Source organism: Lepisma saccharinum, chromosome 1 (genome assembly GCF_977018435.1).
Source record: "Lepisma saccharinum chromosome 1, izLepSacc3.1, whole genome shotgun sequence".
Classification (NCBI taxonomy): Eukaryota; Metazoa; Arthropoda; class Insecta; order Zygentoma; family Lepismatidae; genus Lepisma; species Lepisma saccharinum.
In genome coordinates, this window is record NC_139229.1 from 193,969,354 (window position 1) to 194,041,442 (window position 72,089).

The following is a 72,089-nucleotide window of genomic DNA, read 5'->3' on the forward strand; positions in this document are numbered from 1 at the left end:
AGTTGGTGTTTTAAGTCCACTTTATGCACAGTAAGGCTAATCGGGATTAGACCTAGAGTTTGAAGTGGGATCCGAACCACTATGTGCCTCCACCAGGTGTCGAACCCGGGACACCTTGATTGCAAGGCGAAGACGCTACCACGATGATAACAAAGTTGAGTCGTGAGGTGAAGTTGACCCACGAGGATCAAGGAATTTGATGCCAAACGACCAAGTCATGAATCGTTCTTCTCGCGAAGAATCCTTTCTAATCCTTTCTCTTCTGCCAAGCACCGCAACCACCCACCGTCATCAGGATTTCTGCCCGCGGAATCAATGAATATATACAGCAGAGCATATCGTAAGCAGAAGACACGGAAGCACTCCTGGCAATATCTCCGGAGCCGGAAAACGTTGAATATCAATGCGACCTCCGTTTCCCGAAATACCGTTGATTCTCCGGCCTATCGTGACCTATTAATATTCTCCTCACTTCCAAATTGGATCCGGTTCCCACCTTCGCGATTTTCGTACAGATGTGTTAGGTCACGTTCCGTTGAACCTCAGATCGAAAATTCCGTTCGACTTTCGCCCAAGGATCTCCGGTTTCATGTGTCCCGCGGAGTAGCAGAAGGGTGATAATTCCATGCATTGTTATCTCGTAAAAGACTATATTTCTGGCAGGTCGCCCCGGGATATTTCTGCCATTATATACCTTAAACCGTTGACCTCTTGCGTCACTTCATTGTTCGATTTAAAATAATAAAAACTTCCTTCACGATTGTGTAACTGCAGCTCGTTTTGCATTTTCAGTTTCAATTGAAGGCAGTTTCTCACATTTTAATAACTGTATTGGGATGCATTAACATAAAAATATATAATTATATTGAATAACCAAAGTCGAAATTTAATTTTTGTAACAATTCAATATTGAACTTAGGCTATAGCTAAATCGTTGGCGTTCTTACCTTATGTAAGAGGAGCAAGAACTATAATTTTTGTGATGACGCAGCATCGTGAGGACAACTGGGAAGCAATTTGAAGATATAGCGGAATCTGATCTGAAAAACCAGTAATGGGATTCGATGCGTTAACTATACAGGGTGTTTCCGGGCTGATGATACAAACTTTCCGGGATGATGGAGAGGGGCACATGTATCAATTTGAGATATGGAACCCTGGTCCGGAAACGACTTAGTCGAAAGTTATAAGCGATAATCGGTGTATGAAGATGTAATACTTTTATTACCTGCACAAGTTTCACAAGCTGTTCCGTGGCCAGCTCGGTCACCTGATCTTCCCCGCTTGGTTTCTTCTTGTGGGATCATGTGAAAAGTCTTGTGTGCAAGACACCTGTAGTACACTGAAGAGGATCTCCTGGCAAGAATTCTCGCTGCCTGTGACATTGTTCGAACGAACCCGGAGTTGTTCCAACGGGTACGTTAGAACTTTGTGCGACGATGTCATGCCTGCATCGAAACAAGGGGACGCCACTTTGAACAACTGTTGTGAATGTAGCAGCTTGTGAAACTTGTGCAGGTAATAAAAGTATTACATCTTCATAAGCCGATTTTTGGTTATAACTTTCGACTAAGTCGTTTCCGGACCAGGGTTCCATATCTCAAATTGATTCATGTCCCCCTCTCCATCATCCCTGAAAGTTTGTATCATCAGCCCGGAAACACCCTGTAGATACAACCCGACTCAAGAAAGGGCCATTTTTAAGCCTTGCCCATCAATGGGCTGCTTAGCCACAGGGTCTGTTTTAGTTTTAGTTTGTTTTTAGCTGTTACCATATCCTGTTCTGAGCAAGTAATATCCCTTGTGTGAATTATCTTGAGCCCATTTTAATATTATCATTACACTTCTAGATTTAAGGTCCCCTTAGGGAGATTTCATACGGAAGCGACAAGTGTCGCTTGAGGATTTCACGAACCGAACGCGAACCTGTCATGCCGTTACGATGTGAAACGATGCTCTTGATTGATTCATTCCCAAGCAACTTGTGTCGCGTGTAACGTGAATCTGAAATCTCCATTACAGTCCAATTTACCCATACCATTCTTCAAAGCTTTCATTAACATAATCCGCTCATGTTGAATCGACAAAAACTAAACAGCCAATTGCCATACCCAACTGTCCTGATGGTCTAATAATCACCGCCTCCTCTTCGTTTACCTACAGCTGGAATATTATTGAGGCCAATATGCTCGTTATTTTTCGCAGTTAGTGGTTTTGTAGATTTGAACAAATATTTTTTATAACCTTTATTTCCCAAACAAGTCTATGAACAAGTGCTATGCAGCATCTTAAAATTCTGTGCATATTTCTTATGGAAATATCATTATTCGTCCTCATCTTGAATATGCAACTTTCACAACATAAAATATCTTTGATTTCGCTGATTCTGATCACATGTGTTTGTGTACACAAGAAGTGGCATGTACTGTAGTAGCAATATTAGATAACAGCCATTAAAATCGGATAATCACTCTATATTACGATTACAATCACACTCGACAATTTTACTTCATAAAATTTGCGAAAACTCCAACACAACATATCTTGTAAGATCAGATATGTATTGCCATGTAGTTTGAGTTAAGTGCTTGTTGTCTAAGGATACGGGTTTAAACTGTATATCCAGTTCCGAAAAGTACATAGAGGGATACCTAAAACACACTTTGAGAAACTTTCCGTCTCAAAACTTATTGCTTGGTCTCTTTGGCGAAGTGGGAATTGTGAAGCGCTATGAAACCAGAGGTCCTAGGTTCGAATCCTGTGTAAGACATGAGTGTATGTTGATCTCATTATTAATCCTCATCGTCACGACTAACACAATATGTAGAAAACAACGTGAAACAATAAAAATAGAACGTTAACGATGCGTGTTTGCTACGGTGTTACCTTTGCGTGAAAGTCAGTAAAATCAGTATTTTTAGCCATAACTAAAATCCTAGGTTTCGTCTACTCGACGTACTCCAACTGAAATCTGCACACTCGTTCCCGTCATGACACACATCATGATTCTTGGTCTTGGTGTTACTGGACAAAACATTGCCAACATTTACTTTTACTTTTTTTCACTCAAGAGAGACTTATAGTTTGTTCGTTTGAGTTTGTTTTAAAATTCACTTGATGCACAGAAAAGCTAAGACGGACTGGACCTACAGTTTAAAGTTGGCTCCGAGCTACTATACCCTGTCCAGGCTATCTCTGGAGCAAGCGAACAAATACAAGTCTGCGCAAGTAGTGACGCGAGACGGCTCCACCAATGAACACGTGAAAGGGAATGGGATTGCGTAGAGGGGAGAAAGCGACTGCTGTTACAAGTCTTCGAGCAGCGTGTACTGCTTCGCTCTGCCCACCCTGCCACCCTTTCTCTGCCGCTATGCGCAGCCTTGCTCCGGAGATACATACACCTTAGCCGGGTTTCGAACCAGAACCCGTTAATTAGAAAGCAACGACGAGAGGCGAATCGTGACAGGAGCTACAGTTTCAAATGGGATTCGAGGTAAAGTGCAACGAACCTCCAATGAGAAACGATCCTGGATCTACTTGGTTACAGGGCGACAGCTTTAAAACCACCAGGGTCTCATTTACTAAGCTAGTCTCAGATTTCGCCAACAGTGTCTTCCCTTTAAGCTTTATGAAGTAAATATTTCCAACCAACCATACGCAGAGACAGGGTTCACGAGTACCACCATACACCAGCTCGGAGGACCCTACGCTTGGGGGAATAAGAATTGAGCAAAGCAGTGCTTCAACCGGAGCACAGGTTGTGTCAGTTGACATGAAGCCGGCAATGATTAACACAGTGCGAATGCTCTTCAGGGGGAAGTGGGCAGCCCTCGTCCCTCGCACAAGGGCCGTGGAGAGTTCTTGGCTCCGGTTGCCTCCCTCTCCCGACAGCTGTTGTGGAAGCTCTGAGTGATGGAGAGTCGCGGCCAGGCCAGTTATATTTCGTCATCCTGATGGGAGACATGACAAGTTTCGATGCCACTGGTAGTCCTCGTGGATTGAAGCCAGACACGCATCCGTAAATACAAAATCTTTAGCGTCGTTGCTTGCAAACCTACATTTCAATCAGCATACACTATACAGAGTATACTTCTGAAATAAGAGTTTAGAAGCAAACTGTAGAATGAAAAAAAAAGATTTAGCAAATTAAAGTGTCTACTTATCTACTGTCTAAAAAACGATTTAAGCAATTGAAATTTATTTTCCTTTTAAAATCTATACTGTGTCCCAATAATCTCTGGAGCAAAACCGCGCTTAGCGCCAGAAAAGGGGAGGGGGTAATCGAGTGCGCACAGCGAAGCAGTACACGCTGCTGAGAAGGGTGATAATTGTAGTCGCTTTCCCCCTCCACGCAATCCCGTTCCTCTCACGTGTTCGTGCCGTCTCGCGTCACTACTTGCGCGGATACTTATTTTCGTTCGCCTTCTACAGAGATAATTGGAACAAGAGTGTACAACTTATATAACGTGTAGTAGTCATTATAATTATGTGTATTCAATTGTTGGTGCCCTACGTCGCCCCTGCCTTGTAATCTAGGGGAACCCGGGTTCGATACACAGTGGAGGCACATAGTTGTTCGGATCCCACTTTAAACTGTATGTCCAGTTCCGATTTGCCTTACTATACATAAAGTGGACTTAAAACACTAACTCAATCAATCAATCAATCCTATGTCACCCGTAGATCACATGGTATATTGGTATAATTTCGTTACTGTATTGTCAGTTCTAGTTCTCCTTGAGAGGAGACCCCTCTCCCTCCGCGCAGTTCCGTTATCACTAAGACCATGGACATATGCAGTATTTTTCAATGAAAGGAAACCAAGGTACTTTTACATTTAAAATAGTTATCTTTCTGGGAACAAAACCCTGCTTCAATTTGACATTGTAAATCATCTTACGATTATCGATCGCTTTCTGATGAAGATTTGAGGGAAGGGGGCTCTTGCCCTCAAGTACCTTCTTTCCGCCAATTGCTTACATAAGCATCATTGACTAATCAATGGTACAAATCAAGTATCAATAAAAAGAAACGGTCATTCTTCAACCGGTATTCTAACCAAATGCTTGCGTTTTATCAAGACTAGAATAATAATAATAACAAGTTTGGATATCAGAAATTTCGTTTAACAATAAAGTGTACATATCATTTAAGTTTCAAGTTACGTTTCAGTAAAGCAGTAGCTCTCTTCATTATCTTGCCTTATTGGTTGACTTTCAAGATAAACTGTTAAGCAATGAGCGACAGAAATATTGTGTTGTTTAAGATGGATAACACAATTTTGTAATGAATGTTATTTAGAGATGGTTAAATCCGGATCCCAATTAATAATGGACCTGGGTAAACGACTTTCAGATCAGGAACCTGGTACCCTAATGTCGGTTAAGGATTCTAGGACTCGGTTTTTATCAATCCCTAAATTCTAATATGATTGATATCTATTTTAGGTACAGTCAACGGCAAAGATAATGGTAGGCAAATTGTCCAGCCGCTATTTTCATTACTTCTATATTCTACATCCTGTGTTGTTTTAAGGAATGAAACTATGTTGGTTCGAAGCAGGCATTGTTCTCTGCTTATTGAACTCATTATTTCAATTCATTCTCATCACAATGTGTAATACAGACCGAATGAAAATGGTGGTGGACAATTCGCCTAGTGTTTCTTTCGCCGTTGGGTGTACATTTGAACAAGAAATAACATTATCTAAATATATTCTAAAACTACATTTCACTATTGATTGATTCAGTTGGTGCTATAAGTCCACTTTATGCACAGTAAGGCTAATCGGGATTGGGCCTACAGTTTAAAGTGGGATCCTAACCAATATGTGTCTCCACCAGGAATCAAACCATGGAACCCTTGGCATCCCGAATGGCGCAGTGGTAGCGTCCTCGCCTTGTAATCAAGGGTTCGATCCCCGGTGGAGGCACATAATGGTTCTGATCTAACTTTAAACTGTAGGTTCAGTCCCTATTAGCCTAAATGCAAAAAGTGCACTTAAAACAACAATTCAACAACAACCCTAGACCCCTTGATTACAAGGCGACTACGCTACCACTGGGCCATCGGGGGGGGGGGGGGCTACATTTCACAATATGCAATCTACTATGGATACATATGCTTGAAATCTTTTAGAAATACCTTCCGGATAATCTCTATTTATTTCAGACAACAATCACGTTCCTTTCGGTTTATTTTATAAAACTATCAGCTTTTTAAAAAAGAGAAACAAACATTAATTTATACAGCGTTGAATATTTACATACTAAATGGTGTTCAGTATGAAATTTTCAAAGTTCATATAAGTTTTAATGGAATTCACATGGCCTAGGAGACTGGTTTTCCTCTCTTTTTGTATATGCCTCTATGGCCTAATTTAATAATGCCTGTTTCTATTTTCCGCGTATGCACCGATATTTTGCACGTCGATTGTTTAGTTAATGAGGTCATCTATTAAATGAAAATAGCCTCTATGCTATTACTTCATCTCTTTTATTGTAGCGGACAGATATATCCAGCAGTTGCAAGAAACACTATATTAGTTGTATTTTAGTTAGTTTAGTTAATTTGTCGAACAAATTAGGTAATCATGATATTAATGATGGACATGGGTGGTAGCAGAAAATTTTCTACGTGGAGAAGTTGCTACCTTAAGTGATGGTATATTTGCCTGACATCATAAGACTTTTAAGATCACGAAAAAGGAGAGATGAAAGATTGGTTAGTTGGTTGGTTGATTTGGTGTTTTAAGTCCACTTTGTGCACAGTAAGGCTAATCGGGACTGGATCTATAGTTAAAAGTGGGATCCGAACCACTATGTGCCTCCACCGGGTATCGAACCCGAGACCCCTTGAAGAGAGATGAAAGAAGCCAGACACATAGAACGAGAGCCGACCTCCATGGCAGTGTGGTTAGCAAAGCAATCAGTGGCGGCGATTAGGGGGGGAGGAGGGCAATTGCCCCCAACGTTTTGCTACTTTTGCCCCCTCAGTATGCTACGAGGGAAAAGTAAACTGTCTTTTCCCCCCTCCAGTTTTGGCACTTTGCCCCCCTAGTTTTGGAATCCACTGCGTCAGCGAGCTACGACTCTAATCGTCCTGGGTTCGAATCCCGGTCTGGACTTGGAACATTTTGTAAGCGTCCCTTCATTAATACCATCACTCATCCTCATCGTCGCGATTAGCCAAAATTAAAAGAAAAGCGACGTCAAATTGCTAATTCAATCAACAGAGAAAGAGAGAAAAGGGAATGGAAATCAACAAGACAGAAAAGGAGCACAATAAAAAGAAGTTAAAAACCTAGAGGGTGAAAAAAGTGATGGACAATGCGAGAGAAAAGAAATAGATACGTAAGAAAGACGGAGAGCAAGAAAGATTAAAAAAATAAAGAAGTAAAAAATGCCAAAATATCTTGTGTGTCCATGCATGCTTAATTACATAGTCTAATCCAGTGAGTGCGATTAATATAAGCGGTATTCAGAATAATTGAACCCATACTTCCGGGACATCGAGTTCCCTGTCGAGCTTCACGAAATTGCAAAATTCGAGAAGCTCGACAGGGAACTCGATGTCCCAGAAGTATGGGTTCAATTCTTCTGAATACCGCTTATAGCTCGACACACTGCACGGGTTTCTTTTCGCTGGATGCAAATGGGCAAGGATGCACCATTTGAAACTTTGTGTATCGTTGTTCTTGATGTTCAAAACTGCTTTTTTGTTTTCAATCACTTCTGGGAGCTTCTCGTACTTTGAGCCGGAAAATGGTGTATATTTGCTTACGAAAATATCTAGCGTGTCCGTTGTGTTGCAGACACTCCACCCGGAACCCTTCCCTTGGAAGTCTTCTTGTTTCCGAAGAAGCTCCCCCGTCAACCCATCGTAACGATCGCCAATCACCGGCCTGTCGATTTCCAGTACGTGTTGCTGCTGGGTTCTATGGAAGAACACATGAATGTCCCCCGGTTGTTTGGAAAATTCAGAACCTAATATCAGACTGACTTTAAAAGGACCCCTATCGAGAATTGCGTTGAAAATTTTTATCACTTCCTCCTTCTTATCCTCCAGGAATATACTTGCGCTACAGGGCGAATCCCCGTTGTTCAGGCTGTAGTCGGCCAATCTCTTCCTGAAAGCTGTTCTCTTAGGTAAAATGGGTTCTGTATCCCCGTCATATACAGGCTACGGGAGTTTCATTTTCTTTTGAACAGAGGGTGCTTGGTTAGCATCGTCGTCGGGAAGCTTGTGTTTTTGCATACGACAAAGTTTTTGATGTTTGGCCAAATTTGACGATGCTTATGATTTTTCCACATTTTTCGCAAAGCTTGCTTTCGTTGGGAGTTTTTCTCGGGTTTCGAAGGCGCTGTTAACATCTTGCTTTGTGCCGGTTGAAATTGTATTTGGTTTGGAGAATGCAACAATATGGACATGTGACTCTGGGCTCTTTCGTCTTGGAGACAGAAGATGAAGTGGCTGACTCTTGCAATGGATCCATTTTCTGGAAGACAGAAAGCGGAATTTCAGATATATTTATTTGGGGAGAAAGTCATTGGTAAACAGTACACTATTATATTACTTGGGGGATTGGTAAAAGTGATAGATTACCTAAATAAACAGAGAGGCGCATCGAGATGCCGCACAATATATTTGGACACTCAAGAGGTAGCGGCACGGACGTCGAGCCACCCGACAACACTGAAATTCTGAAACACGACCAGCGAGTGAAGAAACTTCGTAGCAACTTACTGACTCTCCAGTATACTTTTTCCTCGAGTCTACAAGATGAAATCACGAGTCTACAGACAACACTAGTGGATTCTATCCTCAAAATCGAAGCGGAACTCGATTCCCTAGTCACCAAGTATGCCGATTTAGCATCTTTGGAAAGTTTGACGGACATTAAGGAAGCGATAACCAACCTGCGAGACGAACTGTTCAAGCTTTAGAGATAGTTTTGTTTCACTGGAATCATCCGCTGAATTGAAGAAGTCGGTGAAAACCATCAGGGAAAAACTTCAAATCGTCGAAGAGTCAATCAACAACCTTCCGTCGTACGAGGAAATCAAAGTCATAGGGAAGTCAGTGACCAACATAAGCTCCAGCTCGAAACATACGAGGATTTCGGGAAGATCCAAGGCACCGTTTCATACATCGAGGACATTTTGGAAACCATGAAAACCGGCCTGGCGAATATTCAGGAAGCGTTGGAATCGAAATTGCCTGGTATCACCGAAACCCTAAGCATAGTACAGCAGCAGATTGGCAGGCTGGAAAGGCTGAACATCGAAACTGAACTTTCCCACTTCCACCATCTGATCGATGATATACAGAGCAAGTTGGAAATCCTGCAGCAATCCACGCCCACGCAGGATGACATGACGCGACTCCAGGATGCCCTGAGTACCGTGGCCAACGCCACAGAGTTCGAAGCCGTGAAGAATGCCTTGGCCGCACTGCAGGGCACCGTGGCCACTTTACCAACATCGCAGGAATTGAAGGGTGTCAAGCGAACCGTGAACCGAATACTCAAATCCGAGGACATAAAAAACTTCCAAGAGGAAATTGCTGAAATTCGAGGAAACATCGCTGCCCTACCCACCAACCAACACATCGATCAGCTGAATGCTCTGTTTGCTGAAATCAGAAACCAAGTACACGATCTCGCAACGCAAAATTCAAAGTTGAGACTCGTAGAAAGCCTGCAGCAGATTGTTACCAATGTCAAACTTCAAATCGGGAGCGTGGAAGCTAGTCAAGAATCGGCCTTGACGAGTTTCAGTACTCAGCTTCGCGACCTGAACGAGCAGTTCAAGGCGCTTCGTATAGATGTCAAGATCAAACCTTCGTACGACAACATCATCACCTACATCACCGAGCATCTGGAACCCGTGCAGAACAAACTAGACGATGTCCAGGATGAACTTCGAACCAATATCAACACATTGAACACCAACCTCGATAATTTGAAATCGACAACGGTCATCGAGTTGTACAGCATCCCGAATCGAGAGTTTCCTTCCCCTTTCAATCCTCGCAGCAAACTCTACATGCTGAATTTCGTCAAAGCCTACCATCAATTTTACATCAGGGGCAAACTTCAGTTTGTCAAGGTTTCGTACTGGTCGCTACCGCGAGCTCTACACTATCCAACCATGACAGTAACCGACATCGGCGACCAACCGAAAGTCAGAGGTATGGAACTGGTCGATTTTACACATCCTGAAAGCAGGGGGACTGTATTTGGCGAGGATGCAACGCAACCCATAGACATCGAATTCGGCGACAAACTGTACATAGAAAACCCTACATTCTCCCCGGCGCAAAATCCTATCGTCATCGTGTTTCTTTTCCTGCATAATATCCAGTAATGGAAGACAGGCTAATAGGATTTTTTTTATATAAATCATATAATAGTCAAGTTTTTACTGTACTTTGCTATGTAAACAAAGAAGCTGGAAATAAAACTCCCTATGTGCATTGAGGATATTATTTTTATATCTCACCCTTTTCCCACCCTCCTGACTATAGGACTAAAATTGAAAATAATCAGCTTCAAGAGTGTCAATATTCATCTTAGATACCAAAACAACTATGGATTCGACACTAAGAAAGGTCTCGCTGGTGCAATGAGCGTCCGATTCTCGTGCCTGAAGAGCGACGGAACGACTCGCGAACTTAGCTTCTGGATAACGCAGTAAAAGCATTTCCTGCATAGCAAACAACATTAAAATCCTTTACTTCTTTGCATTCAGTTATGGTTTTCTAGGTTGCAAAAAGTGCTCCTGGACCTCGATAGAGGCCAATCTTGAATTTTTATTTTCTCGCGCTTTTTGTGTTGTGGAAAAACATGAAGTTATTCGACCCCTTTAATCTAAAGGGGAAACAACCACGAAGGCAGTAACAGGAAGGTAGTGCCGGGACCGGCAGGGCGTGGAATTCAGAGGCTCATGGCAGGCTTCGAGGCACACGTACACGCATGCGCAAAAAAATAACTGTAAAAATAAAATAAGAGCGTAAAAGTCTTCAGCTCGTACGGATGAGCCAGGGTTCTGCTCGATTAGCGGGGAATTTAAAAAGAAAAGAGTTAGGTTAGTTTAGATCGTAATAGATTGCAAAAATAATAAGAGCGCAAAAGAGAACGACACACCCATTTTGCTCGTCCACTTCCGGTCACCTGGGGCTACGGGGCTCGATTCGAAGGCTTGAAAGCCTCAAAAAAGCAGCTCGTAAAAGGCTACGATTCGCCCGATTTGCTCGTTCACTTCCGGTCCTGAGGCTCGATTGGACGTCTGCCAAGTTGGCAACACTGTTAGTGAGGGTAACATACCCGTAAAGAGCTACGACCTCTTAAAAATATACACCATAGAAGGCTACGACGAGTTGGCAACACTGCTAGTGAGGTTAACATTCACCGTCAAAGGCTACAAAAATATACACCGTAAAAGGCTACGACGAGTTGGCAACACTGCTAGTGAGGTTAACATTCACCGTCAAAGGCTACAAAATTGTACACCGTAAAAACCTACGGCTCGTCCGATTTGCTCGTACGTACACTAACGCGCAAAAATATACACCGTAAAAAGCTACGACTCGTCCGGGCACACGTACACTAACGCGCAAAAATAGCTCGTAAAAGGCCACGACTCGTCCGGGCACACGTACACTAGCGCGCAAAAATAGCTCGTAAAAGGCTACGAACCGCTCTTTGATACCTACTCATACTGTAACAGGAATGCTTCGCTCATCCTCGATGACACGTACGGATTATTGTACTATCTGGGCAGATCACTGACGATTACGGCTACCATGTCGATACATGGCGCTCACAAAACCAGGACTACATTCCCACATCTTCCTTCCGCTAATAAGAACATAGGCAATCTCGTTACTTTTCAATCAGCCCTCGTATTATAGCGAGCTTATGATATGCATAAGGGAAAGTTCCTCGTGCGCTTGTCACCATGCCTTCAGGCATATATATAATGGGTGTGGGGGTAGGGGCCTACACATTCTATCTATCCCCGCCGTGATGGAGGTGATGATCAGCACCACCCTCCGGCCGTCTTTACCCCCCCCACCAGGTGCCCATTTAATTGAGGCTACGTGAACCATGTGGGGGAACAAGGCCGAAAAAATTTAAACTTAGATCATCCACCTCGGGAATCGAACGCGGGTCTCCCACGTGGTAGTCAGACGCTTTTCCAGCTAGATCACCGCGGTTCCATGCTATGAATACGCTGACGTTTTCTCATGGAATATCCATCATCTCTAGCATGTCATTGTAATATGGGGGTTAACATAACGAAACGGAGAACGGTTTTCATGAATCACGCTTTCGAAATCCCTATAATTTTACCTCAGTCTTCCATATCTCAAATACATCCCTGTTGCAAATCCTTGGGGTGGATGGCTCCACGGCTGAACAGACCATCTTCCCTAAGCCAGGCTTTCTCGACTCGCATCACAAGGCAACTTCCACCATTGATCTTGCCACTCTTTTTCCCGCCAAGAATCCTTTGTTTCCCAACTTGAAAGAAGACGGTAGCGCACCTTTGTCAAGATTTGCAGAGTTTACAGGTTATCCGGGTTCCGGAGAAAGCACAACGCCGGAAGCACTGAAACCTACCCCGCCATTCTCGGATTTCAACGCCTCTTTCTCCATCCTCGAAGCATCTTTCGCCTCCGGTGCATCTTATTCACAGCCTCTTCCTCCGAAATCTTATTATCAAAGGGACTTCCGCGGAGACTTATTAAGTATATCGTTGTCCCGTTGAGGAGTGGTGGATTAAAAGGGGGCGGAGCTTCGGAATATTCACGCTTCCGCCGTGAAACAAAGAGGGACTTTCCCTGGCGCCCAAAATTCAAAGGGAAGAAAGTACAACCTTTTGTTCACTCGAAATGCCTTCGGGCCCAGATGGAAGATTGGTGGAATTTCGCTCTCTTTGTGCAAATAATTCCCTCCGGTTAGCATCAATAACTAGCTGTAGTACTGCAAAAAGGCCTGGGCTTACTTCAAAAGCTTTGACTGATGGCAAAGTAAGCGCTCTTCTTAAGTTCTCCTCTTTGGAGGCAAGAATCAATGAAGCCAGGTTCTGATCCTAGCAAGGTATTTTCAATACATATTTGCTGTCAGTGTAGGCGATTAAGGGGGCGTGGAGGACAGTTGTCCCCCACTTTTTGCCCTCACACAATGACCTCTTAATGCTAGGCCTTCTCTTGTAAGAGAAAGTAAACTGTAATGGCCCCTCCTACCAGTTTCGACATCCAATCGCCGCTACTGTTTGCTGTAACAGCCAGCCCATCCTCAGAACAATAACAACAAAATATCCTAATTTGCCCATTCTTCGAGTTTACTAAAAGAAATTAGCTACGGCATTCCATGCATTTCTCATTATCAGGCACGTATCAATAAATATATTTGGGAGAGTCCTAACATGTGTTTCAGAATAATAATGAATTTTGATAGTACGTTAATATAATTTATAGGTCTATTCACAATAATAATATAAATTAATATTGTATGATTATATTACATGAATTTATAAAAAAAAGACTGTAAAAAAATAGAGATAGAAGAGTTTGTAAGCATTAGTGTAGTTAAGATAATCAAAATTTGTATAATTAAAAAGTGCCCTGGAAAGGTGATTAATTTCAAAAAGATAAAGAAAATAATATTATTTCTAAAACAAGATCCAGTTAACGAGAAATAAAGTTTGTGGTTAATATTTTATGCATATTATTACAAATAGCGATGTGGTTCGTCGGCAATAAATAACCTTCGAGAATGCAACAAATGCTAAACAAATATATTTTCATTATTTTAGTAGTTTTAAGTCTTTCGGGGGGTCAAGACCACTCGAACCCCTCCTAAATACGTTTGTTTATTGTTAATCTCCCACGTATCCACCTATGTACCTGCGCTGCGACCAAGGCAACAACTATTCTAGTGTGTACAATGCTTCGGCGCCAAGTAAAGGAGTATCAATACAAGCACCACTCCATACACAATACCTTGCAAATAGGATTACACTAGCAAATAGTCGGGCTGCTATTTGAACTAACACATCGCCATGTATACGTGCGGAGGTGTGCGTGTGTGTAAATAGCTTAGGTGGCGATAGTTTAAACAGTGTCGCGCTATGCTGTCCTTGAATATTAATATAACCCTGTACAGGCACCATAAAACAGCGCGAATAGTTTGTGAGAGTTCAGAAGCCATAGTAACGAATCACAGCACGATATTTTGTATTCTCCAGCAGATTTGGTTTGTAAATTTGGATTGAATCTTAGGGTAAAGGTAGGTGGGGACAGATGGTGCACAATTTCAGTCTTTTTATTTATTTTCAATATACTTTACATTATTTTATAGTTCTTGAGGAACAATAAAAATGTACGATGTCTAAGTTCTGTATCACCATGTAGCGACAATATGTAAATATAGTAGCCTTTAGCCATGCGATCTCAATATATATTAGTTTAGCACCTCACAACTTCTTCTTGGCAGCCCGTGTTCCATTTTTTCATTCTTCCACACGCAGAGCATTTATCAGCATAAAGTGAACAAGTTTCATGGAACCAGTTTGTGCATTTGATGCATTGTATCCAGTCTGCTGTGGACGTTAACTTTTGGTACAGTTGTAGGCACTCATTCATTTCATTATCCGACAAGTGGTGAGAATCACGCTTTAAACTGTACGACTCTAACTAACTCTCTAGCCTTCTTAAACCCGAAGGTTCATGGCTGCAGCAACACAGGCCTTCCATCTGTCCCTATCTTGATCATGATCTATATAATCTTTTCCATCCCTACCGATTTCCTTTAGGTCTATCTCAACGTTGTCCCTTCATTTTCGTCTTGGCCTTCCTACAGGTCTCTTACCATCAGGTTTCCCAACAAGAATCCTGTAAACTCCTCTTTCCTCTCCCATTCGTACCACATGGCCTGGCCACCTAAGTCTTCTTGATTTAATCATTCTAATAATATCTGGATATGAATACAATTATGTAGTTCTAAATAATGTAACCTTCTCCACTCACCTGTCTCCTCATCCCTTTTAGAACCAAAGATTTTCCTAAGTATTTTATTTTCAAATACTCTCAATTTATGTTCCTCTTTCAATGTAAGGGAGGACCAAGTTTCACATCCATATAATACTACAGGCAAAATTACTGTTTTGTATATTTTAACTTTTAGTTTCTTATATATTAAACGAGAAGACAAACGTTTATGAAGAGAGAAGTAACATGCATTTCCTACTTTTTATTTCCTCTTTAATATAATTTTCCCTTGTTAATATTACTCCTAAGTATTTGAATTTGGAAACTGGTTCAAACGAGTTGTTATCAATAATTAGATTTTGATTATTACCTAACACTTGGTTTCGGCCTGTAAGCATATATTTAGTTTTCTCTTTGTTATCTTCCAAACCTATCTCTTTAGCAGTTTTGAAAAATATTTTAGCATTATTTTTTATTGTACTTATATCATCCCCTAATAAGTCTATATCATCTGCATATGCTAACAACTGAGTCACACCGTTTCATTCTAGTCCTTCGTTAGTTTCTTTTACCTTCCTAACAGTATATTCTAAGGCAAAATTAAAGAGCAATGGAGATAATGCACATTAATACGCACACCAATTTTACTTTCTGTTTCACTGGTGTATACTTTTATCATACTAACAAGCTTCTTAGGTATTCCAAACTCGACTAATATATTATATAATTTATCTATTTTGACCGAATCATATGCTATTTTGAAATCAATGAATAGCTGATGGACATTTTGATTATATTCCCACTTTTTTTCAAGTGTCTGTCTAATGTGAAAACTTTGATCTGTAGTTGATCTGTTACGTTTAAATCCACATTGATAATCACCTATAATTTCATTAGCATATGGGGTTAGTCTTGTTAAAAGAATGTTAGATAATATTTTATATGTTCCTGAGAGTAGAGAAATTCCACTGTAATTATTGCAGTTCATTTTATCACCTTTTTAAACACAGGAACAATTATGGATTCTTTCCACTGTTGAGGGATTTCTTCTTTATTCCATATTAAACAAATTAATTTATGAATTTGACATATTAACGAATTTCCACCATATTTAATTAACTCAGCTGGTATTAAATCAATGCCAGGTGCTTTGTTATTCTTTAGCCTTTTAATAGCATATTTAACTTCAGTCAAGTTAGATTCTGGAACTAAAGGTTCTGCTGTGTGGACTTCATTTACTTCTGATTTATCTTCTACATGAACATTTCAGGTCATTAAAGTAGTTCTTCCATCTATTTAGAATATCGTTTGGGTCAGCTAAAAAATCACCGTCTTTATCTTTTATCAAGTTTACTTTAGGTTGCCACCCCTTTCTAAACTCATTTACACCTTTATATAAATCTCTGATATTTTTATTTTTGCTGTTTGTTTCAATTTCGTTAATTTTACTTTTCAAGTAATCTCTTTTTTTACTTCTAAACGTGCGGTCAACTTCTAGCTTTATTCTATTATAATTGTTTAGATTTGTATCATCAGAGTTATTTAACCACCTAAGTCTAGCCTGATTTCTTATTTCTATTAGATTATGACATTTATTATCAAACCATGGCTTACTTTTTCTCGGTTTATGGTATCCTATACTTTCTTTAGCTGCTGATTCTATTGCATTACGTATGTGCTCCCAATTCTTATTTACGTTTGTTTCATTTATATTTTCATCATCATTTAAATCCTGCAAAACATGAAATCTATATGACAGTTTAATTTGGTAATCTTTCTTAATTCTTTCATCAGCAAATTTTCCTGTATTAAAGTTTAGAACTTTTAGATTTTGTTGCTTATGATTTATCACTGAGAGTCTTTATCTTAATTTAGCAATTACTAAATAATGGTCACTGGCGCAGTCAGCACCTCTATGTGTACGAACGTCAATTATACTAGTATGCCTTCTCTTATCAATGAGAATATGATCTATCTGATTATGAGTTTTACCATCTGGAGAAGACCAGGTATATTTATGGATATCTTTATGTTTAAAAGTGGTACTTTTCACAATTAAATTCTTTGAGGTTGCAAAAGTAATCAATCTTATACCATTATCATTACTTAATTCATGAAGACTTTCTTTACCAATCGTGGGTTTAAATGTCTCTTCTTTGCCAATCTGTGCATTACAGTCACCTAACAGAATTTTCATATCATACTGAGAAAATTTATCAAAGACCTGTTCTAACTCTGTATAAAAATCATCTTTAGTATTATCATCTTTATCTTCCGTTGGTGCATGTATGTTTATTAAAATAATTTTACACCACCTACCCTGTAAAACTGCATATGATATCCTATCATTAATAAATTCTACTGTTTTAAGAGCCGAGATAATTCTATTATTTATGAAAAAGCCTGTTCCAAAATTATGATTTTCAGTACCACCATAGAAAAAAGTATAATTTTTAGTTTTACAATTCCCTTCTCCTGGCCACCTAACTTCCTGAACAGCTACTACATCTAATTTACACTTAACTATCTCATTAACTGTACACTGAAAAACCCCAGGCCGGTAAAAGCTCAGAACATTCCAGGTGGCTAATATAATATCCTTATTCCTAATGTAGATCTTATCCTTAGTCCAGGGACCTTCCAAAGTAGTCCCTACCCGGAGATCCGAATGGGAGACTATTTTACTTCCGGAATATTTTACCTTGGGAACATCCATGGTCTCATGTTGCTGTTTCTTGACATGTTTTTTTACAGTGCAGAGTTGTCAGCTCTACGCCTAACCCCCAATATGAATGGAGGACCGCACCTGTCGTTGGTCAGCGGATCCCTCGGATCTAGCCGGGAGGATCACATTGTAGTCAACCAACCAATTAAACTGTACGTCCAGTTGCAATTAGCCTTCCTGTGCACAACGCGAAGGAGAATATGAGACGGTGGTATGAAATCCGGCTATGCCATATGATCTTGGAAATAAGTCGTCTTCGTAGGTAGACACTGGTATGTGGAATTGTCGACTCGGTTTCTGCGCTTTAATCTTCTCGTTAATCACACGCCATTCTGAAGGTCTTCCTCCGTCCAAGAGACTCGATCCGTTGTTCTCTGGCGCGTTCTGGGCATATTTCTGTAATAACTGGAAGGAATGCATTACCAACTACTACAGGTAAAGGCTGAGGTAATGAAACGATAGTATCAGACTCCGTAGCAGATTACTGATCTTTCAAACTTTCTTGTAACTATAAAAAAGCACCGCGACCTGTTCCACTCAACATTGCGCCAACTGACCCCACAACGTCGAGATGAATGTTTTTACAAAACCTCACCAGATGGCAGCACTGACCTGAATATACAAAACAGCTATGAAATTGCAACAGACAAGCTTTCCAAAAATGCATTTGAAAATTTCTTAATTGCATCCTATGTGAGACCTATGATGCTTACAAAATAGTAGTAAAAATTTATTTCTCTTAATAGCTATGTTATGACGACGTAAAAGTATTGTAATATCTCTGATATCAGATTTATCGGAAACACAATCCTTACTCGTTTGTCCTGTTGTCTCTTTCCCAAAACTGTGGAAGAGTGTCGCCAACGGCCTACTCCTTCTCTGCTAGTCACGTGATGCGTCATCTGTCCTCCCCCCCTGCGTCATCTGATCAAAAATTGTGTCCAGGGACGACTCAAGATAGTATTCTCACCAGGAAGAGTTGGATTTTTGACGCCCCACACTTTCCGTCCTGCATATTCACTGTATTAAATAAGAAAATAATAGCCTCATTTTTAAATACTTTAAGTAATACTATTAAAGAAAGAATATGTTTATTATAGGTATGCATTTATTTAATACCTACATAATAATATCGAAATAACACTAATTTCTTAGCTTAAATTACTATATGATTTTGCAATGTATGTATCATGTTATACAGCAGTTAATTCAAAAATTTAGCATTGAATACAAAGGCTGTATTGAGCTGTGTTTCTGGAGTTCCTAAATTTTTAATGCGTACCAGTAAATTGACTGCACGCTTTAACGTATTGAATGATAGAAACCACACCTATTTTCCTTTCCATGTATTATCTATTTCTTAAACATTTTTATGTGCACAACCAGACATCAAGAAACTGCGTCAGGCTATGTAGGTACATCCTTTTCACTAGCAACTCTGAGGATTTGAAGCTACGAATTCTGAAGCAATGAACCCTGCCTGTTCTACACACCTGCAGCAATAATGTTGTCGTGTGGGTATTCTCGATATTTCCCTAACGAGCTGACCGCGTACCCCCTTCAAGTTGTTCATGTACCCCTCGGGGTACGTGTACCACAGTTTGAGAACTACTGCACTAGAATGTATGTGTTCCTGGATCTTTAACAATTCAAAGGTTGTAAAATGTTCAGGAATTGTAAACAAATTCAATTCCCGACCGGGAGAGAAAATCAACAAGTGTAAATGGGTTCTAAACCGTAAAGAACCTTTTTTATGGTTAAAGTATTTCAATTCGGTCCAGGAACTATTATTCCGGTTCAATTTAAATACGGGCCAGGAACCTTTTTTTTCGGCTGAATATAAATACGCTCCAGAAACCTTTTTTCGATGGAGCAATATGTAACTTCGACCGAATTGAAATTGTGTGAGGGAAAAGGTTCCGGACTCATAAGAATGTATGGGTTCGTGGATCATTAACAACTCTGCTTGCCACCGATGTTTCCGATTTCGAATCCCGTACTGCTTATTGTGTCCTTTGTGAGAGTCCATTCATGAATTTCATTTAGTCATAACCCATCCTCATCGTCACGATTAGCCAAATGTGACAGAAAAGCGACGCCAAATAACAAACAAATAGAATAAAATACGGCTGTGTATTGTATTGTACAGCGTGAGCACAAAAGCACTCCCTGGTTTTGAAAGGGTATAACTTTAATACCAAAAGTAGTATTCTACAGAAATGTTCACAGTAGTTGTAAAAACTCATGAAGTTTTCATGGTGTTCATTGGAATTACAAATGCTCAATGTGCGCGCCACCTGTTACGCAGGAAACATCGAGACGATAATCCAGCTCCAACCACACCTTCTCAAGCATATCCGGTGTGATTAAGTTGACAGCTGTACTGATGAGTTCCTGAAGATGATTCAAGGTTGTGGGTAGTGGAGGTACATAGACCTGGTCCTTCACGAACCCCCAAAGGAAAAAGTCAGAAACTGTCATGTCCGGTGATCGTGGGGGCCACTTGCATAGATTTTGATCATTGGGTCCAGCTCGTCCTATCCAACGGTGTGGGAGGTTGTCATTCAGAAAGCTGCGTACAGATTGATGCCAGTGTGGGAGCGCTCCATATTGTTGTAGAATGTAGTCACCTCTCTCTGCAGCAAGTTGAGGAATTAACCAGTCACATTGCATTGTTAAGTAGCTTTCATCTGTGATTGTTGGCCCCTCAAAGAAGAACGGACCGTACACTCGACGCTCTGACACTGCACAAAAAAACATTCACCTTGGGTGAGTCACGTTCCACATCAAGAGTGGCATGCAGATGCTCGCTTCCCCAGATCCTAACATTATGCCTGTTCACTTTTCCACTCAAGTGGAAGGTCGCCTCATCACTAAAAATGATCTTTGTCAGAAAGGTTTCATCGTCCTCCATTAAAGTGTGGATAGTCTCGCAAAACTCACGTCGCTTTACCTTGTCTTGTGGATATAACTTTTGAACCAATTGCAGCCGGTACGGGTGAAAACGCAAACGCTTCCGTAAAATCTTGCTTACGGTAGTTTGTGGCACCTGCAACTGCCTGCTGGCTTGACGTGTTGATTTTCTGGGACTGCGTACAATGGCTTCTCGCTCCACAATTTCCTCAGAGATGGACTGTCGGCCAGAATGTTGTTTTCTTTGATCACAAATTCATCCTCTCTCAACAAATGTTTTATGCAACTGCAGAATGGATTTGTGTGTAGGTATATCAACATTAAACTTCCGTTTAAATGCACGCTGCACTCTCACAACACTGCTTGTTTTGGCAAATTCTAACACGCACCAACTTCTTTGCTGTGGAGTGAACGCCATTTTCGATGTTACTGCCCTCTAGTTACCGAATTCACAACTAGCTATTCTGAAAAGAAAGATATTTAAATATTTTGAGTTAACTGAGCTTTGGATATTAATTTTATCAAAATATTTAAATAACTATTAATTTTATGACATCTTGAAACCAGGGAGTGCTCACGCTGTATTGTATTACTACGGTGAATATTGCTCACGGTGTTTGCGTCGTCGAACAACGCACTCCATTGCAAATACACAGTATTCACAATTGCTCCTTTTTGAATTGACCAATAGACAACGTGAAGCACCTTTGTGGCAACAAATGTATTTGTTCTGTTAGAGCAACAAACGGGGGAAATTAACCGAACGTCCCCGCCACGTATTGCCTCTTGTCACTGATTACGTCCAGTCAATGGCCATCCGTAAGCATCCATGCTCCAAAGTACCAATAACGGCAGAATATGCTACCGCAGGGGTACCAATTTGGGTGTACGAAACCCTCTTGAAACACATTGGGTGGAACAGCCCCAATTAAGGTCCGTGTCATCCTCAGATAATGCTCCGTTTCGCAGCTAGGTGGAGTGCAAATAGGTCGGGTCTCTTCGCCGGTGGGACGCTTACAATGGGGAGGTCACGTGGTTTCGAGACTCTCGATCGCCTACCTGATAATGGGGGTCCATCTGTGATAGGACAGGAATTCGACTCTGCGGTATCGATTCCTCCTCTCGAAGAGGGTGATTTTGTGGAGGGAGAGGAATTAACTGCCTGTTTCGAAGTTCCACTGAGAGTAATGATTCTGTGTTCTGATCGCCGTTCTCATGGTAATAATGTTATATTGCTACGACATCGCGTTATCAACACGGAATTAATGTTCCAGCCTTACAAAGTTATACATTCTGTGGAGGGAGGGCGGACGGAAGTACCCACTATATATATATATATATATATATATATATATATATATATATATATATATATATATATATTACCTTATTTTTGTCCTCTAGTACAAACTTAATTCTGTGTAAAATTTTAACTTGATTGGTGCATAATTGGAAGTTGCCCTATTTTGCGCATTTTTCTTCCCTCTCAGGATATATTCCCAAACTATTGTGGAAAAACTCGAAGTAATGCAAAGCATTTTCCACAGGATATTTTTGTCCTCTAGTGCCGACTTACTTGTGTGTGTGAATTTTTTACTTAATTTATGGAATCTTGGAGCTCGCACTATTTATTATAAACACTTTTATGGAGGGGGTCAATTATATCACCATCTACTGTGAGATCTCCGCCAACTAAATGCATTCGTTGTTCAGAATGTTGAGGGCCTCCCCGATGGCGCAGTGGTAGCGTTGCTGCCTTGTATTCAAGGGGTTCCGGGTTCGATACCCGGTGGAGGCACATGGCACAGTGGTTCGGATCCCACTTTAAACTGTAGGTCCAGTCCCGATTAGTCTTACTGTGCATAAAGTGGACTTAAAACAACAATTCAGAATGTTGAAGCATGTGGTGCTAAATTATTTGCCACATGCTCTTGATGTACAGTAACCAAGGGTTGATTGTAAAGGAACTCTTCTCCTCTATCTTTTGATTCTTGGAAGAGAAAGCGGAAATGAGTCGTTTCGAGCTCCTGGTTCAGCTCACCACGCTCTGTGGATAAGCAGAGGTATCTATGTGTTGAATATATTTCTATTTTGGCATCCATTGCAGTTGGCCCAAGAGAAATCAGGAAAATAACTGACTTAGCTTTGTTTGTGAGTTCGGTCTACATCAGAGAAACGAAGCTCCTCTTGGAATTGGAGCTCCCTTCACTGATATCCCATTTCTGACTTACAGGAATCGGATTGTGGCTACAAAGTCAGTGAAAATTGGGGCGACATCTAAATATTGTTTATTTGAAGAAATATTTGAAGTGGTTTCTTAGTTACATGTCAAGGAATGAAGATATCCTTGTGTAGAATGGAAACTCGTGTATTATCTGTATTTATGGACCACCATTATATATATATACGTGGGCTATCCAGAAAGTAAATAAATAAAACCCAAGTGAAGTTACACATTTTTTATTATATGCATTTGAAAGTCAAACTCTTACACTATTTTTCAACATAGTCTCCGTATAATTTGAGACACTTATCACAACGGTGCATCAGCTTATTAATTCCATGTTTTTGCTACCTGGGACTTCAACCACTCATTCACGCTTGCCTGAAGTTCCGCGTCGTCGTTGAAGCGCTGCGTTGCGAGCCAGGTCCTCATGTGTGAAAATATGTGATAGCTGCTCGGTGCAAGATCCGGACTGTATGGTGGATGATCAAACACCTCCCATCCGAAACCATCTAAGAGCTCTCGAGTGCGATTAGCCGTGTGCGGGCGGGCGTTGTCATAAAAAACAAAACCTTCGAACTCAACTTTCCCCGACGCTTGTTTTGAATCGCTCTTCTTAACGTTTTTTAATGTTTCACAATATCTATCAGAGGTTATTTTTGAACCACGTTCGAGGAAATCCACCAGAATCACACCCTCCCTGTCCCAAACAAAGGTCGTATATATAACTAAAACTAATTCATGCGCCAGCCCCTTTTTCTCAGGAGCCACCATTTTTGTTTTTACAAAAAACAAATGCGGTGTAGGAACGCCATGGATCCAACTAAGATAAAGCTACACATTTTCAAATATGATTTTAAAATATTTAATTTGATAATTAATTCAATATTTTATTTAAAAGTAATTAATTCTTGCGGCAGAGTGGGATTCCTAAGGAAGGCTAAACTGGTAACAGTATGAATAACTATGTAATACATTCAAATGTCCGACTCTGCCATATCGCAGCACATTTTAAAATTCGGATGAATCTCTTACTAATTTGCACATGAACTATCCAATGCTTTTCTCATGATCTTCAATACCATGTGTAAACACAATTCATAGCTCTTGGCCTTCACACTTTCAATTGATCGATTTGGTGTTTTAAGTCCACTTTATGCACAGTAAAGCTAATCGGGACTGGACCTACAGTTTAAAGTGGGTTCCGAACCACTATGTGCCTCCACCGGGAATCGAACCCAGGACCCCTTAATTACAACGCTGCGACGCTACCACTGCGCCATCGGGGAGGCCTTTCACACTTTCAAATCGTGGCACATGCATAGTGTTCATTATATTTAATGGCTTCCCTGAATCGTTGTTACGCGCCTACATAATTTATGAATTCCGTTTTAATATGTTAATTATAAAAGAAATACTTGTGTTATTCTATGACGTCATAATTTATTTGACTCAAATTTGTAGTCTGTTGGAATGGTTATTGACTAACCTTGAGATATTTGAGTGTTGGTTGCTAGGTGATATAATTTATTGATTGTGATGGCTGATGTAAGTCAATTTTAAAATGAATGTTTTAATTATCAAGTCACCGATCGCTTCGGATTAAATTTTCTGCAATAGCGCTAGAGTCGCATGCTAAAACAGAATTGTTGAAAAGTTGGCAGAAACAATGGACAATTACAGGGAAGACTAATGGGAAAAAATATTATTCAATTCAACCACTTATACCTAAAGAACCTTGGTATCAAGATATTAACCTTTCAAGAAACTCTTTAACAAGCCTTCTTAGATGTTGGCTAAATTACACCCTAGCCCCTAAAGACTTGTACACTAGGAAGATTGTGCAATCCCCAATCTGTCAGTGGAAGACCTGATCATATTATATTTGAATGTTGTCTTAATGTAACTACGCGTGGTTATTTCTTAAGAGATCTAAAAGAAGCAGGATATAATGGCGCATACGCCTTGTCAACACTTTTGAGGAACCCAACTAAGAAAATAATATATGTACTTACCAACTATATTGTACTATAAAATTATGAAATTGTAAAATTATGAAATGTAAAGTGGCCGCGGTGGCTCAGTCGGTAACGCGTCTGACTACCATGCTCAAGGTCCCGGGTTCGATCCCCGGCCGGTTCAAATCCGGGAACTTTTCTAACGGTGGAAGCGGCCCCGGCGCCTACCCAGCGTCGAATAGCATGGGTACCTGGGGGAAACCCTGGGGGGTAAAGGCGGTCAGGGGCGTGATGCTGATCACATCACCCCCACTCACGACCGGATCAAGAAAGTGTGGGGCGTTACCCCCACACCCCCTATACGCCTTCATGGCGTGGTGCTATGCACAGGGGAACACTTTACCTTTTTTTTTTTTTTTACCTTTTTTTATGAAATGTAAAACAAATGTAACTGGTACATAGCAGAAAAGCTACAACCAAATATACATTTATATAAAAAAAAGTTTTAATTAGTGTACTTGAGCAATAATTTCAAGATTAATACAGTTTTATTTCTAACAAGAAGTTTTTTCCGAGTGCAAGTGTGTGATACTACTACGTACAAAAAGTACCCGGATTTTTTTAATAAAACATAAAATACCTGGTTAATCATCAACATTTATTTTGTAGCATCAGATGCAACACACATATGTCAACGCTTAACCCAGTTTTCAAAACACTTTTCAAACGCAAAAGACGGTATCGCCCTAAGTTCCTTCTGCGAATTTCCTTTAATGGATTCAATTGATTCAAAACGCTTTTCCCAAAGTGGTAACTTAAGTCGCGGAAAGAGAGAAAAATCACACGGAGCCATATCTGGAGAATTTTGGTCTTGGGCGAGGATATATGTTGAGTTTTTGGCCAAAAACTCGCTAACAAGAGTCGATGTGTGCGACTACGCATTATCGTGGTGGAAAATCCAAGAATTGTTTTCCATAACTCTGGTCTTTTCCGGCGAACATTCTCAAGCAGACGCCTCATAACGGTCACATAAAACTCTTCATTCACAGTTTGTGTCGCTGGAAGGAATTCTGAGTGCATAACACCACAATAATCAAAGAAAACAATGAGCATGACCTTAATTTTTGATCGACTTTCGCGTGCTTTCTTTTGGGTTTTCGTTTATTTTCGAAGCGCCATTCCGAAGATTGTTGACCTGTTTGCATGTCATACTCATACACGCATGTCTCATCACCATTTACGATGCGTTTCATGAAGGTTGAGTCACTAGAGCCTCGCGAAATCATGTCTTCAGCAAAATCCCTGCGATGTGCTTTTTGCAGGAAATTCACCTCCTTCGGAACAAGTCGTGCCACGACGCATTTCATGCCTAACACATCAGCCAAATTGTTGTGAACGAACATGTGTGATATGTCAAGCTCACGAGCCACCTCTCTCACACTCACACACCGGTTTTCAAGCAACATTGTCCTGATTTTTACGACGTTTTTGTCAGTCGTCGACGTAGAAAGGTCGACCAGAACAGGGCAAATCAGCAACAACTTCTCTGCCTTCTTTGAAAGCCTTGTACAGTGTCTCTCAAAAGTTTTAGGACAACGACATTTTAAACTAGGCAACCCAATTTACACAAGGCGTTGGTGGGTTGCGTGTAGAGTTAGGCTCAATTTCAGGGTTGCCACATGCACATTAGATATTTATAAAATACGCGAAAGAAAGAAATCCAAATATTATTGCATAAAACTAGAAAAAAAAATATCAGTATTACATTTTGTTGCAATACTCTCAGAAAGAAAGAACGTCGATATTCTAGAATTTCATTGTTGATGAGTCTACACAAAGGAAAAGAGGAGAGAGGAAACGAAAGGGAACAAAGGAGAGGAGAAAAGCAAAAGGAGAAGAGGAAAGGAAAGAAGGGGAAAATAGAGGACAGAGGAAGTGGATAGGAGAAGTAATGAGGAGAAAGGAAAAAGATGGGAGGAAAGTGAGGAAAATGGAGCAAAGAGGAGAGAAGAGAGGAAGGAAAACGAGGTGATAGAAGAGGAGGAAAGGAGTTTGGAGAGGAGAGGAGGAGACGAGAAGATGGGAGCGGAGAGTAGAGTAAAAGAGAGAAAGAGAGAAGAACGAAAAGAAGAGGATAACAGTGCCGTGGAGTCGGAAATATAAGACAGGAGAGAGATAAGAGGAGTGGAGAAGAGTGGGATGGAGACAAGAGGCGAGAAAAGTAGGAATAGCGGTATGAGATAAAAGTAGAGGAGAAGGAGGGGAGAGAAGAAGGAGAAGTTAAGAACAGAAGGGACTGGAGATGAGAGGAGAGAAGGGGTAGTTGCAGAAAATACGTCTCGGCGTCCAGAACTGATGCATTGATAAAATTATCGACATGAAACATTCAATAACATTTTATAATGTATTGGAGAATGTATTAGATCGGTGCGAAATTCCTTTTGGCCGAGTTCAGAGCAAGATAAAATCTCTCAGATCTTTGATTTTACCTGCGATTATACCACTAAAAACATGAATGTAATTTTCATATTTATAAGAATTATCCAATTCTTCTCGGTTCGTTGAAATGGAGATTTTGTTATTTAACATTTCCCCTCCCCCCATCGTTAATTCCAAACTGAATCATTCCGTTTCACACAGCGTGGACAATGAACGCAATGGGATATATCTAAAACTTACGAAAAGTTTCTGCCACCGGAGGGGTTTGAACTTACGACCATGAGATTGCCAAGCTTAACGGTAACCACTACCCCACAAGCTTTCGCTCCTGAACACAGGTAGGAGGAGCTGACCAATGTGAAATGCAGATCCAACTCTCCTCCTACATGTCATGTGCAAAGAATACTTGTTTGTAACAAAGAAAAGTAAGGTAATACGACTCGGCGAAAGTATTTAATGGAGAATTGCACATGATGGGAACATTTCAGTCGATATTTGTGAAGGCATCTTTGCATTGAACTCGAGTGGAAAAAGGGGTAATATTAGTATGACCTGAATTGCCACAAATATAAATGGTTATTTCATTAATATTTGTCAATGTCTTTGAAGCAGAACACAATTATCGTTAGAGTATCATAATTCAAGATCTGATACGTGAAAATATCCCTTTGATCAGTTCATTTATTTGTTTATTTTTTTTAGTAAATTCCAGTTGCAGGACAATCTAGCCACTATACACTATTATTACAAATAATGTTGCCATGCTCTTGTTTAATAGAAGGAGATTTTTTTAAAACAAAAAGAAAGAACACCTCGTATGGAGGATCGAACCTCGGACCGCTGACAATGCTCTCAAGAACTCTAACCAATACACTACGCCCTTGGTTTCCCTTGGAGCAACAATTTTTAATTATTCTGTCGCCTCAATATTGTAAACGTTATCCTGTAAAAAAAAAGTTCAATACTCTCACATTGCCCTGTACTTCAATAATTACTTTATACACATGCATTTGAAATCTTACTCTGAATTTCTTTCTTCATATTAGTATATCTAAGATTGTGAATATATTTTATTTGTAATTTTATAACGGTTACATGAACATCTACGAAATTGTTCGTTATAATTTGTATCTGTATAGAGATACATTCAAGTTTTCAAATGTTTTTAGACCACTAGATTTTAGCAAGGGATTATGTGTGATCCGTGTCCAGTTATCATTGCATCATTGCTGATACAAACGTTTGAAATCTCTTGTGGAATTTTCATTCTGAGATAAGTTGCCTTACTTGCTACATGTATGCGAACTACACTCTGTCCCACTTATCTCTGGAGCAAGTGAAGAAAACAAGTATCTAAGCAGCAATGAACACATGAGATGAACGGAATTGCGTGGAGGGAGGAGATCCACTTCAGTTACCAGCCTTTCCAGTTGCGTGTACTGCCTCGCTCTGTCCACTCGACCCCCCTTCCCCTCTTTCCCCTTCTCTTCCGCTATGCGCGGCTTTGCTCCAGACATGCTGGGTCAGGGCACAGTTAATTGTTTCCGCAAGAAGTATCCCTGTGTTCCACACATGTAATTCTTACTCGCTTGAAAAAAAAAAATATGTTGTCAATTTGCATTCAGGGGGTAGTTTCACAGTTACAAACTATTTAGGCCTATAGTCGGTTTCACGTTCAGAAAACACAACGGCGCTTATGGAGAAACCGCATAGTGTTGCCAATACAGTGCTAGCTCATGTCGCCGGGAAATGATGACCTTCCTTCACAATGAAGGTGTTACATATTTTGTATATATAATGATAATTATATGTAATTATTAATATTAATATTATACTGTGAACGTTACAGTTACCCTTTTTACTATGAGTGTAATGCGAGTGTAATGCACGAATATGACACTTCAGAAATAACTTAAGAAAGTAAAAATCACTGAGAGCTCGCACAACTGAAAACACTTTTTCGGGAGAGGGAAAAAGTCTAAACAGACCAAAGTAGATCTCTCACTCAAGTAAGGGGAACCTGGCACATGGGTTAAATTCAAGTTGCAACCCAAACAAACAAATGAGTTATGGCCCACGTGAACTCATAAGACGTGAATGACTCAAGCAAGGCATGTCATATTTCTATCTTGAAGCCCCATATTTTGTCACGTGTTGGAAAGCCTTTCAAAGGTTAATATGATGTCTATGAATTTATGTGTACGTTGGAAACTGAAAGGTGATCTTCATTTCAGTATTAATGTCGACAGTAATGTAAACGAAAACAACGTGTATTTGCGACAGCACTAATGTTGCTCACAACAGCAGCATTGGAAATAATTGTCAATTATTACATTTAAGTAATTTCAATTCTATTATAACAAACAGCATGAAGTTCATATTTTTACTGAATGGAAATAAAATAACAACTCGAAAACTTGGTGGTGATAGCCGGAATGCTGCGGTGAGTCGGCTCAAGATGGCCAGACAACGTCTCCTTACTTCGCGCGCGGTTCGGGTTAAAAAGAAACTCCAAATGCATGGAAGTAATATTTCTGGGAACCTTTGAGTGGTTATAAAAAATAATTTCATTATTTTCCCCACAACTTTGTCGCTGGAAGTTTTTACTTGGAATTACAGAACAAAAAATGGCTAGCGACGACATTTTCTACTGCACGAATATAAAAAATCTCCACATACTTTATTTGAATATTTTTTAATGTGAATATGCTTTAAAGTATTGATAAATTCTGAGTACCACCATCACCTATGACAATTAAAAAACAGTGTCAATTTTTTTAATAATGATTGCTTCAATTTTACGGCATGTTTCAACGTTAGGAATGAAAACAATGTAAAAATTGTGTTTTCACGGAAAATTTGCGTTTTTAATTTATCTAAAATTATGTAAGCAAGTTACCAGTTTTTTGTGTTCACCATCGTATTCTCTATAAAATTTCCTACAAAACTGCAGGTACCGATTTTACTTAAGCTAACTTTGTAAATCCAGAAATTTTACAACAGCGCGCTCGTATTTCCCATAAGAAAACCATTGCCCATAAGAGCCCATTGTGTCTTCTGAACGTGAAAACGACTCTAGATAAGAAGTTTAGTGTAAAAAGTCATTTTGTTTATATATTTTTTTAAAATTGAGGTCTATGGTTGAAATCCTCATATTTAGGGCTTGAACTCGTCACCTAAGAGGTTGAAGACCCGTCCTGTTCTTTGTGCGTGACCTCTACCAGTAGTTTAGTTTTTTTTGTTTGTTTTTCTTTTTGTTTCGTTTTGAGTTGATGTTTTAAGTCCACTTTGTGCACAGTAAGGCTAATAGGGATTGGATCTACAGTTTAAAGTGGAATCCGAACCACTATGTGCCTCCACCGGGTATCGAACCCAATGGTTTCGTTGGTATATACATTAAACAAGAAAGTTCATTCGCTTATAAATTAAGTAACAGATTTTTATATTAAAAAAGAAGTAAATAATAATAAATTCTTAAAGGTAAAAGGAAGATTAAATACACCGATGAAAAAAAAAAATATTCTACTTAGCCTAATAGTTATAAAGTGCACATTTTATTTCTCATTAATAAGACCACAGATCAAATTTTACATAAACGTGTATTTTAAGTTGGTTCTAATTTATGTTTGGCCACTTCTCATTCTTTATAATTATCATTCTAATTAATCATTCACATATATAGCTATGCCAGTTGATTTTTAATTCCACGAAAACGAAAAAAACAAAAACAGGCAATTCCACACATGATACGAATATGCAGGAAGTTGGAGGATTTGGCAGGTTGAAATAAAGCTTACATTATTTATAAACATTCAAATACTTAGAAGCCTCCCGATGGCGTAGCTGTAACGTCGCTGCCGTGTAATCAAGATGTCCCAGGATTCGATACCTGGTGGAGGCACAATGTGGCTTAAACTATAGGTTGAGTCCCGAATAGCCTTACTGTGCATAAAGTGTACTTAAAACAAAAAAAAAAAACAACAACTGAAATGTACTCTCATTATATCAGAATGGATAATTTTTCTGTGTATCTACTAGAACACAGCTCTCTTAATTGTTCTTTCTTCCACAGATAATAACATGCATGGTTGTAAAAATTCACATCTTTTAAATTTGTTATGCCAACATATGTGCGTTAGAAAATTATAATTTTAAAACACTTAAATATTTCATTGGGTTTATTTAACGGTGATTAAGTGACGTGTCTAGGGCGTACTTTCTCATTTCGTGGTTCACAGTCTTTTTGCATTACTGCCTGAATCCACTGAGTTTTAATATCTGGTCTGTCGAAAAAAGATTCGCAAATATTTGAGAAAAAATATTCGTTCTCGACCTCATATTGCAACCAACAGCCACGCAATGATTTTCGTCTTTTCTGCAAGATATTACCCTTACATCTTTATAATCCATGTTACTCTTTCAAAACCAGAAGTAGGGTCCCGCCCGTGCTGATCAGGAACGAAAATGTAAACATCAGGTGAATAACCACCATACTGGTTGAGGGTTCGACGTGCTGACCTCACGTCACCCCATCTGGTTGAAGATCACAAGGAAATATTGTGGGAGGGAGACTGGCAGTCGGGAGATAGGCCATGGCCCTTCGAGAGCTGTTGAGCCATCCGTTATTATTATTTTAAAATAAGAAAAACAAGGGAATGAGGAAAAATAAATAAAAAAATATGTATCTATATTAAACCAACCATTCAATTTTATTTTGTTTTTCATGGATCGGTTGCCCTACTACGTGGTAATGCCAATAAGTATCTTACATGTTGCACGATAAAGCACATATTACTATCGGAAAATTAGTCAATAAGCATTTTTGTTTGCCAGGAATCATTGCTTATTGCATGTTGAGCTAGTGCCCAACCTAGCCGCCTCTGATGAAATCTATTATTCTTCAGATTTCTTTAAAATTCGACTCTGGTCACTTGTAATTTACTGGGTGCAGACGCTGTGCATCAACGAACAATGTTTTGCGATAAGAAGCGGCCTTGTGAAGCGTGACTCATGAACGCGAGCAAGCTAGGCTACCAAGCTTATCTGCCTTTGACTACCAAGTCATTTTTTTTAACCGTTCCCGAACGCGATTGCTACTGTAGAAGTATATATTCTCTCAAAAGAGCAAGAAAGGAAGTTCGACCAATGTTCTCCCGTCGTATAAAACGAAGTATTATCTATTAAACGAAAAGTTCACGATTGTCAATAAACGGTTTAACCAATCTGAGCTTTCAGGAACTTTTCACGCATAATTCCACTGTCTAGGCCAATGACAGAAAAGCATGCAATATTTTTTATTTAATCTTTAAATCAATTAAAGGAATGTGTAAGAATTTATAAGAAATAAAGAGCGGAACGGAACGACTGTTGTTCTACCTTAAAAATGGTTGTTCTTCGAAATAGAAAAATAAGAAGGATTTAATCCAGCACCTTAACACACTGTTCCACGACTCTCTATTGACTAACATTGTCCTATGTGATGTGATTTTATAAATACAATTTTCCGCCTGGTTACGTATAAGGTCTCGCACATTTGACAGTTCGCAAACGATTTTGCAAACGCTGTAATTATTTCGTGTTGCCATACGCAACAGCAAATACATTTCATAAGACTGTTCTGGACACGAGACTTGCGTCAGAAAACAAGCATTTCGTATGTTGCAGTATCATAGGAAGAGAACATCGCACTGCAATGTTCAAGATTCAAGATATTTTCCATTAATAATGTCTAATCAACATAAGTTAGAAGAAGTAACTCGCATTTTCACAACAACTACCGATATTCTTGTTTTTCTTCATTACTTCGAAAATATATTCTCGAAGATAGCTGCTATACTACAAGAAACAATTCAAAATTAAAGTAAAAGTTCTACTACATGTATATCCAAGGACATTTACAATATTGGAGGAACAGAATACTTAAACATTGTTGATTCAACGGAAGGTAAGGGCGTGGTGTAGTGGTTAGTCTTCTCGATTGGCCTGCTAGTGGTCCCAGGTTAGTTCCTCCTTACGAGGTGTTCTCTTTTTTAATTCTCCTTCTATTAAACAAGAGCAAGGTAACATTATTTGTTGTAGTAGTGTAAGTGGTTACATTGTTCTACATCTGGAATTTGCTAAAAAAATAATTAAATAAATGAATTGACACACGTTCAAAGGGATATTTTCACGTATCAGATCTTGAATTATGATACTCTAACGATAATTGTGTTCTGCTTCAAAGACATTGACAAATATTAATGAAATAACCATTTATATTTGTGGCAATTCAGGTCATACTAATATTACCCCTTTTTCCACTCGAGTTCAATACAAAGATGCCTTCACAAATATCGACTGAAAAGTTCCCATCATGTGCAATTCTCCATTAAACACTTTCGCCGAGTCGTATTACCTTAATTTTCTTTGTTACAAACAAGTATTCTTTGTATTCTTTTTTCTTTAAGTGGGACAGAGTGTAGTTCGCATACATGTAGCAAGTAAGGCAACTTATCTCAGAATGAAAATTCCACAAGAGTTTTCAAACGTTTGTATCAGTAATGATGCAATGATAACTGGACACGGATCACACATAATCTCTTGCTAAAATCTAGTGGTCTAAAAACATTTGAAAACTTGAATGTATCTCTATACAGATACAAATTATAACGAACAATTTCGTAGATGTTCATGTAACCGTTATAAAATTACAAATAAAATAAATTCACAATCTTAGATATACTAATATGAAGAAAGAAATTCAGAGTAAGATTTCAAATGCATGTGTATAAAGTAATTATTGAAGTACAGGGCAATGTGAGAGTATTGAACTTTTTTTTTACAGGATAACGTTTACAATATTGAGGCGACAGAATAATTAAAAATTGTTGCTCCAAGGGAAACCAAGGGCGTAGTGTATTGGTTAGAGTTCTTGAGAGCATTGTCAGCGGTCCGAGGTTCGATCCTCCATACGAGGTGTTCTTTCTTTTTGTTTTAAAAAAATCTCCTTCTATTAAACAAGAGCATGGCAACATTATTTGTAATAATAGTGTATAGTGGCTAGATTGTCCTGCAACTGGAATTTACTAAAAAAAATAAACAAATAAATGAACTGATCAAAGGGATATTTTCACGTATCAGATCTTGAATTATGATACTCTAACGATAATTGTGTTCTGCTTCAAAGACATTGACAAATATTAATGAAATAACCATTTATATTTGTGGCAATTCAGGTCATACTAATATTACCCCTTTTTCCACTCGAGTTCAATGCAAAGATGCCTTCACAAATATCGACTGAAATGTTCCCATCATGTGCAATTCTCCATTAAATACTTTCGCCGAGTCGTATTACCTTACTTTTCTTTGTTACAAACAAGTATTCTTTGCACATGACATGTAGGAGGAGAGTTGGATCTGCATTTCACATTGGTCAGCTCCTCCTACCTGTGTTCAGGAGCGAAAGCTTGTGAGGTAGTGGTTACCGTTAAGCTTGGCAATCTCATGGTCGTAAGTTCAAACCCCTCCGGTGGCAGAAACTTTTCGTAAGTTTTAGATATATCCCATTGCGTTCATTGTCCACGCTGTGTGAAACGGAATGATTCAGTTTGGAATTAACGATGGGGGGAGGGGAAATGTTAAATAACAAAATCTCCATTTCAACGAACCGAGAAGAATTGGATAATTCTTATAAATATGAAAATTACATTCATGTTTTTAGTGGTATAATCGCAGGTAAAATCAAAGATCTGAGAGATTTTATCTTGCTCTGAACTCGGCCAAAAGGAATTTCGCACCGATCTAATACATTCTCCAATACATTATAAAATGTTATTGAATGTTTCATGTCGATAATTTTATCAATGCATCAGTTCTGGACGCCGAGACGTATTTTCTGCAACTACCCCTTCTCTCCTCTCATCTCCAGTCCCTTCTGTTCTTAACTTCTCCTTCTTCTCTCCCCTCCTTCTCCTCTACTTTTATCTCATACCGCTATTCCTACTTTTCTCGCCTCTTGTCTCCATCCCACTCTTCTCCACTCCTCTTATCTCTCTCCTGTCTTATATTTCCGACTCCACGGCACTGTTATCCTCTTCTTTTCGTTCTTCTCTCTTTCTCTCTTTTACTCTACTCTCCGCTCCCATCTTCTCGTCTCCTCCTCTCCTCTCCAAACTCCTTTCCTCCTCTTCTATCACCTCGTTTTCCTTCCTCTCTTCTCTCCTCTTTGCTCCATTTTCCTCACTCTCCTCCCATCTTTTTCCTTTCTCCTCATTACTTCTCCTATCTACTTCCTCTGTCCTCTATTTTCTTCCCTTCTTTACTTTTCCTCTTCTCCTTTTGCTTTTCTCCTCTCCTTTGTTCCCTTTCGTTTCCCCTCTCCTCTTTTCCTTTGTGGAGACTCATCAACAATGAAATTCTAGAAAATCGACGTTCTTTCTTTCTGAGAGTATTGCAACAAAATGTAATACTGATATTTTTTTTCTAGTTTTATGCAATAATACTTGGATTTCTTTCTTTCGCGTATTTTATAAATATCTAATGTGCATGTGGCAACCCTGAAATTGAGCCTAACTCTACACGCAACCCACCAACACCTTGTGTAAATTGGGTTGCCTAGTTTAAAATGTCGTTGTCCTAAAACTATTGAGAGACACTGTACCATGCATACGCTTGTGATTTCGACAGACGCGAATCACCAAAGGCCTTTTTAGCATTTTCAACGATTCAGCACACGACAGTCCGTTGGCAACACAACATTTCAAACAAATTCTTTGCTCAATATTTGTCTCCATTCTGCAAATCGCAAAACACTCGTCAACACAACTAACGTAAACAGCTGCTGTGCACAAACTGATGAATAGATTATTCTACCCCTCTGCGTGGTCATTCAGTACAGTGCTGCAATCCTACGGAGAAATGAATTCTCGATACCTCCAATGTGGGACTTTTACCAGCCAAATTCCGGGTACTTTTTTTACTGAAGGTATTAATATCAGACGAAGTTTTAAGATATTCGGACTATGCGAGATTTGACATAAAAATACCTGTAAGTTTTTACGACGTCTGAAGATGCCTTATAGTAGGCTGGTATGTCTTGTGTTCTCCGGAATGGATTAATAGTAAGTACAGTATATCAACTGAGTTTAAACCGAGAAGGTGACAACGTGAATAATTATCTTAAATGGAGGGCGAATATGGAACTGTCAAGCAATTATGGATACATTTCATCACGATCTGACCACAAATTTGACGGCCACCGTGGCGGAGTGGTTATCACATCGCGCTACGACGTCAGGGGTCCCGGGTTCGAATCCCGGCCTGGGCATGGATGTTTGCGAGTTTCCATTCATCAATTTCATCATCCCCATCTTTGCAAATTAGACAAAAGTGGCAGAAAAGCGAAGTAAAATAAAGCAAATCAAAACTGACCACACGTTTTTTTTTATTTATGAAATGTCAAAGAGAGCCCTCGTTTAGAAAACAACAAAGAAACGGATTGTTTTGTTCCCACGACGATTCAAAATCGAAGCCATACTTGAAAAACATTCGGTTACCTAACCGTAACGCATAATTAAATAAGCCAAAATTTTGATGTAACTACTTTTTATGTAGGTTTACTGGCTAATTTTAAATTGAAGTCGAAACTCAGGTATCCAAATTTTAAATCCGATAGTAAGGCCCTAAAACCAGGTCATCGTTGATGAAAAATGAACCGCAGGAATGTGTGAACAGTTTGAATGTTACATGTTTTGAACGTGGCGCACGTGGTCTGGTTTATATTAACCGCCCCCTCAAGTTAGTGGGTGAGTATTCAAGATAAAGTGCAGTTTCATGTTACGGAGAGGGAGTACTTACTTCAACAATCCATAATTATCGGATCTGGAGTGGATCTTTAATAATTAAGCTTAACACTTGGAGGCTTGGTGTGCGCAATCATAAAATTTCAAAGATCTTTTCTCCACAGGTGCAGAATTCTTGTACGGAGATTTCCCAGTATTTTCCGATTCTGAATCGGTTTTGGTTTGCGACAAAGCATCCAGGATCCTGAGACTATGAGAAATTGACGATGTAATGTTTTTGCACTTAGTGCGTTGTTTCGAGGGAGAAGCAAATGAAAATATTAAAATCCCGACCAGAATGATAGCACGGATTGTATACGGACCAAAGTTATGTAAAGTAATAGTCAGTGTGCGAATTAACAGGGCGAGGGGTGCCGCGGTTTCCCCCCCCCCCAGAAAAAAATTATCCCCAGTCGAAGAAAATGATTTTTATCCGTGCCAGGAATGTTTTTATCTCCGTCAAAGAAAATACCTATTTCTTATCTAAAACACAACCGAAAAAAATCATTCGTGTCCATTAATGGTCCAGTCATCAATCTTTTCCTTATGCAGCCTTGAGGATGGATTAAGGAAGAACGCAATTCTGCAACTCATCAACCTCACCTATCCGAGACAGCAGCAGGCCGTTTTCCACGTAAGTGTTCATTGCATACTGCTGGTGATTTACATAGATAATTAAAGTGTTCACAAAAAACATGTAGGTAGTTTAAATGATCGTTAAGTTTAAACTTAGCAATATACGAGGGTCACTATTTATATTTTGAGCCTTGGCAACACTGATTGAAGTTAGGCGCGATTTGACGTTTGCACAGAATCGTCTGGCATTATTCACCATAACGTACTTCAAATGTTTTGTCAATAGCTTGATTTGTGTTGTTTATGTTGCCTTGGAGATTGCGCGACAACAATAAAATGGAATTAATAAGTGAACATTTTTGTGCGATGATTTTTTACGATTTTCGACGTGGATTATCAAGACAAGAGTGCATCGATCAACTTACTTCCACATTTGACGATGAAGCCCCATCCCTTGCCACTGTGAAACGCTTGTATAACGAATTTAATAGTGGCCGCCATTCGCTCACCGACGAGATTCGCGAAGGTCGTCCAAAATCAGTTGTTGTTCAAGAAAACATTGATGCTGTGCAAAACCTAATACTGCGAGATCGTCATGTGGCATACTGTGAGATTGAGGCAACCATAGGCATTAGTTCCACCAGCATATATAAAATATTACATGATCATTTAGCTGTGAGAAAGGTATGTTCTCGTTGGATCCCACACAATTTGACAAAAACTCAAAAAGACGCTCGCGTCAATTGGTGCAAACAAATGCTCAATAAATACAATCGTGGTGCTTCAAAAGACGTATATAAGATTGTAACAAGTGACGAATCATGGATATATGCATATGAGCCGGAACGTAAACAGCAGTCGACTGTATGGGTGTTTCAAGATGAACGCAATCCAACAAAAGTTGTTCGCGCTCGAAGCACATCGAAACAAATGGTGGCCTGTTTTTTCGGGAAAACTGGTCATGTGGCAACTGTGCCTTTAGAGGAACGTAGAACGGTCAACTCTGAATGGTACACAACAATTTGTTTGCCAGAGGTCTTCGGTCAAATACGGAAAACAAACAAACGCCGTCGGATCATTCTTCATCAAGACAAAGCCAGCTGTCACACATCTCGTCTAACAACCGACTTTATGAACAGTCAAAAAATCGAATTGATGGGTCATCCGCCGTACAGTCCTGATTTGGCACCCAATGACTTCTTCTTGTTCCCGAATGTCAAGAATAAATTGCGTGGACAACGATTTTCGTCGGCGGAAGACGCCGTTGATGCGTTCAAAAACCATATTATGGAGGTGTCTCAAGAAGATTGGAAAAACTGCTTTGACAAATGGTTCGAACGAATGCAAAAGTGTATTGACCATAAAGGAGAATACTTCGAAAAACAATGAAGCAGTTTTCAATGCCAAATTCCTGTTCTTTCATTGTTTGGCTCAAAATATGAATAGTGACCTTCGTAAATTTGACTGTTTTTGTCTTTGCTTGTTTGAGTTGTTTTTTCCTTATCATACTTTATTATTTATTTCTTTCGGTGTTTCTAGTTCGATAACTCCTTTAGTGTATGAGTTTGTGTTTTCTTAGAATGTAAATATACTAAGTTTTTCTAGATTACATAAGATTTAATGACGTAGGTTAAAACCAATATACTAAGGTACAGTTAAACCTCGTTTTTACTGTGTCGTCCTAAAATAGTTGAACAGTCCTGTCCTCTCAATGTTCCTCTTCCTCTCCAAGCCAAACACCGAATGTCCACTCCTTTCACCTCCGATCTCCTATCTTTGCTCTCCCCCCTCTTTTCTCCCCCTACTTCCTTTTTACAACTCATGATACTTGAAATGTTACTGTCGTAAACACATTCTTTGCATATCCTGCGATTTGCAGAGTGGTAACAGCTATTATTAATAGAACATTCTTAAAGTTACAAAAGTAATCAGGTGAATTCCAAAACCCAAGTTTTTAATTTTAAAGATGGAGATTCCAGTGAACAGTACACTTACTACAGAAATTCTTGGGGCAAATGAAAATTCAATATCCCTATGAATACATACCACACCAGAAGTTTACGAATCGATTTAAAACTTCGACAGATGATCGGTGGAAAGACTTGTGCAGCGGCGGACAAGTTACTGCACGCTCGCCCCGAAATGTATTTTTTCCTGAGCTAACCAGAATTGAACATGCATACATCAACAAAGAGTTAAGAAATGATTACTGGTGGAATCTTACATGCTAAATTTGCAAAGATATAAGCAAGAGTAGATTAAAGTTTGCAGTTGACTCATCCCCATACAAACAAAAATGTAGCTCTTAATGATGATGTTCCAGACATTCGGTGGCGTATGAATGTTTATGATTTTGGGGTTAAGAAAATCACATCTTCATATAGGGTAAGGACGGGGCAAACGGACACCCTAAACACAGTTTTCAAAATAACTCTGAAACAGTTTATTGAAAAATGAAAATAACTGTTGTCATAGAAGGTGTGAATGTTCAGTTAACACATGATAGCACATACAGTAGTATGCAAGAAAATGAACATTTGTCTCAAAATAGTCTGATCAAGCCTCGGATGCGGCAGTGTCCGTTTACCCTGCACGTTCGGGGCAGACGGACATTTGATCGGGGCAGATAGACACGGATGATTTATGATCTATCATCACTCTCAGAATAACAACACAAAATGTGGGTCATTTCCGTTTGCAACACAATTTACATGGAACCAGAGAGAACACTCTAAGTATTGCATCCAATTTTGACCCTGCTTGTACAAATCTTTGCATACAGCACTCATCACTTGTGGTGCGTTTAAACATCTTGGATATTTTTGCTGCAGCTTTCAGTCTTTGTCCTTGAGGCAAGTGATGTAGGAAGGATCCGTCAATACATGTGATTGCCCAGTTTTGCGTTTCCAGCTGCAGGTTCCAGAAGGTGATGGCAAAGGACCTCAAAACTTCCACGAGATGACACACCCTCTTCTCTTGCTGTAGGCTCTGATGATCGCTCATCTTGAACATGGACAGTTGCAGGAAGAAAGACATGCTCAGGCAGGCGTTGTGGATTAAAGGGATATTTTCCACAAGCATTGAACCCATTTATAACATTCCCCACAGTAGCTGTACGATTCCAGGCTTGAGCAAGAATGCCACCAAACACCGTTTTATTGATGCCTTTTCCCGCATTTCTTCGCACGTAACCTCTACAGACATCATTGTAAAATGTTTTTAATGGACCAATGAAAGAGACATCCAGAGGCTGAAGCGTGTGTGCGCTGTGCGATGGTAAGCACAGAATGTGAACTTCGTTGGTTACTGCCTTTTTTAGGTTGGAGGGTCTGAACAGTGTGTTCCATGCCCATCGAGAATTAGAAGTATAGGACCAGAGGGTTTCTCATATCAATGAAATGGTCCATGAAGTGAGCAAATTGTTCCGACTGCATATACCCACTGTCTGAAAGTACTATTTTAGTGCCAGGGGCCATGTTCGTTCTTGATGTTTCACCATCCTGTAACAAGGGCACATTGTATTAGAAACGCAAACATTTGAAGGGTATATAATGCATTACATACAATTCACACTTTCCATTTCCATTATTGAGTCAAGTATACATTAGTATCTCAATCAAAAAAGTGCCTAACAATATTAAATGCAATACAATTCATCTATGTCCGTTTGCACCAACGGCAACCTGTCCGTCTGCCCCACTTTTAGCCTTTGGTCTTACATTCCGAGAAAGTCCACCAGATGGCAGCACAATGTTAGCAACACGTGTGTACGTATAAAGAAATCACTGCCTTCACCACACTTCAAATCACAACTTTGGCGGGACCATCGTAATCTATGCAATCCTTGTGTTCGCAACACATTTTTTTAGTATTCAGGGTTTTACATGTACATTTTATGATTAAATGGTCAGATTTTTAGGCTGGATTCGCGTTTCTTCTTTACGATTTCTTCCGATGCTCAACACACCTGCTCGCAAACGTTCAGTTTCGTACACAACTCCAACTGATGCACTTTTGCTAACTTCAAACCGAAAATATTCGTACTTGTCTTAGGGGATATCCGTTTGCCACGTCCTTACCCTATATACTAACAAGTTTTCTTTCTCTTTATGTTTGATTCGTGTTTCCCTATCCGTAATTGTTTTAGATGGATACTTACACTATTACGACCTAACCTGTATTATATTCTGCGTGCATTATATCTATTGTGCGTAAGTGTCTTTCAATTTTTAAAATAAAATTTACATAACCTTTTACTTCCACGCATAACACTTTTGAAGTTTTTTATTTATTATATTTTATGGATATCTTCATTCCAATTTTCAATATAATTCCGGATGAAGAGGTAGGTCTCATTTCACCTATATGCACTCATTTTTCTCATAAAATTTTCCGAGGGCACATGTCAAGCGAGGTTACAAGAACCACAATGTAGTATAATCTGTTTATGGTGGTTTCAATTCTTTTGAATCGGAAGATAATGTATGCAAAACAAACTTTTTCAATTTTGCTACGGAAAAACTAGATTTTTGAAATATTATCTTACATCTGATAATTTATTTCGGGGTATAAAAGGTACAATTTGGGTCGAAGCATTTAGGAGGTACCTATGTTAGCTCCGCTGCTGTGCCACTGCCGACATTTGTGTGCTAATCGTTGCTTAAACTCATCTGGTATTTGACACGAACACATTACTTACTACGTGTATGATTTCTGATTTTCCCCATTGACTATCAAACGCAATTACGAAACTTATTGGAGCTCGTCAAAGTTCCGACCTGTTGGTTTGTTTGTTTTATTTTTATTATTTAGCGTCGCTTTTCTCCCACTTTTGACTAGTCACGACCACAGGGGGGCAGGGGAGCAATGCCTTGCATGGAAATGAGTTCTAGGGAGGGGGCAAACATTGACGGCTAAGGTTACCTGCAGGGGCAATTACCGCTCCCAATTTCAAATGTTATGCAAATAAAAATGATTTTCGTAATTTTTTTTTGCTCGCTTTGCTCGCATTTTCTCCTTTTCTTAGTTTTATCAATTTCGGAGCCGTAGCTAGGAAGCGGCGGGAGAATGTGAAAGAGTTATTAGGGGGAAAAATTTCGTGATATTGTTTCTAATTCTAATTTAATTTAATATAATTCATCTTATGTTAAAAATTGTACCTCTCTTTTTAATTTAAATTAAAGTAACGATCTAAATAAAAAAAAGGTTGTAAAATAGAGAATCCTATGGCGCGCCGTGAAATTATTTGCGCCCTTTTAAATCAATATTGATTTCAGTCTGCAAAAAAACTTGGATCTAAAAATGTTCTTGCTCGATTCGCTTGAAATGTATGAGTGTTTTCTGTAATGCATTGTAAATTTCCAGAGAGAGAAGTGAGACTTCTCTTAATTTTGTCTTCAATGCATGAACAATTGTCTTGAGGAAAGGGAGCGTACACATTTGAGAGACAATTTATGTAATTTTTGCTTTGTGTTTATTATGAGATGGATGAATTGATTGTGTAATGTATTTAAATAATATAATTGTTCGTATATGTAAGAAACTTTGCATACGTACACAATTTAGTGTTGGCATGTTGCATATGTATTTTCTTATTTTACGTCGCTCCATGTTGCATATGTGTGAGATATATATCGTGCATGAAAGTTATACATATTAATGTAAAAAAACGAATTATATTCGGATTGTATTTATCATTTAATTTCTGTCTTTCAAAAATAGTTTGTGTGCTTGTTTCCTATTATTAATGTGAAATTGAACGTGTTGAAATATTAATTCAAAACAAATGCTTTAGCACCAACTTCTACCCCTTTTTTGCGTAATTTACGAGGATAATAACGTCTTTGATACTACTACCATAGACATAGCTACGGGGTGTGCCGGGTGTGCCTAGGCACACCCTAATGGGCTGATTTATCAAAGAGAATTAAAGACAGATATTTCAATAAGATAGAAAATAAGCGGCAGTTTGTAAGAAGTTGAAAAATGTCATTACTTGGCACAAACGTGTGCATTATCGCTGATGAAACGAGTGTCTGTAGTTTTTCGATTTTTTGATGTCATTGGAGAAAGAAGATATTTACTGCATTCTACTCTGTACTACAGCGCCTTTCTTCTATACCTGTCACAAGCTGCACGTGTGAGAGAGAGCTTTCTCCAAGCTTACTCAAGTTAAAACTAAATTAAGAGCAGCTCAGAAGCAGGATAGATTGGAAGCCCTGCTCTTGCTATTTGTGGAACAGGAAATAGCTTAGTCTATTGATGTAAATTAAGTTATTGATAAGTTTATGAACATTGTACCTTTTGACAGACGTCTCTTGTTATAGATGGCGTGTATTTTGATGTATTTGTTTGTAACATTTATGAACATTTTGTGTGTGTGTAATTTCTATGCAATTTGATTTTTCTACTACATGTATTCAGAAATTTCAACACTGTCATTTAGTGAATTTATATTCCTTTACAAACATCAGTGCAGTTAAATAGCCAAGCGATTGTGTTGCAAAATGTGCTATTAAAAAGATACCAAGATCTCATTTTTTTTTGTGCACACCCAAATATAAAGTTCTAGCTACGCCTATGACTACTACTACTTTGGTTTGAGTTGGTGTTTTAAGTCCATTTTATGCACAGTAAGACTAATTGGGACTGGATCACGGTTTAAAGTGGATCCGAACCACTGTGCCATGTGCCTCCACCGGGTATCGAACCCGGGATCCATTGATTACAAGGCGATGACGCTACCACTGATATTACTGCTACTACTACTACTACTAATAATAATAATAATAATAATAATGTTATATTGTTATTAATATTATTGGTACGTTTATCCAGGTACTTGCCCCCCAGATAATAATTCGTGGCTGCGCCTCTGGTCACGACAATGAGGATGAGTGATGATATGATGAAATTGATGAAGGGTCACTCACAAGGAACACCCAAGCCCAAGCTGGGATTCGAGACCGGAACCCATGACATCGTAGTGCGACGTGCAAACCACACCGCCACAGAGGTCGTCGTCAAACTTCTGAACTAAACGGTAAGCTACATCGAACTACTACAAAAATAAATATCCCGTTAATTGATCATCATTCCACCACAGTGAGCTAACACTTGCTTGTTTTTTTGCCCTTTTTTTAGTTTTTTATAACATTCCTGTGTCAAATGTAATTGACAAAATTTGAAAACAATCAGTTAATACATGCTGAAACAGAAAATGTTAATGAAAGATAAACAAATCTCCACAAAAAAACCATTAATGTCTGAACAATTTGATTGTCTGTTGATGACGGGTTGACGTATGTTCTTCCATGTACTGGGTTCAGGCATAATCAACTGCAAAATTAACAGATGTAATAATATGAAAGGGTGAAAAGGGTGGGGGCCAACTGGAGAGACAAGCTTTATACTGTTTTGGCGGGAGATTAAAATGAACTATCCAACCGTAACACACGCAAAGATCACGCCACCTCGAGGTACCATGTCAGTGGTCCCGGGACCGATATGCTTGTTATTTGTGAGTGTTCCTTCTCAATTTCATCATATCGTCACTCATCCTCATATTCGCGATTAGCCAAAAGGGGTAGAAAAGCGAAATAAAATAATCAAAATCAATCAAAAACTGATAATTATGCAGTTTGAGCCCAGACTAGGGGTGGATGTTATTTTAAAATCTGCCGTGCATTACACTATGAGACTAATTTTTCTGTCTTACAGGCTCTATTATTTTTGTAATATTTTTTACAGCTCTTCTGTTGCCACATTATTCTAATCGCTGCGATGAAGGTGACAAAGTTATGAATAACATGAACTTAAGAAACATTACTGGCCAGTGCTTGGCCACCAAAGTGGCCTTATCTTAGTAGTTTACATTTCTCTTTTCTCTAAAATATTGGTCAAGATTCTAAGAATGACTGGAAATTAGTAGATTAACAGACGCAGTGTTGCATTGTAGTGTCAGGAAATCGAACCAGAGTCACAGGCAATATCATAACTCGATCATCGAAACGTAAATATACACTCTGTTTCAGGAATCTGTGGAGCAAGGCCGCGCATAACGGTAGAGAAGGGGAGAAAGCGAGCGGGAGCAGCAAAGCAGTGAGCAAACGGCTGGTAGCTGCAGCCGCTTTTTCCCCTATATGAAGTCATTTTGACTCTCACACGTTCATTGGTCGAGCCTTCTCGACACACTACTTGCGCAGAGACTTGTTTTCGTTCGCTTGCTCCACATATTCCCGGGACGGAGTGTAGAATGTGAAACTCTTCCAGTTCTATCCCTCTGTGGTAGAGGTGGATGTGGTGTAGCTTTTAATAGATATCAAAGCACAAGTTGATTCGAGGCAATATCATCCACATTCGAAACAGAGTGTAATCGATTAAAACAGTCCGTACATAAAAGCTTGCAGAGAAAACTTAAATTTATTGCAAAACCTTCTCCATCGTAATTTCGATACTGGCGAAAAAAATATATCTCGCTGGCTTTCTGGGTAAGTGAGACATTGGAGTCAACACGCGAACAATTACCTGAATTGGTTTTGCGGCATCTTCCAAGCTAGGGAGAAAGAGATGGAGTGCGAGAGAGAGAAAGAGGGAGAGAGAGGGGGGGATAGCATGCCGCACGACGTGGCGACGAGTGAAGAAGCAACCGTGAGACCGCTCGAAACTTCTGCATTAAGATAACGAGTATATAATTGGTTCCTGGCATCTGAGTCGCACGCAGCGCAATCTAACGCCAGCCGCTGAAACTGTTGGTTTGCTGCTGGTTGTGTAATAGAAACGAGAATTATTGCACCCCGCCACCAAAAAGCGGTTATTTGTTACCAGAAAACTCATATCAAAATGGGAAGTTAATGTACGCTCTTTCTCCACTACCACCACCCCACCCACCTCTTCCTCCCCCAGAACCCCCCTTTTCCCCTTTCCATTTCCTTCTCACGAAAGCCATCCTTTTTGCGGGTGGCGGAAGCCGGTACCGACAATTGTTTCGTCCTTGTTCCTACGAAAGGTATTGTTGGAAGCACGCTTCGTGCGAGCACCTTCCATTAGACTACTGTTGTTGTCGTAAATGGGAGCGCCACCACGTGACCTATTTGATCCCCACATAGATCAAGATCTGTTTATGTACTTAATATTGAATTTCACTCACAGGTAAACGAATATATTTGATTGTAATGTATGAAGAAATGCCGTTACAAAAAATTGTGTTATCCTTTATTATACAGGGTGTCCGAATTGAAACGCCCTAATTTCAACTGTCTGTAACTCCACACGTATTTGATATATACAAATGCATTATGCATTAATGAATACATATAGTGCTAAAGTTTCTGTGAGCAAAGTAGTAATTAGTACATTTAGAACATTTGGTACATTTTTAGTACATTTCTACATGCGTCTGGCATTACCCAACTCGATTTTTTCCTGTGTGGGCCATGTCAAGGACATAGTATTCAACCAAAGAGACAACTCTGGTACCGCTTCGTGATAGGATTACATGGGACAACCAACATGCTACAGGAAACCTGGTGGGAAATCGAGAATCGGCTGGACATCCTACGTGTGACTCGTGGGGCGCATGTAGAAATGTAGTAAATGTACTAAAAATGTACCAATGTTCTAAATGTCCTAATTACTACTTTGCTCACAGAAACATTAGGACTATATATATTCATTAATGCATAATTAATTTGGATGCCACAAACACGTGGAGTTACAGACAGTTGAAATGAGGGTCCGTTTCGGCACGATTACTATAAAAGTAGGTGCTAACGAACACCTACTTTTATTTGTTGCTTATTTAAACACATTTTAGGTCACTACCACCAATTTCGTGTTATAACAAACAGACGTTTCTTTCTGCGTAAGTGTCTAGCCAGAATGGATGAAACTAACTCACAATTACCCCCTCCCAGAATAATGAAAAGAAAATTCAGTTGAATCGAAGATGGCGGACTTCAAAGTGGCAGCCATGTTTGTATCCTGAGAAGTTTTATCCCTTTTGACGTTCCCTATCAGAAATTGTTTTAAAGGTGTGTTTCCACTCTTATGTACTAAACCCTGTATATCTTAACAATTATAGAACCACTAGCTGATTGTCCGGCGTTGCCCGGGTATTTATTTATCCCAATCTTCAGACAGGAAAATAATGAACTCTAACTATATTGTTGCTTGCTGAAGGGTAGGTTCACCAAAGAATTTCGCTACTCCGAAAACTATGGATTCAACACTAATGTAGGTAATTTTTGACATTTTATTTTTCACCCCCCTCTCACCCCCCACTATGCCGATAGGTGATGAACTTGAAGTTGAACGGCATTCGTAGTGTCACTATTCATCTTAGCGACCCCGAAAACTATGGATTCCACATTAATATCGGTCGTTTTCGATCATCTTTACATGTCACCACCTTCCCATCCCCACCCCTATGGGTGCCAGGCGTTTGAACGGCATTCGTAGTGTCACTATTCATCTCAGCGACCCCGAAAACTATGTATTTCATACTAATATCAGTCGTTTTGATTCCCCCATCCCCAGGGGTGCCAGGGGTGTCTTACTCCCACAGTATTTCTTTCTAGATTGCAAGTGATACGCGTATCGAGTTTGGTTGAAATCGCTCCAGGCGTTCGAGAGTTATGCCGGAACAAACATACACACCCACACACACTCATACATCCATTTTTATATATTGAATATAGTATGCCATGTAGTGTTACAGCCAAATAAGTTTAGAAGTTCTATTCTATTGCCCGTTTCTTAGAAGATTTAAAAGATGTTTGTTATTTGTGCGTATTTTAATAATGAAAAATTAGTTTTAAGCCACAGTTTCCTCCTGATTGTGATACTTTTCAATTGATGCGTCTCTAATTGTTTACGTTCGTAAACTGAGTCATTTAACATTTTATTGTCCACTACTGTCACACAAAGGACGCACGAAGTGAATTATAACGAACGCATAGCTCTGCACTTCTGGCGAAATCGGCAGCACATAATTTAGTGTGCTCTTCGTTCTGTTGTACTTACATGCCAGTGTAAAGGTTCGGCCAAAGCCGGATTCAGTATGACCATTCCCTTAATCGAATCACCTCACAACAATGATCACTCAATGTATGTTAATGATTTTGAAGAAAATATAAGTAAAAGTGATTTTAATTGAATGATTGATTTGGTGTTTTAAGTACACTTTGTGCACAGTAAGGTTAATTTGGACTGGACCTACAGTTTAAAGTAAGATCCGAACCACTACGTGCCTCCACAGAAAAGTGATTTTAAGGTTAAAGAAATATATATATATTTTAATTCCAAAACTAGTTATCATAGTCCGGTTCTGGGGATTCTGAGAAGTTGAAAGTTCGATATTGCGGTTGCTATCTAATTATGAATCCATACGAGATAGGACCCCAGTCTTCCCAGCATTCCTGCAAACCTTTTGGCATTCTTGATGCAAAAAGATTTCACTCAGAACTCTCATGAAGACTAACAGTACTCCGCAAGTCATATTCAATAGAAAATACGTAAAATGTATTTTATCATTCTAAGTAATCTTCAATGAAAATCATATTAAAGAAATATTGTTCGAAAAAAATGTTCCAATTTCCTTGCATTAGAAATATCCGAAACAGCGAAATTCCGTTAACTCCATTGTTTTCAACTTTGGTACTTTTACGCAGCTTGAATGGTGTACGAGAGTTCACATTGTTGCTTTACTGTGATTCTGGGACACACTGTATTGTTATTTTAGACACATCTAATACATCGTCTTGAGTACAAACCCTTTTTGTTGCTTTGAGTTGGCAACAGGGTTCTTTCACACGGTCGTTTGTTTATAGGTCACAAGTGTAGTGCTGAGGACTTTACTCTAGCAACGCATGAGAAAAGAACTCGTGCAGAGATGGTAGTACTAGAAATCTCTTTAATGTCACATGCACATCTCTCTTTAAAAGGTGCACAATGCGTCAATCCAACACGAATTACGCGAATATCCGTTGCTGTACACGCATTACAACCCTCTTCTTTTGTCTCCCCATATCTCCAACAGAATTCCTGCTAGGTTGCTGAAAACGCTAGGTATATAGAGGCGGCTTGCGGAGTGGAAAGTATCCTATCGTTTAATTAGGGGCTGTGGCGCCCACGATACACAAGAGAGCTACAAATATCTCATCCGCCTCGCTCCTACTCGGGGTCCACTGTAGGCCGTAATTAAAATTCAGAACCGCACCCTGCAGACAAGCATCTGTATCTCCTCCAAGACCTCGCTAAGAGACGGAGATGCGGAGAGAGGGGTAATCGAGGAGAGGACGGGGTAATTTGGCAACATCAATAGCAACTTGTATGGAATTCAGGATGATGCTACTTTTTTCTTAGCTTCTTCCCTCCAATCTTTCCGTCCTTACGCTCTAAAGGTCAGCGTAAGGGAGCAGTGAGATAAGCTGTCCGCAGTAAGAGAGAGAGTAGGTTACAGATGTCAGAAATCTGTTTTCGTGTTTCTTTTCTGGCGCCCGAACAGGGATATATTTTGACTGTTGATCTAATATTCGTTGTGGATTAATTGGAAAAGTGGTTATTATTTTACTTTTTAGAGAATCCAGTTTGAATTTTCAATTTACTTATTTTATGCCACTCTTGTACCTTTTAAAGCCGGCACCTTGGCGGAGTGGTTAGCACATCGCGCTACGAGGGGTCCCGGGTTCCAATCCAGGCAAGGTGTTGGATGTTTGTGAGTGTCCATTCAGCATTTTCATCACATCATCACTCATCCCATCTTCGCAATTAGCCAAAAGTGGCACAAAAGCGAGGTAAAATATTGTACCTTTTAAAGCTGAGTGATGCACTGGCAGATCATTGCACCAAAGTGGCCGGGGACAGGGGGTAAACAGAGGTAGAATGATTGCTTCTAAAGTTATTTGTATAGTTAGGGTCATTGTGTGACCTTCACGTTAATACCATTCCGCCTTGTAAGCTATGGATCCCGGGTTCAATATCCGGTGGAGGTGCATAGTGGTACGAACCCAACTTTAAACTGCAGGCCCAGTCCAGATTAGTCTACCTGTACATAAAGTGGACTTAAAACAAAAACTAAAAATATGCTCAAATATTACACTCATTCAAGGTGTTTATTGTTAATAAAGTATTACTGGAACCAGGAGCAGGATATAGTGGTCTACGACAAATATTATTACTGTAAAGCTCTCAGTTCAACGCCCCCAGCGGCACTGCATGTATTAGTTATTAGTATAAGATTAAGAATATTTTTAAATAATCGCTGTAAAAATGCTATAAGTAAAACAAATATCAACATGTGAACAATAAAATGTGAAGCAACAACACAACTTCTTCTATCGATCCTCAAGATTTCAATGCATTGTGTTTAAGGCAAGTGTCAATCTCTCTTGAACTTTTGGACTAACAAGGTTCTGATTTTCACTTTTACAGCTCATAATATAAGCACAGATAATTTATTTAGTCACATATACTTTGATTTCTGGCCTTGATAATGAGTTCCTCTCGGCATAAACTTTGAATGAGTGCATTTTAAAAAGTTTTACCTTACATCATTGCAACATACTCTAGAATGGTTTCCCTCGGGTTCGATAACCGGAGGAGGCACATGGTGGTTCGGATCCCACTTTAAACTGTAGGTCCAGTCCCAATTAGCCTTACTGTGCTAAAAGTGAACTTAAAACACCAATTCAATCAATCAATCAATCTAGAATGATGATCTTATGTTAAAGGACATTTCGCCATAAAATGTGATGGGAGAAAATAAGATTGTGCTGTCACGCACATGATTTTCGATTCAACCGATTTTCTGATTTATAACAACTATAGACTGTCTCAACCTTAAAAGTCAGTATGGAAGTAAATGGAATACTTTCCTCTCTCTCTGTAATACATGAGTTTTCCCAATAGCTCTGTCCTTCTCTACTACCGCTGCGCTGCCTTTACAAAATGTAAAAGTCATAAATTTCAAACAGTGAAATCCTTACCCTGTAGAGTTTCTAATGCTCTATTTACTGACGATATTATATAACCTGTCATAAATTCATGTGATCTAAAATTTCCATAATTATGGAATTTTGCAAAAAGCTTAAATTTTTTCTAGTAAATACTTCAAAAACCATCAATACCAAACCGCTTGATCAACTTCACCAGTTTTTTTTCTATGGGATCTATGGTGTTTGTAGATATGATATTCTTCGCCTGAGTGAATTAATTTGCTTACGAAGAGAGTTATATATATATATATATATATATATATATATATATATACACACACACACACACATTCGATATTTTTTATATATCATCAGACCGTAACACGAAAAAGTTGGTTAGCGAGAAACTTTTCGGTTTGTCACGATAAACGTGCAGACAAAGCTAGAAAAGTGTTGACCATTGATTGAAGTCATTTTTAGAATCCATTGTTACTCCACAGCACTGTTAATTATTACAGAATCGTACTTTATTTACGCGGGCTGTCTTGCGTATCAAATTCATTGCGCGGCGCTCAGGTTAAAATTCAGTTGCAGGCAGGTGCCCCGTTTCGTAGGAAGTGCTGTGTTATAAGTGTGGATTGCATGTAAGTTATATACTTAATTTAGAGATGGATAGAGAAGCTGGAAAAAGACGCAGTATTGGTAAACTTCGAGGTAAAGAACGCATAATAGTTACACATATAATGCAAATGTAAAATAGTACTAAATAGTTACGTCGAAATATAAACTTTTACATGCAAATCTTGAGGTAACTTTAGTTTTTCCCAAAATGCATCAAAGACATAGATTTTGAAGATTTTCTGTACGATATTAAGGAAGTAAATTTGTCGCAATCATTAGCGATTAAGAGCGACTCGATGCGCCTCAGTTTATTGATCTGTCAACCCCGCGCTCCATTTAACCCATACTGACGTTTAAGGTTGAGACGCACTATGGATTGATACTTATTATTTCATATGATGTCTTCCCAAAGCTATAGCTTTTGGCTGCCAAAACTTGGAGACAATTGCAATTTACTTTTTCTTTGTAGATAAGGCTTACCATTAAGAGTCTATAGTCTGGGGCCAAAAGTGACAAAAAGCCTCCCCCATTAACCTATTCGCCGCCACTGGTCGTACAGCATACGGCTAGAACCGACTAATTTTGTTTTTGAATTCATCATTAACATTACATGAATTATGTGCAACTCAAGCTGATAAAAACTAATCACAGATGTACGAAAACTCTTTTGACGCATAATAGTGCCATGCATACCATAAAAAGTGATCCGTATGTTTTTGTGCGCTCAAGTACATCAGCAACATATCTATGAAAACTGTTTTCTAAAGGCTATTACCGTATCTAAGGAATTTCTTGCTTTACATTTGTTGTTAGTGCCTCATATCGCGATTACCAAAAGACACAATTTCGACTTGTATTTAACCAGTCCAAGAATTCTTTGATCTCACCCATGTCTTTAACAAATCAATTTATCCCAAATTTCAACCTCAGCTCTGCAAAAAAGGGGAATTATGCATTAATTAATACATCCTTTTGAAACTCGCTATTTTAAAAGCATCACTGCGTTGCATATTTCACTCCCACCAAGCAGTTTTTCAATAGCCAAAGGCGGCAACACTGTTTTCTGGATGCCGCCGTAGGTGATAACGGTTCAGTGGACATGAAGCGTGAATCTGCCGTCAGTGATATAATGGGCCCAGCGTTTTAATGGAGAGTTTGGACACTGCAGGACCGAAAGGGGGGAGTTCACTGGAACGTTCTGTCAGTGAATGGTGGTTGACGCTTTTTCTACCTGCACGTTTTTCCCCTCTCAGAGCCAAGAAGCGCGCCTGAATATATGGGCTCTGTCCGTACACATACAGCTATAATAACCGAATCCGGGCACAATGGATCTAATTAATGGATAGAACATGTAACTTCTTCAGATCACGTACCGCGTTAATGCATCGGGTGGACACCATCCAATATTTCATCTCGCGAAACAATGTGGAACACAGTTATTGTTGCCCCGCGCAAAAGAAAGGCCCTAGAAAGGGGTGGGGAAAAAAGTTGAGCGTCGCATTGGAGGAAAAAATTGCCAAATAGCAACCGCATAGCTTCTGCTTGATTCAGTGCTAGTCTCCAGCGATAGTGACGGCAACAATGGATTTGCTCGTACAATACGGCTTTCGGAAACTCGGGGATAAATTACTCCTGCAGTGAACCTTCGCGTAAATGACGGAAAAATGCTGTTTTCCGTTGCACAAAGTAGGATAATTAACATGGAGATGAACAAAGCCTGTTCCAGCAAGTATGAATAGACAGGGAATGATTTCATCTTCACTCTTGACGTAATGGCCTACCCGTTGTCAATGATCGACAGTGAATGTCGAAAGAGTTCTTTATAATGAAACACGGAGACATCTGTGGTCAAACTTCGACGTACTAGCATTTTGTGAATATACAGTATAAAGTTGGTTGTGGCTGAGGCTCAAAGGAAAACACTAGGACTCTTGGAAATATGGTGCTACCAGGTAATGTTGATGATCTAATTAATAAACAAAGTAACAAATGATGTTTTGAGACGTGCACAAAGCAGAAGAAGCACATGGAGAAGGTGAAGGATGATAGCCCACATCCTGAGTCATGAAGGAATACTTAAAACTGTACTTGAAGGGAAAATAGAAAAAAGGTAGACTCAGGATTGACTATTATAACAAACAAATCGCTCAAGGTGTGAATTGGGAAAGCTGCAGAAGACAGGATCAATTGGAGATATACAACAATGAAAGAAGAACATAATGTAATCAAGTTCCAAAGCACCTCTTCGGTAAATAGAGAGGAACGGAAATTCGAACAAAGAAGAAGGAAGAGAAGGACGAAATTATGAAATGAGTACCGCAACCACCTTCTTATATACGAATGCACGTGAAACAGGAAACTAAGAAGTAGGAGAGAAGAAAGAAGAAGTGAGCAGGGAGATGATGAGGAAGTAAAATTTTCTAATGTCTTAAATTAAACAAGGAAACAAACTGAAGTTTGAGCAAACCAATCGCATGGTTGAATAGTTAAGGAAAAATATAGCATTTGTAATTTTCTTTTATCATTGATTTCTTCCAGTTTGGCCATTCAAGCAGCCCATGCTGCTTGATCTACTGTAGACTTTCATTGATGTTACAACAATTTACTTGATTTTTTTTTACTCAAGGCGCCTTAGTTTCCAGTAGTAGAAACAAATAAATGTGAAGTTTTCAGCTGGACCGTCTGTGTATTATACATAGGAACGGTTGATCCAACACAAAAAAACTTACACGCTGTTTAACACTTTACCTTTTCTTATACCATCCGGGAGCCACCACACAGCTATGACATTAGAATATTAATTAATGAGCAAGTAGAGCGTATATGCACTGTCAAACTAGAATCACCGTTCGAAGGCTTTCTGTCATGACTCCACCAAAGTCATATCCATCAATCGCTCGATCGCAATGCTCGAACCGACAGCCGCTGGGACCACGAAGATGGCCAATCACCGAAGTTTATCTGGTGTATGGAAGCCGTCTTGACACGAACCCGGTATTCACTTGTCCATAATCGTCCCTCATGCTTAGCAGTTGCCAAATATTAGGAATTGGATGTCCAGTGACTGAGTTATACGTAGTAGACATTGCAATTAGTAGGAAAGCTAACGGACCTACGTCATAGAACATAGCCTACAGGTGTTTGCCAGTTCCAGTCAACGTCCAGGCCCGAATACGAAGTCAGAAACATCAGTATAACTATATATGAGTGTACCACTGGACATCCTCGACTACCGAGACGGTGATAAAATCGTTATCCATTTTGGAGACCCGAGTTCGATTCCAGGATTAGGTGATTTAAGTTGAGAACTTTACGGGCAATGTCCCTGCGTGGAACGGCTCTGAGGTTCATTCAGCCTCTAATAAATGGGTACTTTGGGGCCAGAGGCAACATGTGTGAAGGCATATGGGGGGAGCTGGAGGTAGGGCTCCACACATTTGCAATCTCGGGCTGTGATGGCGGTCATGTAATCAATATCTGCTTCCGCAGCCTTTGTGCGTGTGTGATGCAATTTAGCAGTGCAAAATATATTCAAGTTCGTTGTACTGAATGTACTCGTTCTACAATGTACAATAAATGTGTTTCAAAGGACTGACGTCAAAATTAGTGAAAAATGCGTATTGTATTTTCTGTTTTCTTGTCAAGGATTAAAGTTGTTGAAAAACGCTATATTCGCATTACACGCATCAAGAAGAGAACTCTCATTACTTCGTTCGAAGAGTTTTTGTTTGTTTTTTGTCACCTCTCCCATAGAGAAATTTACTTAACCCGACCTATACCTGACTATGGCTAGCTTCGTACTATGGATCCATACGCTATTTCCCCTTCGCCACCTCATTCGGCGACCTCGCACACACGCGTAAAACTATATCCTCCCATTTTAAACCCTTTGCAATAAACAGGAGCTTACAGAAAAGGGGAAATGTAAAGTGTCGCTCGTGCTGCCCCCTAGCGGGTTTACTTGTAACTTCCGTCACGTTCGGATCTCCCCCTGGGAGCAACGAGTCCCCGAGTTGCAGCCCCTTAATGCGATTTGGGTGCCACTTGTTCGCCCCATAAATATTGATGGTCTCTCCCCACCCACGAGGGACGCGACCCAGTATCACTATAAGGTGGGAAAAGAATTGGGGAAGTTTCCCTGAGACGGAGCAGGTATATTGGCTCGAATTTCCATTCAATTTGTTCTGGTGAATAATTCGCCATATTGCGTCCCTACGGGGTTACCAAGACAATCTTCACGGTGGGTTCGAATGTCGCATTATGCACCAAAATGGAAACTTTCTTCATCTTTAGGCTTCTTCTAGAGGTTATCCCTTGTGGTGGAAACACTTATTATCTAAAACACGCCTGAAGTGATACAAAGCAAGGAGAAATGTGGCAGTTTAGCATTGGTAACTGCTTCAATCAATGCATTAATTGAATTGAAGCACCAAGTGGTGCTCTCATCGAGTCTAGGACCTTTTGGCGTCGTACATCTTGGGCGGGCATTTTGGTGACACATTTTGGTACCTGCGTATTTTGGTGCTTAACGTTTGATGCCTATCTCCTTTCTCTCTTAGGGTCTTCCTGATGGCGCAGTCGTTGCCTTGTAATCAAGGGATCCCGGGTTCGATACCCGCTGGAGGCACATAGTGGTTCAGATCCCACTTTAAACTGTAGGTCCATTCTCGTTAAGACTTTCTGTGCATAAAGTGGAATTAATAACAACAATTCAATTATATTCCTTTCTCTCTTGCACAATCCTTCACCTCTGACCTGTGGCCTAAAGATAGATTGTGAAATTTGTGAATGAACATACTCGTACAGCAGAGTGAAGATTAAACGCCAGATTTATGTACAGTCAAATGAAGACCTTTGCCAGCAAAACGCAAGCATTCAACAAGATTTATATGTATTTGCCACGTACTGAAACTATTAAAAAAACATTACACAGGCTTGGGTCTTTGTTGTCCGGAAGGTTCGTTGCACATACGTTATTATTTGCACACTCGTAACGCTTCTCTTAATCATACTGTGATGCAAGCATGCAGAGTACGTGCAATTACAGCATTGATTCAACTCGCTTTGGGTATTCAAATGCGCAATCAACATGGCTCTCGCTTTATCATTGATATTGAAGTTGATAAATCAAACAACTGGTCACTTGGTTTGAAGATACGAAGATTTTAAAGCATAACTTGCAAGTGCTTTATGGAAAATGTCTAAACCACCGTCAAATATACCAAGTGTTCTTCGTCTTTCTTCCCAAATGAGGCAAGAGGATTGAGAGTGGCGACTCAGCAGGGGAATGTACGAGGGTTGATCAGCATGATCGGTCCCTGACACACTTCCAGTTCTTGGAGAGGAAAACAAATTCGTGTGCTGCATAGTCTGTCTTAGTCAGAAACACCCAACAAATTTATTTGATCTCATCCTTGTTATTTTTGTTTTACACGTGACTGAAGTGTCAGGGAAAATGGAGAAAACGGTTATTCGTGCAGTGATCAAATCTTTGCTGAAAAAGAAACTGTCATCCAATGGGCATTTATAATGACATAAAGAAGACAGTTCCGTCTGTCCCCTTATATGACATGGTTTAATAATCTAAAAAAATACCTGCGTCGGAAGAGTTTCAGCAGCGATTCTGAAGTGATGGATTCTGTAAACGTATGGTTTCAGGAGCAGTCGGGAAAGTTTTTCGTGCCGGAATTTAAGCCGTGGAGCACCGATTGAAAATGTGCATTGAAGTTGCCGGGGACTATGTTGAAATATAAGAGTAGTGAAATGACCCTCTGGCAAAGCCCTCTAGGTAAGGGGCAGAGCATGCTGATCAACCCTCGTACTTTCAGGTGACGAAGGAGAAGAATCCTACTCCTGAACATGCCAATGGAATGATTCACTGTGACTGTCATGGAGACTGCAACTCGCAGGTGGTACTCGTACGAAAACTAAGGTCTGTGCTTTACAAGTCGGTTTGCTTGCTATAAATGCTTCCGAGAAAACTGTGAAAATCGTGGAAGAGACTCTGAAAGTGAATCAGGTGTTTCAGGTAATAGGGTGAGCAAAAGAGAAAAGCACTAGAAAAATTTCCGGCACCAAAAATGATCAGGCATAAAACCGCATGCCACCAAAAATGCCTAGCACAAATATAAAATTTCCATGCACCGAAATGTCTGGCACTAAAATTGCCTAGCACCAAAAAGTCCTGGTACCAAAATGTCCGCATCAAGGTGCCCGACACCATCAATTCTCACCACTCCTCATGCACCTTTTTCCTTTTGTGCGAATTTAGGCATGTGTAATCTCCACTGGCGTTTTTACTATTCTAGCAAGCCCTTAAGCTATCATCGTGCTCCCTATGCTAGGTGTCTTTAAGCAGGGATATGAGGAAGCGGGTACCAATATTTGAATGTAGGCTGCGTACCACCTGTATCAGTGAGATGCATAAACGAGATTGATTGATTTGGTGTTTTAAGTCCACTTTATGCACAGTAAAGCTAATCTTGACTGGACCTACAGTTTAAGGTGGAATCCGAACCACTATGTGCCTCCACCGGGTATCGAATCCGGAACCCCTTATTTACGAGGCGACGACGCAACACTGTGCCATCCGGGAAGCCCTACATAAACGAGATTTCCCGACACCCAATTTCATGCTTTCAATAGCTAGATCGTAGAGAGCACAGTTATATTTTGAACACTCATGTAACAGATATGGTTTGGAAGCTCTAGTTTCTTGTAAAACACTCAGTTACGTTGTGTTAATACACTGGGACCTTGATGACTTGAACTTGAGGGGAAAAAGAAAAAATCGAGGTATCAGGGATTTCGACTTACCAAGGTTAGAGTTATTGAGGGCCAAAATCGCCGTCTTCGAGTTATAGAGGTGTAAAGTTTACTTACTGACCCTTCTGAACGTCGGCACTACGTATGGCGAGTTCAAGTCCCGACACGATTGTTGATCACCTGACATTGTACGTACGCACCCTACACTTGGACTTATTGAGGTCCGTGCGACTAAAACTTCGAGTTATAGAGGTGATTAGAATTTACAGTAACTTCGACTCTACCTTCGAGTTATTGAGCTCGAACGGCATCCCATAATCTGTACAAAAATTCGTCTTATCAAGGTTTTATTCGAGTTATTGAGGTAAAGTTAATGTTGAGTGTTATGGACAATTCAAGGGGATTACAAAAAATTGGACTTATCAAGGAATTCGAGATGTTGAGGTTCGAGTTGTCAAGGTTCCACTGTAACTGTTTCTGTATCGGTGCAAAATCTCTGAGGACTCTCAAACTATGCGCACAGAATTTTTTATTTTGGATGCCCACGTGTAGACTTACCGTGTTATCATGGAAGAACCCTCACCTCTGGCACAAGACTGATCTACCCCCCTCTACCGGAAAATTATCGATAGTTATCAGTAGTAAATAAAATCAAAGTGATACTTTCCGATACCAATACCACTGGTATCGGTATCGACAGCTCTAATTAAAAAACAAGACAGAGAATACACTTCCAAGGGCGAAAGCGTCGCAAGTATCGCATGCAATTGAACTTTAATAATACTTCCGCGATTTAGTATAATAGCTCATTTCCAGTCTTACGGCGGGCGCTATATATGATGGCAAGGGAAGTGAGGAGCGAGGAAGCGACCAATCCAGCACGATAAGAAACGCAGCACCCTGTAAAATGTGGTGCCCGTAGTAGCTCCTCTCCTCGACGTCGTAACTCTCGGCGCCACCGCTGTTGTCTGGTTGATCTGCGGCGTATTCCCCGCTCCCCACTTCCCTTGCCAGCATATAGAGCACCCGCCGTAAGAGTAGAAAATACCTATAACATTAAAACAAAGTGGTGGCATATTTCAATGTTCAGTAGATGCAGTTCCGATTAGCCTATTTGTGCTAAAATTTGTCTCATTCTTTGATGTCTGTTGCTATTGGGGAATTCTATTGATTAAATTGATAAGTTTGTGTGCGTCAGCACTTAGGCTATCTTGCACCGGTCACATTATAGGGGGACCATCCCCTTACCATAACTGAAATCAACACGTGTCTGATGGCTAAATTATCCTTACCTGGGTTAAAATCTGAGGCTGTAATAGGGCACTTAGCACCCATAAGGACAAAACACAGGACAACACAGCCCTACAGAGGAATATACTGGCCGTAGGTTCAGATGATTAATGATTAGGGCTGAACCCCAACTTGAACCAATACCGATACTTGAAAATTGCAGTAATTAAAAATTTGTTCAAAATATTGATTAATATTGGTGTGTAAATATTCTTCTCCAATTATATGCATCAATTTACCAAGAAATTTGATTTAGAACATTCAAGAATTACATCAGAATATTAAAATAGATGTTATGTAGTCACAAGATAAAGTTTTTTGTGGGAAATTGGTGCAAAAGGAAACGAAAGTTTGAATTTTGCATAACTCCCAAGATAATTATACTCCGTGAAAGTGTCGCGCGGCCCGTGAAAGACCAAAATGCCTGGAGAGTATCGGATGGTATCGGTAGATGAATTCCAACCGATACTTTCCGATACCGATACCGATACATTGGCATCGGTATCGGCTCATCCCTAATAATGACTGATTGCTTTGGTTTATTTTACTTCGCTTTTCTGCCACTTTTGGCTAATTGCGAAGATGGGATTGAGTAATGATATGATGAAATTGATGAATATCCACTCACAAACACCCATATCCAACCCGGGACCTCTAACGTCGTATCGAACTGTGCTAACCACTCCGCCACAGAGCTCGGCTCAAGCTATGGATGTTCTATAATCGGCTACAGCCGGATTGCGCACACTTTTCCGGTTTTATCAGTGGTATCTGATAAGCCGTTGACAAGCTGTCACAATGTACAGGATTGCGCACAAAAAAATGAGGCGATGTTGTTAGATGTAAAATGTTCTCAAGCTGTTCTCACTTCTGTTGTGTTTGTTTGTTTGTGTATGTATGTGGACTTACACGTGTTTTTGCAGTCATTAACCTAACCTAACCTAACCTAACTTTTGAGTTTGAGTAAATTGATATGATTTACTACGTATTTTATTTCTAATTTCTCTCTCTCTTCTTGTCTAAAGATAAAAAATAGTTTTGCGCACAGACTTTAAAACTATCAAAGTGCCAACGTTCGATCAAAATCTGTGCGCAAAAGAGGTCAGTGAGATTTATGCGCAATCCTGGATCTAAAGTGTGCGCAATTCGCTATAATCATTCAATTGAAGTCATTAATGACCAATAATTATGCTTGATCGTGATTCCTCTATCCTCTATCATTAACTTTCTCTCGTTCAGATGTCACTAATATTCTTCGACACCCAAAGAGTCTACGCATTTCATAAGAGGTGGAATGGTTGAACAACTTAGAATATTGTTGTTAAAATTATGCAGTTAACAATTCCAAGAGGTGTTCCAGGGAAAGGTCATACATATTTATATTTCAGCCTCCAGCAATGGATCAAAGACAAAATCGTGAAAGTTAATGATGGAAGAATGTGCGACTACTGAATAATATTTTTGAAAAATATTTTAAGCTCTTGTCAAGAATTTGTGAAAGGCTGGATTTAGAAGGAGGAACGTCGACGGGTAATAATTTTTCAACTCTCTGCATAGAAACTTCATTGAGTCGGTTAACACCGTAGAAGAGATTTCCTTTTGAACAAAAGTTCGCGGCAATTAGGAAAATAAAGAGAGAGGGGAGAGTGAAAAGGAAGGATGGTAATGATCTATGACGTTTCTCAGGATGCTTACATCCCGTGCATTCATGGAGGGAAGAGGGGGAGTTGAAACAGGACACCCTATGAATGGAAAGATCTCTAAGTACGTATTTAACAGTCAATGATGTTGAAGCATTTGTAATTCAAATTGGTTTCGGTTGAAGTATCTGGAAGGCGGGGGAGAGAACGTGTCTCCGTTTGAGGATCAAAAACTCTCCGCATTGAGGACTATGGAGTGGGGGGGGGGAGTTGTTGATTTAATTAAAAACTGCAATGGATGGTGGGGGGATGTGAAAGATGTTAAATTGAGGATTGAATTGAATTTGGGTTGAATTTTTCTAGGGGTGTGCTCCAATCGGATTTCGCTATCCTGTAGATTACTATAAGTGCCAGTTGTAAAAATATGTTGGAGCGTCGTGTCAGGATTTTGTCTAGCACTATGAGCAAACAAGTAAACCCATTATTATTGAGGTATTTTTCTAATTATTTGTCTTCGAATGAACAGAATCGATACACCAGTGCGTGTGAAAACATATAGCATTTTCCGAAACCTCTGGGACTGTTTTTTGCGTGTGCGTGTGTAGCAAGAAAGATGAAAAACGGAGTATGACAACCGTGTTTACTCTGTCTCAGGAGTCTCTGGAGCGAGCGAACGAAATCAAGTCTTGATTAGAAAGAGCTCGACCAATGAACGCGTGAGAGGGGGAGTGAGCGCATGGAGGCGAGAACGCGGCTTCAGCTACCAGCCGTTTGCAGCAGTGCGTACGGCTTTGCTCCGCCTGCTCCATTTCTGTCCCGTTATGCGCGACCTTGCTCCACAATGCGCAGGGGAAGCATACATTCCCCATCGTTTACATAGATACCAATACAAACATCGCTATAGAGAAGTCGATGGTTATGGAGGGACAACTGTTAGGAGCTATTTCGAAAGATGTAATGGTTTTTTGTAAGTTCTTCATCTATGTGAAAGGTAGCGAGTTCAATTACCAAATGTCAAACAGAAACGAAGGGCCTCGATGCACTGATCATGAACCACCCAATGAAAAACCATTTGCTACTGACTGGTCGGTTCCTTCAAGGTTAGTTTCAAACCTGTTGTTTTTAGCCTGCGTGTTACATTACAAGTGTTATTATTCACTCCCCTGGTTTTGTATATCTACGTTGGTTGGTTGCAGAGCAAAACCGACATGTTCTCCGAAACTAAAACAATTTGCAAAGAAGCCAATGAAAAATTGTGCACGTCTATTTCCATCCATGCCTCATTTCTGAACGTTAGAATTTTCCTTCAGATGCAGAACGCGTGCCCTGCCACGTTTCAATCTGCCTCTACCCCCAAACTACTTCCCGCTCTTGGAGAACGTGTTCCTTTTTATCCTCCGCAAATGCGGTGGACGAAGATGAATGGTGAATGATGATATCCCGTTCAGAGTGCCGCCGTAATATACACAGCAACAGGACGCATTTGTCAAGTGATATGTATAGCCACTCGGCCGGACTGGAGATTGAGTTGCCGTCCTATAAAGTAAGCTGTCGCTGGAGACCGGAATATTCTCCTTTCTTTTTATTGTTCCACCGAAGTCTGTTGCGGGGAGGTCCCGGAAAAAGATATATTCCTCGGAAGAAACGCGCGGAACGAATTCCCATTTGGGAACAAGCTCGCATTGTTTGTATCTCTATAGTTGGAAATGGGATGAATTTGATGAGGAAACCCATAGGTCTATACCGAGGTAAGGAAACAATACCTGTTTTACATACACGCAATTTCAATTAGGTGCATGAAGTTGTTGTTGATTTGCTTTAATTTACTTCTCGTTTTGAGTCATTTTTGGCTAATTGCGAAAATGTAGATGAGTGAAAATATAATGAAATTGATGAATGGACACTCACAAACATCCATGCTCAGATCGGGACCCCAAGGGTCGTAGCGCGACATGCTAACCACTCCGCCACGGGGGCCGGCGTGAAGTAAAGAAAATTGTAGCAGCATCTATGCTATTAATATGGGGGATCCCATAGCTCTGGGACTCACTCAGCCTCAAATCTATGGGTACCTAGTGGTAACACCGGGGGGTAAAGGCGGCTGCAGCACCTAAAAAAGGCCGCGATCGAGAATGTGTGGGGCGCTACCCCCACATCCCCTAAATGTGCCTTCGTGTCACGGTGCACGAGGAACTTTGCCTTACCTCTGTACGCGATCAAATAAACCTTGAACAGCACTCTTTCACTTTGTTTTGAAGCCAATATATGCTAGGATAGACTAATTGGGACTTGACCTACAGTTTATAGTGGGATCCGAGCAACTACGCTCTGTCTAGGGTAGCTGAGCAGCAAAGAGAACGAAAGCAAGTTCTCTGCGCAAGTAGGACTCGAGAGGGCTGGACCAATGAACGCTTCAGATGGAAGTAAATACATGGAAGTGAAAACGCGGTGCAGCTACCAGCAGTTTGCAGCAGCGCACACTGATTTGCTCCATACTCTCGCTCCCCCTTCCTTTCTCTAGCGTTATGCGCGGTCTTGGTCCTCAGATTCCCGAAGTAGAGTATATGTGCCTACACCGGGAATCGGACCCGGGACCTATTGATTAAAATGTGTCCATGTTACCACTACGCCATTGGGGAGGCATGTAACTCGTTTCTTGCTGATCTTCGTGAGAGAGTGGTCAACATAACAGCGCAGATTTTAAATCTATATGAATGCTTGTAGTACCATCATCCGTTTGATTAGTACATCATTTATACTCATCCTTGATATTAATTCAAATGGTAGAAAACAGACTTAAATAACTTAAAAAGAAAAAAATCCGTTTTAAAGAAATGGCCATTTCCTTAAATGTTATTTAGCAACGGATTCAAGCCAGAATGCCAGTCAGTTGCAACATATACTTTAAAAATAGATAATTTATTTTATTCTGTGATTAAACGAGAACACAAAGTAGCGTAGAAATGTCGCAATAACATGTAATAGAACTTCTTTATAGTTGTTTGCAAACAATAAGGGTTCCTTACATGAAAGATGTTTAGGCTTCAGGCATATGGAGTTAAAGGAAAAATAATAAATTGTAATTCGATAATTAACCGTAAAATAAAACATGTTTATGTAGTCCATCGTTAAATTTGTAGTTTTGTTTAAGAAAATAATAACAAAAAAATAACTCTTGAAAATATTTTACCTCCACTTAACTTAATGTCTAAAGTAAAATGTGAACTGTCTGGAGTGGAGTCCCGATGAACCATAATTTCTCATATGTGTTATCCTCTAAGTTTAGAGTTCGTAATGATAAAAAATTAAACGTTGTGGCTTCTTCTGGTTGCTAGGACACTGCAAAATAAGCAGTCCTTTGTCAAAATCAGCCATACGTCTTAACCTTTACTAATCCAAATACAAGATCTAGAACATATCCTGTTAAAATTTTTATAATTATATTTGAGCACTTGTACAATTGTAATTTTCATAAACAAATAACAGAATATAATTTTATTACTAATGAATATATATATATATATATATATATCTTATTTATGTTTGAATGCACCATATAAGCATTAGTGAATAATTCCAAAACTATCATGAACAGAACATTTATCTTATCGTATCAGATTGATTTTATAATACAAAGGATACCATTCTTTTGAAGGATTTCTTGAACAAAATTTGTGTACTTGACGAAAAATATACTTATTTCATTATCTTTTTGCACACACTGCCATTTTTCCGTAGAAACTGGAACGGCTGTGAAGTTTTCTACGATAGTGTACGAGTCCACAAAATTTGAATTTAAGGTGATATAGAAAGTTCAAAACTAATTAAAGAAACATACATTATTACAGATTCAATTATCACAGTACTTTCATGCTACATAGTAGTAATCTGGGTTCATAAAAGATGACTGTACTGAACTGATATTTGATAGTCATCGTCAGATGCGGCGATTAGAGTGGCGAGGGGGGGCAGTTGCCCCCAATTTTTGCCACTTTTGCTACTGCACAATGCTAAATCTTATTTACCAAGGGAAAGTAAACTGCCTTTTCCTCCTCAGTTTTGGCACCTTACTACCCCAGTTTTGGAATCTAATTGCCGCCACTGGTCGTCGTTCTCTGTGCAGTCGAATACAGGAAAACACACCTTTGTCGAATTTGAGTTGAAAACTGGTAGTGCTTATTCCATTACAATGCACATAAATCTCGGCTCAATTACTTTTCCCCTTCAAGGCTTCACTTGTAATTTGAAATTTTCTAAGGTCATCGTGTAGATAACTCTCATCGTAGAGTCTTTCAATTATCTTATTTTCATCTTTGTCTTTCATCTGCATTTGTACGCATAGTCTGACAGTGTGTATAGGTCTGTATTCTTGAAACTTTTGTAAAAATACAGTTAATTATACATAGCTTAAATGGTTCTTTTTAAGTGAAAGATATTGAGAATAACAAACCATAAAACACAAATTTACTTTAGACGAGTTTTTAAAACTATTTCTTAAACGTGTCTATTTATATCAAGTTCATTGCCGAGAATTCTTTGAGGATTGGTGGCTGTTCATTGGATTCTACCCGTGTACGGCAATCCTCCAATTCGAGGGCAATGTTTTCCAAGTAGTCTAGGAGCTAGAAGAGTTCTGTTGGAATTTTGAGAGCCAGAAATTTTGTTTGTTTATATGATTTCTACTACATGTAGGCATTCAAAAAAATGGTCACATGATCTGAGTTGTGGTCATTTTCTAGAAATTTTCGCCATTTTGAATTTTCGATTTTTTTTCTTTTAATTATTTGTGGAGTAATATGTGGAAGTAGTATGTCATTTTATAGGTTTTCAAGCACGCTGAGCTTAAACAAAGCACATATTATGCTCTAGAAATAAGAATAAATGTAGTGTGGCCTTTACATTTTGAAGGAGGGGACATTGAGACTGAAATGAAATGTAATGTTTCCCTGTGTTTTATTTTTCATTTCAATCAAACATTTAAACATAAATTGTTTGTTTTGCATTTTAAAAATGTACAGGAGCTTATGTATCAAACTCTGCAAAGACATAACATATCTCGTAGGCACTTCTGGCATGTACAGGGTGGACCAAAATCAGTAGGTCTTAAATGTTATGTTATAGTAGGATTGTAAGTATTGTCTTATATACATAATCATAATTAAAGGACCCAGTGTTGGTCTGTTTTCCAGCACATTCATCTATATATGGAATTGAAAGTAGGCACGCTTTGTGTTGAAGAGCATGTTTGAAAACGGGGGACAACATTTCGAATAGTTAACATTTTTTGCTTGGTTGTATTGTAGGAACATCACTTCGTCACTAGTTATATACTAGATGAGGCAAGTATCTTTGCAATGAATACTGTAGAATATTTTGTTGGAATGAACGGTAAAATGACGAGTCTTGAAGTCTTCATGTATCACAGAGTGCTCCCCTTCGAGTTTCAAGCAATCATTGTAATATGAAGTACACCAATGTGCATAATTCTATCAAATGCAAAGAAAAGTGGTAATCACTTTTTATACTGCATACACGGAAGTCCCGATTATTGTCTGTATGCTCAAGGGAAGCCTGAAAGAAGCGGTGCTAATACAGACAGAAACAGGTCCTAAGGACAAAATGCTTGACTGAAGTCAGGGCCATTATGTCGGAATTCCCGAGAATTTATTGTGCTACTGACCAGAATATGGAAAATATTTTGTTTCACACAATAAATGATTTTCTTCGTGCATTGAGAAAGAACTACACACGTGAATAATTGAAAACATCCCTGAATACTTTGATCTTGAAAATTATCTAAAAATGTTTACCACTGAAGTGTTTCTATGAGTCCATAACTCATCCGAATTGTTCTAATTGTATGAGCATAATGATGTCCATTTACAGCTCCTTAAGCTGAACGTGGGCCCATCGTTCAATTTTCTACAAGAATTTCAAAACTTCCGCTGGTTTTGAGATACAGTCCGATACATGAGGTTACTACTTTTTGCAAATGAAATCTCCTAGGCCAAGAAAGATATTCTAAGACTTTTCCGGGTGAAGAAGCTGAATTTCCTCAACTATGCGATATACTCCTTCATCACGCCATAATAAACCCTCTTGATTCAACTGACACAGAAAATCTTGCAAATTGATCATGGTTGAATGTATGTAATCATATTGTGTTTATTTTTAGTTTTGGACTTTTAACCACTGTGTTATATTTAAAATTACCAACGTTTCGGAGGCTGATTCTGCTTCCGTCTTCAGGTAGTGTGTGATCTACTACATTACATTCCAATCACTGGACACAGGATGTGATTGGGGATGGTGTTTATATAGAGAATAAATTGTTGCCTTGTAGAATTATTATCGGTGGACAAAGCTTCACCTCGTCTGTAGGTTGTGTTGCTGTGTAAATCCAGTGATTGTCCGTCGATATTGATGATTAAACAATGCACTCATAAGGAAATGTCTTGATGGTATGTCTACTGCTAGAGGGAAGTCAAGCTGAGACACATTAAAAGAATTAAGCAATCGCAGGAGAAACCACACGTTCCAAATCCCTTTCTGGCTTTCTAAGGTCAGATAGTGTATTTAAATCACTATTTGACATAAAATTACTAGAAATCGTGCATCTTCTCTTTACTTTAGAATAGTGAAGGAATTGCTAAGCTTCCATTTCTTTGTTTGACTAGGTGATATAGCATCAATACAAAACTACCAACATAGTTTTCTGGACTATCAATTTTTTCCAGTATAGACTGTGGTTCATAATTTTGAACCTCACGATCTTGGAAAACAACGAGTACTGTGCTGTGTGTTCCACGCATACCTGACAGTGTAGCTTCGTCTATGTGATAACTGTCTGTAGCATAATCACGTATGAGAATATCTAGCTTTATTGAATGTGGTATTGGAACACGGTGTCCTTCAGCTCTGATGATGATTCTGTTTGCTAACATCTGATCTTGGCGTAGAACAATATCAGAGCAGCAATAGAGTCCTTGACGGTTGAATATAGTGATAAGCTTTTTTTGATTTACTTAAAATGTGAATAGCTTGACTACTGACAATGTGCATTGCAGTTGTTTTCAACCCATTATGAATGAGAAAATGAGCAACTTGAAACAATGTGTTGCATCTACGCTCAATACTTAGGGTTTTAGAGGCTGAAGCCGCTAATTCTTGTAGAAACCCTTCCGTTGGTTGAAATTGCTCAAACTTCATCAATGACTTTCTATCACGTACATCATCAATTTTTCCATCCAAATTGAAGTAATAGTTTTTTGCTTCTTCGTGGAGTCCATTGGTACATTCCTTAACAACACCAGTAGAATGTCCTTTATCCACAAATGTACTGTAATAATGGATGGATAGGCAGGCTAGGAAAGAAACTTTCCCCTTGGATATGAAAAACTTCGCAACGATCATAGATTCAATATCTTTTAAATTTTAAGTTAGTGCTTTTGCTTCATAAATTCATTACGACGATAATTTGAAAATTCAAACCTTCGACAAATTTCCTTATCTTACAATCTTTTGTATTGATACAGGATCACTTTGAGTCTTGTTAGAGCATTAGAACTTCTTGTTTTGATATATTGCACCGGAGGCAAAACACTTTACACATCACTAACGGTAGAATATATTTCAAAAACCAAATCTAGATAAATTCCTGTTCTCTTCCACGCTCGCAAATTTGGAAAAGTTGTTTCTCCCTTCTATTTTAAACGTTTACATACCACACCTACGGTTGATATGGATTTTGATTCACTTGGCCTTGGGGTGAAGATCTGTCTGTTTTCTTTGAAGTCATTTGCAGAGGATACTGATCTAAATATTTATTTTCTCGTTTAGATATAAGGTCGCGTGATAGAAAAGTCGTCTCTCTGTATAATTACACTATCATTTAGCACATCACTTGATTCTTTGAGTTTATGTCACCCAAAGTCTGTCCCATATAACTTTTCTCGTCCTTTCGATATACGTTATCAAACAAACATAAGCTTCATGAAAGTCTTTTCTCTTTTACTTCGATGGAAATTGTACTAATTCAACTATTTTCAATTTTAATTCTTCGCAAGGCAGGAATTATTACGCAAAATGGAAAAGAAAAATGAATTAATACAGTGTTCTTAAACGTATGTACAGACGTTAAAAAACAATAACAGCATTTTAAATTTTGCCCTCAATTTCTACAAAACTCATACTTCTATCTCTCCTAATGCGATTTGCATGGCATTATTGCACTCTGGGTGTCAAAAACATATAAAATTACATATTACATTGCCATATTATGAGATAATTTTAAAAGAAAATCGAAAAATTCAAGATGGCCGCAATATCTGCAAAATGACCATGATAGATCATGTGACCATTTTCTTCAAAACCACTAACCATAGTAGAGAAAGTCTGAACAATCAAAGATATATTTTTTCATGGTAACTATAGCTCTTGTCTGTTCTTACGGCGGGCGCTCTACATGCTGGCAAGGGAAGTTTGGAGCCGGGAATGCGCAGCAGACCAACCAGACAACGAGAGTTAAGACGTCGTGGGTGGATGTGTTGCGTGCACCTCGTTCTACAGGCTGCTGTGTTTCTCATCGCGCTGGATTGGTCGCTTTCCAGCTTCCCACTTCTCTTGCCAGCATGTAGGCCGTCCGCCGTAAGACCAGACAAAAGCTATAACTCGATCTACCGTTTGTTGAAGTTCTTTTTCAACATCATGTTTGCGTGCATATGTGTGTGTTTGATATATGTGGGTTGAAAGAGGTCATCCTTTACAAAGACACCAAAACGTCAGCCTAGCTTCCACGTAGTACACCTTGCAGACTAGCGAGAATCTGTCGTCTGGATTCAAGGTCGGTGTAGTCCACCGTGAAGCTCGTGTTGTGGGCTACTCGTATATGTACATACGTACATGTTTGTGATAGTCTCTTTATCCATATCATTGTATAGGGGAAGTAAAATAAAATTAATCAATCAATTAATATAGTGTCTGACATACCACAAGTCCAAAAATAAATGAATACATCAGCCTTTAAAGCAGAGTGTCTCGCCACAAATTTTATCTTCCTAATCAAAACTGGCCCGATATATTGAGTGGACTTTCCCGTTACAAAAAGTATCCTGAAAGCCAACTTTTAATCATTAGTATATTTGTTTTCCGAATAAATAAAATAGTAAAGAGAGAAATGCCTGAAGCTTTTTATTTTATTGGAAATTTGTAAAATAAACAGTTCTTCAAACACAAATTAATAGACGCTTTAATTACTACAAGCAGCGTGTGTTTATACAGTTTTTTTTTGTATTGAAAAGTTGGTATATTAATGTTTGCATTGGGAGTTGTGAATTTATCGACATCATCAAACTAAAAGAATGGGTCTGGGGGCTATTTTAACACCACCGTTCGTTCCACAAAAAGTACAATTAATTAAGAATTTTTTAAAAATTCACTCTTTTCAAAGTATTTTTTTCTATTTGTATTTTAATATACGCTCAACCAATCTTAGTGGAAAAAGGCACAGTCTGAAATAATTTGTACAGTAAGAGTAAAAGAGACGAGCCTCTCCGATGGCGCAGTGGTAGCGTCCTCAACTTGCATTCCCGGATTCGATATCCGGTGGAGGCACATAATGGTTCGGATCCCACTTTAAACAGTAGGTCCAGTCTTGATTAGCCTTACTGTGCTTAAAGTGGACTTAAAACACCAACTCTAAATATAAAAAAACAAGAGATGAAACTTAATGCCATTTAAGGACATACATTTTTGTAAAGATGAATGGGGAGCAGTTCTCTCTTAACGATTTGAAACTACTTCTTTACGTCACCCATAGGTGTCATGCTAGATATTCGTATTCTTCGTAATATTTTATTTCTCGTATACCTTCCTGCTTATAATCCATAATTATATTTACAAATGTCAAACTCAACTTTCTCTTCCTCTTTCTGCCTCTCTCTAATTCTTTCTCTCTTCCTCACATACACACATGCAGGGTGTTTAAAAACAACTTATCAACAACTCTCAGAGAACATAAAGACAAAACGCAAGGTACAGCACCCAAGCGATGTTCCGGCCTTGTCACATATGTTCTTTTGTGTATTTCTGTTCACAAACACCATACGAAGAACATTCATCCTCATTGTTATGTTAGTCCAATATTGCAGAAAAACGACCCAAAACAAGTAAAGAAGAAATTTAAAGT